The sequence below is a fragment of the Rhamphochromis longiceps genome, linkage group LG7, assembly GCF_057381845.1.
Source record: "Rhamphochromis longiceps isolate RC_006_pf linkage group LG7, R_longiceps_female_GT1.1, whole genome shotgun sequence".
NCBI lineage: Eukaryota > Metazoa > Chordata > Actinopteri > Cichliformes > Cichlidae > Rhamphochromis > Rhamphochromis longiceps.
In genome coordinates this window covers 26,055,413-26,127,501 of record NC_140563.1, presented here as the reverse complement: position 1 = coordinate 26,127,501, position 72,089 = coordinate 26,055,413, and the positions used below count along the sequence as shown (strand labels likewise).

At 40.8% G+C, this 72,089-nt stretch overlaps 4 protein-coding genes across 7 annotated transcripts in view; 3 read left to right on the top strand and 1 right to left on the bottom strand.

The window, feature by feature from the left end:
- The window catches only part of pard6a (par-6 family cell polarity regulator alpha), a 16,379-nt gene extending 6,603 nt beyond the window's left edge, over positions 1–9,776 (top strand). The window contains exons 2-6 of the mRNA XM_085413039.1: positions 816–1,038; positions 6,372–6,661; positions 6,943–7,068; positions 7,941–8,140; positions 8,456–9,776. Of these exons, the coding sequence (XP_085269165.1) occupies positions 816–1,038; positions 6,372–6,661; positions 6,943–7,068; positions 7,941–8,140; positions 8,456–8,783 (1,167 nt within the window). The 3' untranslated portion in view covers positions 8,784–9,776. The remainder of the gene's footprint in view (positions 1–815; positions 1,039–6,371; positions 6,662–6,942; positions 7,069–7,940; positions 8,141–8,455) is intronic.
- An 8,492-nt stretch (positions 9,777–18,268) lies between these two features.
- On the bottom strand, positions 18,269–48,953 carry LOC146665409 (actin nucleation-promoting factor WASL-like). 3 transcript variants are annotated; one of them, XM_085413037.1, is made up of 12 exons: positions 48,305–48,953; positions 40,769–40,903; positions 36,873–36,959; positions 36,516–36,612; positions 35,555–35,578; positions 30,289–30,490; positions 28,403–28,445; positions 23,685–23,838; positions 21,007–21,608; positions 19,807–19,915; positions 19,276–19,364; positions 18,269–19,225 (listed from the first exon to the last, which is right to left on the bottom strand). In XM_085413037.1, the coding sequence occupies exons 1-11, from the start codon at positions 48,407–48,409 to the stop codon at positions 19,303–19,305; spliced, it is 1,620 nt and encodes a 539-aa protein (XP_085269163.1). In that variant the 5' UTR covers positions 48,410–48,953; the 3' UTR covers positions 18,269–19,225; positions 19,276–19,302. The 3 variants fall into 3 exon arrangements, with proteins under 3 accessions (XP_085269163.1, XP_085269162.1, XP_085269164.1); XM_085413036.1 differs by having other exon boundaries at positions 19,264–19,364; positions 48,305–48,952; XM_085413038.1 differs by lacking the exon at positions 35,555–35,578 and having other exon boundaries at positions 18,269–19,364.
- Positions 48,954–54,548: 5,595 nt separating this feature from the next.
- Positions 54,549–57,844, top strand: hyal6 (hyaluronoglucosaminidase 6). The gene is made up of 3 exons (XM_085411144.1): positions 54,549–55,493; positions 55,852–55,941; positions 57,356–57,844. Exons 1-3 carry the CDS (start codon positions 54,573–54,575, stop codon positions 57,842–57,844), a joined length of 1,500 nt encoding a protein of 499 aa, XP_085267270.1. The 5' UTR covers positions 54,549–54,572.
- A 12,425-nt stretch (positions 57,845–70,269) lies between these two features.
- Positions 70,270–72,089, top strand: part of hyal4 (hyaluronidase 4) — a 14,443-nt gene continuing 12,623 nt past the window's right edge. The window contains exon 1 of one of the 2 annotated variants that reach the window (XM_085413026.1): positions 70,270–70,394. The gene's annotated coding sequence lies outside the window, so the exon portion shown is untranslated. The remainder of the gene's footprint in view (positions 70,395–72,089) is intronic. The other variant, XM_085413027.1, reaches the window with a different exon arrangement.

The following is a 72,089-nucleotide window of genomic DNA, read 5'->3' as shown; positions in this document are numbered from 1 at the left end:
AAACAGGTCCAGATAAATAGAGAGGGTTGTGTCAGGAAGGGCATCCGGCATAATATCTTTGGAAAATAAAACATGCAGATGATCAAGAATGAGCTTTCCATGTCAGATCAGTCGAACCCACAGCCTCCAGTGCTGTTGGCCATGAGGGTGCTGGTGGAAACTGTGCTTCTGCTGGCTGAAAACAAGGAGAAACAAAGGCAGGGTTGTGGAGGTGAACGCAGGGACTCTAAATGTAGGGACTATGACTGCTGAAGTGAGAGAGATGCTGATATGATGGTGAGAAGAAAGTTAGATATAGTGTGCATGCAGGAGACCAGGTGAAAGGAACCCAGGCCAGGGGCATTGGAGGTGGATGCAAGCTGTTCTCTCATAGTACAGATAGGAAGAGAATAGAGTGGGGGTCATGTTGAAGGAAGAGTTTGTGAACAGTGATCTGAAGTTGAAGAGTGTCAGACAGAATCATGACTCTGAAGCTGGAAATGAAACAGCCGATGTTGACTGTTGTCAGTGTGTATGCCCCACAGGTTGGATGTGAGGGAAGTGTCTAAAACTTTTCTAGATAGGTTTTAGTGACATCGCACTTTTTCTATGCTTAGAGGTGACATCGTATCAAAACTCTTAAGGACTACGGTCTTCAAGAATGAATCCCAAAGTATGTTAAATAGGCTCAACAGGTTTTGTTATCCATTCCTAGTTAGTGGCTGTAGCGGTTAGCCACACTTAAAATGCTTAGTATTACATTTAGCTAAAATTGTAAACACAGATTGAGCCTCACTATTAAAAATCATTTGATGTGTGTTTGTTGCCTTCTACAGTTTGATGCAGAATATCGTCGTTTTGCTCTGAAGAGAAATGGTCCAGGGGGCTTCAAGGAGTTCTACCGCCTCCTCCAAACGATTCATCACATCCCTGGTGTTGATGTGCTACTAGGATATGCAGATGTCCACGGGGACCTCCTTCCAATCAACAATGATGAAAATTACCACAAAGCCATTGCATCAGCCAATCCGCTGCTCCGCATTATTATAACCAAGAGAGGTAAGAGAAAAAATGAGGTAAAAATACATTTTTAGTTAATTAGGCTTGAAAAATTACTTTGCAAAGCAGTCTAAATGACAGATCTCAACATGTTATATGTCTTTCTACACATTGATCCTACAGTTATTTTAATGGCTTCCAAAGTATATTTCATGTCTTTTTAAAATGTTTTCGTCCCTCCAAGAGAATAACATCAATGATTCATTTACTAGTGGACGATCACATCCACCTGTCTATCCATTTTCTTCCGCTTATCTGGGGCCACGTTGTTGGGTCAGCAGCCTAAGCAGAGAAGCCCAGACCTCCCTGTCCGTAGCCATTTCCTCCAGCTTTTAATGGAGAACACCGAGGCGTTTCCAGGCCTGCCGTTACCCATCAGCTGCCTCTGAAGTCCCGTAAGCTAACCAAGCCCAACAGGACTCCTTCTGTAGCGTGTTGGCTCCCTTCACCTCGGTTATCCACTATCAAGTTCGGAGGTTACCACCATGACAGGCACCGGCCACCTTGCAGCTGCAGCTCAGTGCAGTAGCCTGTAGCCTCATGTGCAGCAATGGAGGTGTTGCACATGGTCCATTCGGACTCAATGTCCTTAGCCTCCTTCGGAATGCTGTTGAAGCTCCACCTGAAGTGGGAGTTTAAGATCTCGTGGACCGGGGGCCTTTGCCAGGCATTCCCAGCACACCCTCGCTATACATGAACAATCCCGTTGCTCTAATCAATCACTGCTTACCAGTTTTAAAGAATTTACAGAATCTGATAATTCTTGTCCGATAATTTAGGTCATGCACGCATTTTTCCTGAGCTTTTCCCGAGCTCACTTCACTGACTCCAGCTGGTTCTAAACAATTTATTCCAGTGCTGGCATTTAATCTGACTGCTTGTTAAATTTCATGTTAATTTTGAAATCATTTAATTGCTCAAAAGTACACTGAGGACTTATTTGTTACCCTTATGTGTCTGGATTTTACTTCACTGAATCGGCAGAGGTCAGCAAGCTCAGTATTCCCACTGAGAATGGCAGCTTCTTCCAATTTTAAATCTCTTTTTAAAGCATACAAATCAAGAATTAGTGAAAAATTGGCACTTCCAAAGCTCTGAACATAATCCACAGTAATGTATCCAAGTTTAAAAAGAGAACCACCCTTGTGACACTGACAACTATGACGTCACTAACCAGTTAAACTGGCTTCGTAGCACACACCTCTGGTAGCACATACTTTGTGCCCAAGACATAGCAAGAGTGAATAATTCAAGAAAGACAAAAATGTATCCTGTAATTTTACAGGTAGACTGTAATGTTAGTGAGCTTTATTGTTTACCCCTGAGACACTACATATGAAGCAGAAACACTTATTACACCTGCTGACAGTGGTGATGTTTATCCATCCATCATTATGGATTATGTGAGTGTTTTCTAATACACTGTACCATTGTTGTCTCCCAGTACACCTTTTCATGCTATGTCATAACTCAGGATGTGATGACATTAATGTGCTGCTTAGCAGGCTGCTAGAGATCGGAGTCACAGACAGCTGCCAGCAAATCAGATCAGCTCTGTGGTCTGGGGAACTAAAAAGGAAGCGAGCTCAGGAAAACAAGGCCCTGGAAACACAGAGAGAGCAAACATGTGCACGTGCAATACGTTTGTTGAAATCTTATTGAGGAGGCTTGTATTCGCTTTGTTTACTCTTTTAAACTCTGCAGTCCAGAAATGATAAAATCCTGTAAATCCTACTGGAAAATCTTAAACCCATGCATTGCATTAGGAGTAGTGGCGTCACTAGAAAGGATTAGGACTTGAGTAAGGCAGCTAAAATCTATTCCCACAATCACTTATCTTTCATTCCTGAAGTGTAATCCCATTTATTCACTGCATCCACATGATTGGCAAAATTTGCACAGCTGAAGGATAGAGCAACAGGAAGATTAAGTGGTGACGATAGTTTGTTTTTAACTAACCAGGTCTGTCTCAAATAAGTTCAGTAAGGATCTCACATTTTTATTAGTAGTCTTTGTAGCAGCTCTGTTGCTCACTAGTGTCACTTGTAAGTATTCAGTGAAATGTGAAAGACTTCTAAATGACTGAAGACATCATCAAACCCTTTATGAAGGCAACAAGAAGTTCATTTTACACTGAAAACAGCAGATATGTGTTTCCTTTCCTACACGCTTCTCTCTCCACTTCAATTCCTCTTACTTGGCTACATTCATTTTGACCTTTACTACAGCTTGTCTTTGTGTGTTAGCACTGGTGTGCATTTGTGAGTATGTGTTTGTGAGTGAGGGATAGACAGGGGGATACCACAGGATAGAAACCCATCTGCTGCTTTAAGCCATTAGCCATGAGTGAGTTTATTTAACTTTTTGGAGCAAGATAATCTCACTCAGTTTATATGACTGATGTCTTTTGAGACTTCATCAGTCATATCAGATCCATGCAATGCCACTACTGTGTGTGTGTGTGTGTGTGTGTGTGTGTGTGTGTGTGTGTGTGTGTGTGTGTGTGTGTGTGTGTGTGTGTGTGTGTGTGTGTGTGTGTGTGTGAGAAAGAGAATTGTTGACTTGCACTTGTTGATTACTTTAACACATTAACACTGCAACAAAGTCTACATCGAGTAGACTTTGACACAACAAAGCAGTTATATGTATTTTAATCAGTAAGGTTCCATGTGAAGAATCAAAGTGACTACGGTCTTAGTAATACTGACAGAAGAGCAGTGTGTACCTTTGTGCTGCTCCACCCTGAGTATGTTGCTGAGGTGATTTATGATAACTAAGAGACAAAATACCTTTTTTCACATCACAATTTTGCATCTGATAAACTAAAATGATTCAAACTGGAAACTACTGAGACAGTACAACTTGTAACACGTGGCACAGAAATGTCATGTTCCACTGAGAGAAACACTAAGAAATGGAGCGGCGGTAAACAGACTAAGTAATCATGGTTGATGGGTTCAAAACACAAGAGCTTTGAAAAAAGTGTGTTTTAACAAATACAATTTAAACAAAATAACACAATAGATGCACCAGTTGTCTGATGCATTGTTTTAAATGTAAAACAGCGTCACAGTGATTACAGGAGCTTTTATCACAATTGAAAAAAAATTATACAGTTTCAGACCTAATAGTCTGCTTTTAAATAGGAGGTGAAGTAACAAAGCCCTTACAGAATGACGCTCCCCCTTTGTCTGCACTGTGCACAGGCCTGTTGTTGTCCTGCACTGCATATGGCCATATGGCACCCCCTTGGGCTCCAGATGGTGGGCCACTACAGAGTGAGGTCACACTAGAAAGAAACATACAAATGCTCATGACAGCTGCAGATAACAGGAACATGGTACATTAGGGACAGATATATGGGGCACTAAGACACAGACACAGATTTACTCTTTACGGCCATCCTGAATACCATTTCTGAGCTCTAAAGCTTATGATAGTAGTAAGCAGCAAGTATTTAAAGCTTTAGCCAGCAGAGAGGGGGAGGTTCATGTCTGATCTTATAGCTTTGATGTTGTCTGTCAATGTCACTCCACATACATGTTAGAGATCGTGGGTTCACTGTAATTTCGGCTATAGTGTGTGTTTTGTTGATTTAATTATGAGGTCATAGAGTGTTTTATAAAATGTGAAAAGATGAGCGAAGGCCCTGCAGCCAGAATGCCAAGACTACTGATTAATAAGCCTGGCTGGGCTAAAATTTTGGCAGAAAACAGTCACACAGGTCGTTTATGCCTGCTGTTACCATCATTAGCGGTCACGCTAGAACTGGACTGAAAATCAGTATCAGTACCAACAGGTCGGATGAATCCAAATATGAAATTTTTGGTTCGAATTGTCACCAGTTTTTACTGCATGGGGCGGGTCAAAAAATAAACAAAGATGAGATTCAGTAAAAAATGTGCAAAGTAAAGCTAGCATGTCACAGGTCTGCCATAAATATTTACAGTTATTTGAGACTGTGGTGGGGCAGTGATCATTCCTCACTGTTTCCTGTAGGAGCTGGTCTAACTGGGACACACTGGAATTTAACAACTTTGTATGAGGTTTAGCACATGTTTAACTTTTCTGAAAAAGACTATATTTTGTGTTCTTGTATATAACATACAAGAACACAAAATAATGATCAATACAGGTTGATCTATAGTGGTCCAAAAATAGCTTTTGCAAAATTAGAGGGATCTGATTGCATTATTTGTGCATTTAGAGAAGGCTTAACCATGTTTGTGTCTTCATGCTTTAGTCTGGCTCTGTATGCCTTGATAGGAAACATTATTTTTGTGCATTAACCATTAATGCTGCTTAATGCTGCTTCCCAATGACCTAATGTGTGCGTGCATGTGTACACACACACACACACACACACACACACACACACACACACACACACACACACACACACACACACACACACACACACACACACTGGCAGCCATACATTCCCATTAACCCTGTTTGACAGCTAATGTGCATCAGATGATGAGTTGTTTCTCCCTCTTCTCCATGCTTTTCTCTTTCCGTCATTCCGGTATAAGTTCAAAGATTTTATAGAACTGGGTAGAAGTTTTGAAAAATGTGAAAATTGTGAAAGTTTACATTTTTTGACATTTTAGTAGTTATTCTGCGTGTTACAACTGCTATCTGTATCTGTAGTTCAGTTAGCTAAAATGGCTGGTTTTATTCCTGACAAAATATGGATACAGACAGAATGGAACTGTGGGAAAAAATGATCTGAAGCTAGTAGTAATATTGTGTTCATATCTGAGACTGACAGTACACACAAGAAAGCTCTGATCTTTTGAATGTAGAAATTTTGGAATGAAAAGTTCAACTATCCAGTATCAAAGACTTGTGGAAATGAGCTTCTTCCGAAGGGTGGCTGGCCTCCCTTAGAGATCGGGTAAGTTCGGCCATCTGGGAGGGACTCAGAGTAGAGCAGCTGCTCCTCCACATTGAAAGGAGGTAGTTGAGGTGGTTCGGGCATCTAACAAAGATGCCTCCTGGGTGAGGTGTTCTGGGCATGTCCTACTGGGAAGAGGCCGCGGGGCAGACCCAGGACATGCTGGAGAGGTTATATCTCTCGGCCTCGGAGCACCCTGGTGTTCCCCTGGACAAGCTGGAGGAGGTGGCCAGGAAGAGGGAGGTCTGGGCTTCTCTTTTTAGGCTGCTGCCCCCGCGACCCAGCCCGAATAAGCAGAACAAGATGGATGGACTTTATTTTTTCCAATTATGGTGTAAATAATACACCGTAACTGTAAAGTTTAACACTTTAAAAGAATCACAAATCAGCAAGTAGCCATTAACAGTCTCCATTCTTTTGTGTCTTCTTAAAGAGGATGAACCTATCATTTTTGGCACCAACTCCCTTCAGAGGCGTAGAAAGGGGCTGGGCTTAACGAGCCTGCGTGCCACTGGCTCAGGCTCCACCCACTCAAAGGGCAGATCTGGCCTCATGATTGGACCGCCAAAGAACTTCAGACAGATTTCTTCAATCATCGATGTGGACATTTTGCCTGAGACACATCGACGGGTACGACTTCACAAGCATGGCACTCAAAAACCACTTGGGTTCTACATACGTGACGGCGTGAGCGTGCGGGTGACACCGCAGGGCGTAGAGAAGGTAAGGTTTGTTACTTTGCTTTTACCCTGCTTACAAGACAGTATTCTGCCTTTAATGCTGACAAAATTGATGAATTATTTCCCTGTAATTCACCAATGATGTACCAATTGTGCAGTTATGATTGGGCCGGTAAGATACCCCCATCTCAAAATTTCTCTAAAAATATCAGCAAGTAGCACCTTCACGCAGACATAAAGACAAAAGTTATGAATATATGAATATCAGCTATAATAGCTAAAAGCTGTTGTCTCATATTTGTATCTTTCTTCTTGCTCCTGAAGGTTCCAGGGGTGTTCATATCTCGTCTTGTGCGTGGTGGGTTAGCAGAAAGCACTGGGCTGTTGGGTGTTAACGACGAGATCCTCGAGGTCAATGGCATCGATGTAGCAGGAAAATCTTTGGATCAGGTAAATGCCCTTCCAGGCTCAAAGAAAATTCAATATATACAGAAGATTCAGAATTAACTTGATCAAGATTCAAGTGTGCTTCTTTTTCATGAACAGTAAATGTACTTTGCCCATAAATTACAACACAGTCGCACTTGTGTGTGTCGTTTTTTTTTTTCTTTATCCGTAGTGGATACAAGCTTACAAAGTAACAGTTCAAAAACAGCTTAGGAAGTAAAAGTAGTAGTAATGATTAGACCAGCGTTTGTATGTATCAAAGTAACGGGGTGTTAAGTCACTCTATATGCACTCATTAGAGCATTTTAATGATAATCAATCAGGGCTGGACTGGTAATCTGGCATACTGGTAGGCCAACACATTTTTGGGCCAATGGGTCAATTGAAGCGCTGCTGCGCACTGGCTTTACAAGCGCTGACAGCAGCCCATTCGGTCATTTTAATTACTGACAATGTATTGCCCAATCAAGTCTCTAAAAGCTACCGGGCCCTCCCATACTTACGCACACGCACCTTGTAGAATACAGTTTGGTAAAACAAATGGCTAATTTCACCATGGGCCGCTCTTAATGGCTAAAGTTTAGCTTTTAACTGTCACATGTTTCAGTGGAGTGCAAAAAAGAAACTTTTGTGTTACAGCAACATGATAAAGAGTAAAAATAGTAAAGTCTACAATAAATAACAAATAAACTAACAAATAAAGTAAGACTGGCATTGTGTGGAGAAGAGTGGAGTGCAAATTGCACAATATTATATTCATTAAAAAATAATATTATATGTTATATATAACATGTACACTTTAAATCTAAGAAAAACAGCTGCATTTTTCATCGCATCATTTAAGCCCTATTTGACTATCTCATCTGTCATTTTAGGTCACAGACATGATGGTGGCAAATAGTCACAACCTTATTGTGACCGTAAAGCCAGCTAACCAGAGGAACAATGTTACGCATCGTAGGAGTAAAACCTCCGTAGGTAACTCGGGTTCTCTGGGCTCAGTTGGATCTACAGGCTCTGCCGTGTCACATGACTCACAAAGCCCCGCCTCTCTGAGCAATCCCATCACTGCAAGGTTTGTCATGCATACTATCTTTTTTTGGGCCTGCTAATGAACAGAAAGAATGGGGACTGTGGCAGCACTGGCATACATCATATCTGTTAAAGGAGAAAAAGAAAAAGAAGTTTGTGCTTAAACGTTTAATGAAATGAAACTTCATTGAAACTGTTGTTTTGAAATAATAATGAGAATCATGAATTTTAGAAAAATGCAGTCAAAGCTAGCTGAATTCTCAACTTTATTCACAAGTTGCCAATAGGAACGGACACGTGCAGTTTATATTGCATTCACTTTTTTCTTAATCATTTGGCATGTCTTTTGTTACCATAGCAACAGCATTGCTGAGGGTGACAGTGATGATGGTGGTGATGATGATGATGAAGGTGACCTCATTCTGGAGAATGACTGCCTGACACCCTACGACTCCCACCGGGTCACTAACAGCACCACTATGCCCGACAGAGACTCACTTAGCAATGGGCCACATAGCTACACCGTGGGTAGGCCCCTCCCACAGAGTGTCTCATTGCCCAGTAATGTCGGAGCATCCCTGAGAGACAGCGCCATGATGATCTCCAGCCACAACGGAAACTCCACCCACACAACTAGTAGTAGTGAGGAGAGCATGAGAGAAGATAGCAACGTAACAGCACTGTAACCACGACAGCACTGTTCCATTGAGGACTATGAATGTTAGCGCAACAGTGCTGAAACCACGGCAAATACAGGTGGCTGTGGTCCTGTTAGATAACAGACTTCTAAAAGAGGAGGGAGTTGACGTATGAACCACTGACAGGACCTCCGGAGGGACCATTCAGTCTTCTGCTAGTTTACACTTTACCTCTTTCCCGCCTTGGTGGATTGTTGGCTTTTACTGTATGAAGGCATAGGAACACTGTATACGATGCAACGTATGGCTGAAGTTTTCAGCTTTGTCAGGTTCTATAAACAACAGTAATTATATCATTTTTTTAAAAATGTTATATTATGGAAATGTTTAAATACCATAATGTATTAACAGATTAATATTGACCATTTAATTAAAAAAATTAAATAGTTATAAATCCTCTTGTAAAAGCCATAAGTCACTTTGATGTCAATGTATTTTAAAAAATGTCTTCAAACCTATAGTTGACTTTCATGTTTTATTTTTGCGGCACCACAAAAACCAGTGCAAGTAGCACTACGTCACTTTGGCATCTCTAACTGTGAAACTTTGTGTCTGTGTAGTAAACTTAATGCTTAGTGTGGCAAACATGGCGGATACACATGGAAGCTTCATGAAATGAAGCAAAGTGATTAAAGTTGTTTTAGCATTTGGGTAACTGGGTCTTAGACTGCCGACATCTCAGAATTACAGGTAGTTCTGGCTCCGCTTCTCTCCCTGCTGTAACTTTGTCAAAAGCTTTTAATACTTCAGGAAAAGCACAGCAGTAAATGAACAAAGGTAACATGTATTTTAACCCAATACTACTTACTTTACATTGATTACATTTAAATAAAAGTTTACTGTGATTTAAAGCAGAAGCATCAGTAAGTCAGTCTGTTTTATGAGTGGTTCTGACAGTACCCATTGTTCACAGCTGAAAGTCTTCAAACCCCTGCAGCATTTGAAGAACACAAATAAAATCCTGTTTCCTCACAATGGGAGTTGAGAAGTGATTTGCTAAAAGTATATTTATTACTCACCTCACCATTTACCGTTTGTGTCAATCTTTCCGAACTTCAAATTCCTACACAGCAAACTACAGGGAGTGCAGAATTATTAGGCAAGTTGTATTTTTGAGGAATAATTTTATTATTGAACAACAACCATGTTCTCAATGAACCCAAAAAACTCATTAATATCAAAGCTGAATGTTTTTGGAAGTAGTTTTTAGTTTGTTTTTAGTTTTAGCTGTTTTAGGGGAATATCTGTGTGTGCAGGTGACTATTACTGTGCATAATTATTAGGCAACTTAACAAAAAACAAATATATACCCATTTCAATTATTTATTTTTACCAGTGAAACCAATATAACATCTCCACATTCACAAATATACATTTCTGACATTCAAAAACAAAACAAAAACAAATCAGTGACCAATATAGCCACCTTTCTTTGCGAGGACACTCAAAAGCCTGCCATCCATGGATTCTGTCAGTGTTTTGATCTGTTCACCATCAACATTGCGTGCAGCAGCAACCACAGCCTCCCAGACACTGTTCAGAGAGGTGTACTGTTTTCCCTCCTTGTAAATCTCACATTTGATGATGGACCACAGGTTCTCAATGGGGTTCAGATCAGGTGAACAAGGTGGCCATGTCATTAGTTTTTCTTCTTTTATACCCTTTCTTGCCAGCCACGCTGTGGAGTACTTGGACACGTGTGATGGAGCATTGTCCTGCATGAAAATCATGTTTTTCTTGAAGGATGCAGACTTCTTCCTGTACCACTGCTTGAAGAAGGTGTCTTCCAGAAACTGGCAGTAGGACTGGGAGTTGAGCTTGACTCCATCCTCAACCCGAAAAGGCCCCACAAGCTCATCTTTGATGATACCAGCCCAAACCAGTACTCCACCTCCACCTTGCTGGTGTCTGAGTCGGACTGGAGCTCTCTGCCCTTTACCAATCCAGCCACGGGCCCATCCATCTGGCCCATCAAGACTCACTCTCATTTCATCAGTCCATAAAACCTTAGAAAAATCAGTCTCGAGATATTTCTTGGCCCAGTCTTGACGTTTCAGCTTGTGCGTCTTGTTCAGTGGTGGTCGTCTTTCAGCCTTTCTTACCTTGGCCATGTCTCTGAGTATTGCACACCTTGTGCTTTTGGGCACTCCAGTGATGTTGCAGCTCTGAAATATGGCCAAACTGGTGGCAAGTGGCATCTTGGCAGCTGCACGCTTGACTTTTCTCAGTTCATGGGCAGTTATTTTGCGCCTTGGTTTTTCCACACGCTTCTTGCGACCCTGTTGACTATTTTGAATGAAACGCTTGATTGTTCGATGATCACGCTTCAGAAGCTTTGCAATTTTGAGACTGCTGCGTCCCTCTGCAAGATATCTCACTATTTTTGACTTTTCTGAGCCTGTCAAGTCCTTCTTTTGACCCATTTGCCAAAGGAAAGGACGTTGCCTAATAATTATGCACACCTGATATAGGGTGTTGATGTCATTAGACCACACCCCTTCTCATTACAGAGATGCACATCACCTAATATGCTTAATTGGTAGTAGGCTTTCGAGCCTATACAGCTTGGAGTAAGACAACATGCATGAAGAGGATGATGTGGACAAAATACTCATTTGCCTAATAATTCTGCACTCCCTGTAGCAGGAGGAGACACCTCCAAGACACAAGACAAATTATTTAGCACTTGTTGTTGTACTCATCAAATAGTGACCCAATTGTACTATAAAGCACCAAATTTTACCAAATGTAAATTTTATTGGTGAACAATTGGTTTAAAAAAAAAGTAACACCGAGGGGAATGTCATAATAATTTCTTGCAATTATTCTCATCACATGTGCACAACTGGCTGATTTAAAGTTTCACGTTTAATTGTTTGTTATTGTTGTTTTTTACTTTAAACTAAAACCAAAAGAAATGAAAACTTTTGTTCCCAATCATGTGTTTCTGAAAAATGTGTGGCCGGTTGGTTGTCACATTGCTTGTTACTGGCACATTAGTGAGAACTGTAGAGTTGTGTTAATATCACACATTTGACCTGACAAACTTGTTCTTTTTTTTTTTTACTGGTGAATTTGTGGACCCAACATAAAACTTTGAGAGGAAGAAGTTTTATGTAATTGTCATGGGTCAGAGTAATTTTTCATATGGTTTTCCTTATTATATTACATGAGACATTAAATTTCAAAGGGACTACCTACATAAATAAATGTGAAATAAATGATAGATCACAAAACATTAGCCATTATATAAATATGGACACTTATTAAAAAGGTGAAGTCAGTTTTTCACTAGCAAATTAAAGCTAGTGGTAGCTAGGTTTATAAAGAGGTGTGTAACAACCAACCCTGCTATGGGGTTGGTTGCTACACAGTGACAGAGTGCTAATTACTTTTTTTTGGTTAGGGTTAGAGACCCATTTTGAACCAGCATCTTAAGCTTTGATTTAATAAAAGAATGATTATTGAACAATGTTTCAATGATCAACAATTCATGCAAGATTGAAAAGTGTGACAACCAACGCCAGTCTTATAGGGTAATGACAATAAAAAAGGAAAGGAGAAACCAAATAAACAAAAAAAACAACTATCATATGAGCCCATATAAGCTGTGCTCAGTGGTGAGGCTGTCCGACACCACTGTCCGAGGGGAGGAAGAAATGGCAGGGCCTTCACAGGAGACCCCATTGATTCTGGCAATTCGCTCCACGGATGATTTTCCAGGAGGAGTCTGGAATGACACTCCACGGTCCACCTGGGACCAAGTGATGAAAATTTATGTTTAAATTGTGCACCCTGATGTTTCGCTGACATTTCTGAATTTTGGAATGATTAGGACCTGACGTGACATTAAGCAAGGCAAACAGACAAACTGACTACTGAACAAAGGAAGACAGAGGACTTAAACATGGAAAGGTAACGGGGTAGTGGAAAGTGGAAACACCTGGTGAAAACACAACTGTCACCAATTAACCTGACGCCACAGGGGAAGCAGAACTAAACACACTAAACATGGAAACACAAGACTTTCGAAATAAAACAGAAAACATGGAGAGATGTAGACGTGACAACACAAGCTTGGCAAGAGGATGTGGAACACGCAGACATGAAATACATGACAGACTGGGGGAACGGAAAGGAACACAAGGAGAGGAACATGGGAACAGATAAGGGGGATGAGGCTAAACTAAAAGTTATACATAGAGGACAAGGCAGACCTAAACAGGAAAATGACACATAAACCAGAGAGCATGAATGACAATATTAACTAGACTAAACCCCAACTAATAATAACACTAGAACTGAACATTATCCACAATACATCAGAAGAAGGTCAAAGGTCATGACCTGGATGTAAAAGGTCTCATTAATAAGCAACTGCATGAACAGAATCTCCACTTAGGGTAATTTATAAGTTTTGGTCAAAGATAACTCCATGAGCAAATTTCTTTGAAAAAGAAAACGTGTCACATCTTCAGTAACTTTTCATTTATAAATTGCTTCATAATAATTCACACCAGGTTCTCTGTGACCTCATGGTCCTCTTTAAAATGCACTCTTAAAGTAATATGTGTGTTTATATCATATATGATACATCTTGAAAATCTGTTTTCTTATAATGCATGTGTTTTGTTGTTATAGTTGCACATCAGCCAGAATACTGCATGCTTTTGCATCAACCCATACACTGCTTCCTATTGGATAGTCATGGGAAGTGGAGTTTATTCCACTATCCATATTGTTTTTAAACTACTTTCCTCACAGTTGTATACAGAGGTAACACGTGCTTTTACTCTGCATTTTATTCCTGCAGCAAAAAAAAGCATCAATCCCAGCAGAATGAAGAGTGGTCATATATTAAGAAGCCACCAAATGCTTTCATGCTGTACCTGACAGAGCAGAGGTCAAAGGTCATGGCTGAGCTGAACATCACTAGAAGTGCAGCGGTAAATGCAGTTGTGGGAACGAGTGTAAGTGTGTAAATCTGCATATATATACGTATCTGTTCATGCTTTATGCTGGTGTTTGTGCATGTGTAGCAGCTGTCCTATAGTTATGTGTTGTAGCAGTGTAGCTGTGTATTTATGCATGCTGACAGTGTGTTCTTATGATCTTCTGTCCACAGTGGAAGTTACTGTCAAATGAACAGAAGGCCACATATTTCAGTCAGGCAGAAACAGAAAGATGCCGTCACACCAAAAAGAATCCTGATTGGTCCACCAAAGACACTACGTATGTCCAAACTGCCAACATGCAGTCCGTACACGTGCGCATCACTGAACTGAACGATGAAAAGATCACTGAAAAAAGTTTGTATCAGCTCCTGAAAATTCTATTGTGTTTGTTTTTAGGGCAAAAAGATAAAGAGAATCTGACATTGCACCTCTAGCACAAGTGAGAGAAGATTTCAAAGATTTGTTGAAACAAAAAAGACTGAACAGGAAGTTCAACAAGCCAAGAAGCTTTGTGTGAGGCCAGATCAGATACAGCCATCTTCTTCTCATTCATCTGTGACAGAGCCATGCCAGCAGCCACAGACACAGCCAGGTGTTACCAACCTGCCTCACCAGCAGTCAGCGTGTGTGCAGCTGACAAACACACTCATCAACATACCTGTGTGCAAAGTAAATTGGATCCCCTCTTTCTCTCATCAACACCTCCCTGCATCCACATCCTCCTCTGCTGCACCCCTTCAGCTCCAGACTGAGACCACCTTTGTGAGAAAAACTGGTGAAGACTTGCTTTCAGTGCTAGAACAGCTTGACCCCCTCCCCGTCATTGCCCTGTCTCAGCAGCCCTCCTTTCCTCATGCAACCTCTGCTGGCTGACGCTTGACTGTCAGTGCCAGTACCAAAGAAAGCCACCCCTTCTGGCCTTAATGAATTCAGACCATTATTGACCATCAAGGTGCTGAAGAGACTGGTTCAGCTTGCAGGTGAAACATGTTCTCAACCCTCTTCAGTTTGCTTTCCAGCCTCTTGTGGGGGTGGATAATACTGCTGTCTACCTGTTGCAGCATGGTCACTCTCACCAGGATGGTACTGGTGACATGCAAGTATCATGTTTCTTTTTATATTCCTGTGCCTTCATCCAACTACTTCTGCTGAGTGAGAAGCTGCTCAAGATGGGTGTCACCTCTTATGTCCTGTTTACCTTCTACACCTCGGATTTGTAGTACAACAGTGAAACATGCCACCTGCAGAAGGTCTCTGATGACACAGCAGTGGTTTGGTGCATTTAGGGTGGGTAGGAGTTAGAGTACAGGGAGCTGGTGGGCAGGCAGCAATCACCTCCATCTGAATGTCAGCAAGACAAAAAAGATGGCGGTTGACTTCCAGAGAATAAAAACTTCACTAGCTGGGCCCACGTCCCCATTTTAGGTTTAACAGCATTTTAGTAGGTAAAAGTAAATGCTTTGACATGAATTGAGCTGTGGATTGGGGAAGGCCTCGAAGGGGATTGGCGACGGCTCCCGGGCCTGGCAGATCCCCATGTACTAAATAGAAATGAAGAAGTTAAAGAATTGAAAACAAGGAGGGAGGGAGGGTGGGGCACGTAAATGAGAATAAACAGTTTGCAGAACTGGGGGAACCTATACAGATGACAACCGGAAGGAGCGTGTTTGGAGGCGTGGTCCTGCTCCTGAAATTCCGATACATAATCTCCAATACAACTAGGGTGGAAACAGTAGACAGATACAGGTATTTGGGTATTCACCTGAATGACGGACTGGACTGGAGGACCATAAGTGATGCTGTGTATAAGAAGGGGATGAGCACAATGTACTTTCTAAGGAAGCTCAGATCCATTAATGTGTGCAGCAAGATGTTAGAGATCTTCTACCAGCCTGTGATAGTGAGTTTCATCTATTTTGCTGTTGTCTGCTGGAGATGCAGCATCATTGACAGAGACACAATGTCAGTCTTACTTTTACTGCTTTTAAATTTTTACTTTTGTTTTGTTTTTTAGGTGTTTTTTTTTTATCAAAAAATTGAAATTCCTGCACTCTTTCTTATGGCTTTTAAAACAGCTATGATGCTTAACACTGGAGCTCATGAAAGGCAGATTTTCACTTTTCCAAAGAGTTGTTCTAGTTTCAGCCATGGGCTGTCTAACAAGCTTAATTTAGACCAACATTGGGTTTTGTCTTTCGTATATTTTTTTAAAACTTATTTGTGATGGTTTATTTTTCCATAAAGATTTCGAGATGTTTGACTCTAGTGACTCAAACCAGGCAATAGTAGGTGTGGTGGGGTATGGTTTGTGTCTCAGCTGAAGGGGCGGGGTGTAACAGTGGGTTCAGGGGGCAGTGCTATGGAAGGCTGGAGGTCACAGCCGTCTCTCATTAATTTCATCATGTCGCCACTATTTGAGTAGCATGCCGGGACCCAGAAGAGAGGAGTGGGAGCAGACAGAGGACAAGAAGAGGGCAAACTTAGCCAACAGAAGCTGAAAAGCTACACCTCTGTTATTGTATATAAAGCACTATAAATAAATTGTCACTCATAGTACAGTGCTGAGTGTGACGGGTCTTACTTCCACAGTGATGCCAATGGACCAGCAACTGGCGTAGCCAGCAAATGCGCCAAGATCGTGGTTGAGTTACCGCCATGCATATGGAACAGATGGCAGTGCACCAACAACAGCTAGAACGGTAGCAGAACCAGGCTGAGTGCTACACCAAAGTTTTGGGCAATCTGTTTTGCTCGTCCTGGCACCTCCTGGGCACCACCGCTGCCCCTCCTGGAACCCACAGTGACACTCTAACAGATGAAGGGGACAACCACTGGCCTTCCTGGAGGTTTTTCAGGCCATTGCAGAGACGTGTCAGTGGCTTCTGTTGCTGCCTGGTGAACCAGCCAGCCACCTGTTACCTTTAATAGAGGTCCAATTTTAATGCATTGGCACGGACCTCATCGGGCACTTCACTCGCTTTTTATTAGTTCTAAAGGATGCAATACAATATCGCAAAGAAGGGCTGCTGTGCAACATTTCTGCAAAAAGTCTTGCGCAGGCACTGTTTCAGGTTTTCTCTTTAGTTGGCATTCTGAAGGAGATACTCACACACTAAAAGAACTATGTGAATTATTGGGCGTTAGATCTGTTTCACCTACCCTCAGACTGACAGGTTGGTGGAAAGGCTAAATAAGATTTTAAAATCCATGATTCGTAAGTTCATTCACAAGGATGAGCAAAATGGTCACTGGTTAGACCTATGTTGTTTGCAGCAGGGAGATGCCCCATGCCTCCATGGGATTTTCTCTCTTTGAGTTACTGTTCGGCAGGAAGCCGCAGGGGGTTTAGGACCTAACTTAAGGAAACTGGGGGAGGTCCAAGCCCAGATAAAAGAGAAATTTTGTACTTTCTGGACCAGAGAGAAAAGCTACACACATTGTGAAGATTATCAAGGGAGAACCTTCTCCAAGCTCAGGAATTGCACCTTAACCTCCTAAGAGCATGGACAAAGGCTGAAACTGCTTCCTTGGTGAGCTTGGAGAAGGAAAGAGGTGGAATAAGGTCTGGCGCTGCCAAATTCCACCATTCCTGCCTCCCTTCATTATGATGACCATCTCATACAGAACCAACGAAAAGATGTTGCTGAATTGCAACAGCGTTTTGCAGATGTGTTCTCTCTGAAGCAATAATCTCTTACATTTATTAGCGTGCATGTTTTATTGGCTGAGTGTTGATAAAACCTATTATGAATGAAGTGACTTTTTCTAATCTTCTGGCAAGGGCTTTGCAACCTAGTTTAAGAATACTTTAAGTATTTTAGGGTAATTAATTTTTCAATACATTTCCCACTGGTTTTTGAAATAATGACTGAAATCTTGTTCTTTAAGTAATGATGTATTAAATCTCCAGTTCCTAATTGGTGATGCATCTTCTTTGTGTCACAAAGATAAGACATTGCTGCACAATCACCAATATTGATTGAACGAATCTGCCTGTAATCTCCCTCATAATGGAGCTACTAACTAAAAAGTAATCTCGGGAAGAATGTGAGTGGTGCACTGGTCTCTGAGAGTGGGGTGATGTGAACACACAGCATCACAAAGACCAAAATCATTCATGTATTGTTTAAGAATATCTGTAGTCTCCCAGTTCATTTGACTAATTTCTATGAATTCCTGGATTAAAACCCAGGTTGCAGTCTCCCCCTATTATAATGGTGGTGTCAGAGTGATCCGAAAGTGAAGTGAAGAATGTATGGTTAAAGGAGGGGTCATCAACATTTGGTCAGTATATGCCATCAATACATAGATATTTTATTTTTAGATGTACGTGTAGGTACGAGTCTGTGTGAGGGAACTGCGGAGAGGTGTGTTTATGCAAATATTTTGGGCACATGAGTTAACTGGCTAGTCATTTTAAGCCTCTTCCCTGAAACCAACTCCACATACATCCCATGTGACAAATCTCAGTGAATTTCTGCTGTAAACCATTCAGACAAAGAATAGAAGACAAATGCCTCTCTGTAAATAACATTTATTTAGGTATACAATTTAGTATTCTTATTGACTGTGCACCACCACTGCCTGTCTCGCTCCCTTTTCACTTGGTCGACGTCAGTAGCTTCTAAATGCAGCATTAAGCCTCACCGGAGGGCAATAAAAAAATTTTAAAACAAGTAATTTTCCTACAATGTTTACAGATGCAGGATCACAGGCAGTGCAAACCCACATGCTGCAGGGAATGTCACAGGAATGGCAAAAAAAAGAACTAGATCCAATGAAAAAAACCAAACAAAAACCTAACTTACCAGTCATGTCTGAAGTAGCAACTTTTAGTCTTTTAAAGGACCCCATTGTCCTGCTTGATATCCTGTACCCCCCCCCAAAAAAAAAACAAACAAAAAAAACAAAAACTATCATGGAAGTCGAGGACATGGTGCAGCAGATGAATCAAAGGAAAGGGGAAAAAAAGAAGACGCAACCAAAATTTTGCAGGGAACTTGAAAGTATGAAAAGAAACTAATAGTGTTCTCTAATACTAAACCAACTGCTATCAAACACAAAGATGATCATGCCCATTTGGTCTCCCTTTTAATTTTCAAGGAATGAAGACATGAAAACGCACACAAATATTTCTCAAGGAGCACACACAGATTCAGACTCCTCAAAGTTGAGTGTTCTCTATTCACCTATTAGCGAAAGTGAAATGTAGCTGGTGCCGTCTCCACATTGTGCTGATGCTGGATTTAAGTGCTTCTAATGACATGAAGGAAATGACATGTGGAGTTGTGAGGATGTGTGGCAAACGGACCAGATTTAACGGATCAGGTATTGCACAGATTATTTATAATAATCTTTTTTTTTTTTTTTTTAAAAAGAGAAGAAATAAGGCAAAAATAAATATACAGCAAGTTCATACAACATTTACATTTTTAGTCAGTCAGATACTAGGTTTTTAGGAGAAACTGTATGTGTATGTGTGTGTGTGTGTGTGTGTGTGTGTGTGTGTGTGTGTGTGTGTGTGTGTGTGTGTGTGTGTGTGTGTGCGCTGATTAGTCATCCCACTCATCGTCGTCCTCAAAATCCTCATCTTCGTCATCATCATCATCTTCATCTGAGAAAAGAAACATTAAGATGAAGAAGGCGGAGAGTTTTCATATTGGCTCAGTCAATCAAAATCTAAACAGGAAATAAACGAGTGAACAGACTTTACAGATGACCACACATGTGCTGACAGACACACACCCCTAATGGTAACCTTTGCTCAGTCTCCCTGATGTGCATTCAGGGATGCGCGCGCACACACACACACACACACACACACACACACACACACACACACACACACACACACACACACACACACACAGTGGTGAGAGGTGGGGCAGTGATAAGTACTTGACTACATGTTTGATGAGAAAACTAAACTGAAATACTGGTAATTTTTCTGATTTCAACAACAGAAGAAAAACTTAAAGAATAAACAATGAACAACAGGTTGAAAGGTCCATGGAGAAAATCGACTGACAGAAAAAGGAACATTTTCAGGCTGCTACCTGAGGAATGGATGGCTTTGCTCCTCTTCTGCATCACTTCCATGAGAGCACCAACAATGCCTGTGGTTGGAGCTGGTGTCGGAGGGCCGGACTCTGGATGATCCGACACCTGGGAACAGACAAACAGAAAACATAAAAAGAATTGCAACATTGTAGCATTGTAACACAATCCAGAGGAAAGTTGTGGTTCAGAGTTTGCTCTTCACATTATTGTTTTAAGATGAACGTTTTAACTTTAAATGAATCTTATGGCATTTAGACATTTATAATGGAAAACTGCTCATATGAAAAGGTAGATTAAAAATGTATTGTCTTAAAATGCATCTTTTCTCGTGGTTGGTAGTCTAGTAGGTTTCTTCACTGCCACCTTTTGCCAGTAGTAGCAGAAGCTTTTGGGGGTGAGGTGGAAAAACTCGGGATGAAAAGTGGAACATCAAGTTGTATTTTTGCTGAAATACCCATGTCCATTCACTACATGTCCTCTTGTTTTCTGAATAGTCTTCACAAAGGCACATTTGCAAAAGATATTTATGGAATTTGCTTTAAATGACAAACAACCCAAAACATAACAAACTCTCATTATACAAATTAAAAATCATGCTAAATTAGTTGAATGTTATGCCCACACTGCAGTACTTTATATACACTGTAGAAAACCTCATAATTTAATTATAACATAAGACCTAGGTTCAGTTTTACAAAATAGATTATGATTATGAAGTAGATAAAACAAATGGGGAAACATCAGATCTCTGAATACATCTTTTTCCACAAAGGATCTTGATTACATTAATTTTTAAGTCTGACTTAAAGGCAGACTGAGTGACTATATGAAATGCATAGATACGTTTACACTGCCATAAAAGATTTGTCTAAAAAGGGCTGAATATAGGAAAAGCTTAGTTTTGGAGTAAACAGTGGACAGGCTGATTTAAGCAGTAAACAACAAAAACAAAACATTCCACTGGTAATTTTGGTGGGCTTATCTGAGACTGTGGTTAGCTGGCTAATAAGTAGTAAAATTTCCAAGTAGCTTATGAAGAATCTACCAGGAACTACAATGTGGGTTTTCACAAAAACAAAACAAAACCCCAGAACGAAAGGAAACAAAAAAAGGCTGTCTTCATATGTGCAAATAAAGCCTCAAGTATTTATTATGTATTATTGTAGTGATCGCAGTGATCAAAGGGACTGACTCACAGTCTTGAGCTGGATTCCCTGTCGGATCTGGTCCAGCAGGGCATCTCGTCCAGTACTGGAAGTTGGCACTCTGTTGTTTTGCTCCACCTTCTTCAGCTGGGTTCCTCCTCTAATCTGCTCCAACAGCACCGACTTCCCACTTGGACTTGGTGAATGAGGCGAGTCTCCACCCCCACCTACGCTATCTGGCTCTGGAGGAGGAGGTGGGCCAGGTGGGGGAGGAGGAGGGGGAGGTGGCAGTGCAGGAGTGCTGCTCACCACAGAATGCTGTGCCACTGGGAGAGGTGGAGGGGGTGGAGGTTGGGGAGTAACAGAGGCATGTAAAGGAAGGGGAGGAGGAGGGGGAGACTGGTGGTGGTGGTGGGATGCAGGAGGCGGCTGGTGACTTCCCCTGGTGGGTGGAGGTGGGGGAGGTGGGGCACCCAGAGTTCCCGGTCTGGAGGGAGGTGGTGGAGGCGGGGCTAAGGCCGGGGCCCTGGATGGAGGAGGGGGAGGAGGGGCTCCTCGGCCTCCTCTGGAAGGTGGAGGTGGGGGTGGAGCCAAGCTGTGGGGCGGCGGGGGAGGAGGCGGAGGGCCGCCTCGAGAAGGTGGTGGAGGGGGTGCTGTAGAAGTAGAACACAACAAGAAACATCCTACGTTTAACTCTTGTGCAGTTTTGCTCCACTCTGCTGCAGCACTGTGATCTGGGGAAACATCTGGATCTGGAGCTCAGAAAAGTAACTAAGCCCCAAAGTAACTAAGCCTACGTTCACACTGCAGGCGAAAGCGCCTTTCAAAGCCGATCTGGGTCACTTTCGTATGTGGTACTGAATCCGATACATATCTGATGTTTCAGAAAGCGACTGCTGTTTGAACGGTCATGTCGCATTAAATCCGCCTTTTACGTCACTGACACAAGACAGACGCTAATTATCAGCGCCGGAGACATTGTGAACGCTTCCTGGCCATCCAGTGTAGATGTCAGTGAAACTGTTGTGAAGACAACGTTGGAGAAACGTGAACATTTTATTTGTACTGTATAATCTGCAGATTCTGACAGAAATCTGCAGCTATCCTTTGAAGCGCCGCTCCTCTCTAAAACAGCAATAAGGATAATCATTAGGTCATATGTAAATAACAAAATAACTTAATAACTTAAAGCAAAATTGGGAAACGTAAAGTTCGAAACAAGTCTTTATATTAACGGCCATCAGTCAAACAATACCGTTTGGTCTGGGTCTAAACGGCGCGTTGTGTGTGACATCTTCTTTTGCGCATGCGGGCCGCTTTGAGGGTTCACACTGGAGCGCGTTTGCTGTCACATTTTATTTGTAGTGTGAACGAGCAGACAAAAAAATATCGGATTTGATCAAAAAATCGGAATTGAGCATTAAGACCTGCAGTCTGAACGTAGCCTAAGGGTCTAATGTGGGTCAGTTCTTACCACACTGCAACAATTACTTATGCTGCAGGCCCAGTCTGCTGCAGAGCAGGTTGTGTTTGACACAAGAGATAAATTTGTAAGAAATCACCATCTATCGACCAATCAGCTCACTGGAAATTTTTTTTAGGAAAAACCTAAAAACCTCTAAATCCCTGGAAACTTTAGAGATCGTCTGAAGTCTTTATCTTTCCCTGAAATGCACCAAGTAAAATGATACTTGAGAGCTTAGAGTCTTATCCCTGTCGATGTTTCTCAGTGGTATAATGCTGATTACACCAACTTTTCCTAAGTTAACTAGATTAAGTAACCACAGATTGTCTTACTAAATTCAAACCACCTTCATGTGACTGTAGATACCTGAAATATTTGAAGCCACATGAGTAAAATATATCATGTGCATGCTAAACTAACTTCATACTACAGGCTACTCTCTCAAACAAGGCATTTTATAAACTAACCAGTATTAGTCTGCAACACTAAAAAAAATAAAATTCTTATAAAATATTAAAGATAAATGAGGGAACGACTCGCATTATTAGAATATAACAGGTAATTAAAGAGGGGTTCAATTTACACCAACACATACGCTGGCACTGTCCTAAATTCAAACACCTCTTTTCTAACTAGTCCATGGTAACATGATTCAAACAGTCAGGACAGAAGAATCTGAGTACGTTTCACAAAATAACAATTCAGACTCAGAAAAGCACTTGATCTGCTCATATTTGCTGTGTGATGTGAAAAAAGGAAGCAGGTGGCAGCTCAAGATAAAACCGTGAGAAGAACTGCAACATGTGAATTTATAAAAGTTCAAAAATATCAGATCTCTGACTTCATACACTGACCAGTGAGAATCAACTGGATTTTTATGAACATTTCACTTAAATCTGGCATTTATTCAGTTATTAATTATTTTTTTTAATGATGAAATATCCCCAAAACGATGAAATAGCTATGTGTTTTGGAAGTGGTAAACAACACAATAAAAAAAATAAGCATTTTATTCTAATTTAAAAAATGTAATTAATATACTGTATCATTTCTGTGTTCACAGTACATTTTTGAACAAAGACATTTCTATTTCTAGTTCAACAATTTCTATTTCTCTGTGAAAGACAAAAAATGGGAACTTAAAACTCTTTTTTTTATACTGTTCAACAATTTGTAATTATCAGTTCAGTTCACAGGTAGGTTAGTGTGAGTGTGAGAGAGTGTGTGTGTGTGTGTGTGTGTGTGTGTGTGTGTGTGTGCTCACCCTGTCTTCTCAGCTCGTTCTTGACTGCCTCCACCCCTCCCTTCTTCTCGATGAAGTCGTAGATGACCTTGGACGTTTCTCTGTCCTTCAGCTGAGCCTCAGAGATGCCGCACATGTCGAACAGGTTCTTCAGTTCAGGGTCCAGGTTATTCAGCTGTTGACAAAGTATATTTTAAAATACGCTTTACGCTGGGGAGGACCTTATGAAGAACCTTATGGTGCAAAAACCAGGCCAGCAACTCAAATATGACTTTAGCCACAGAAAAACAAAAATACTTGGGTGGCCGTTAATATGGGCGTTGGTAACAGTGACGTAAACTTCATCTAATGCTTTTTAATGTCTGATGGCAGCAGAAAGAGACAGTAGATATGTCTGTATATCAATAACATGTAAACCCAGATACAAGGTAAATCAAAGTCTTATCAATCAGAATCAACTTTGTCATTCTTCCCCTTCTGTGGTGTTTCTGTCCTGCTCATATCACACAACCTGAGCCCGTCATCATTGCTATAAAGCCCAGCATTTGTGCAGGAGTTTATGTCCCATTTCCCCCTTTTTCCTCTCTATATGAAGTATGTCCATGTGTTTATAAGTCAAAATTATGTTTTCATCCAGCAAGTAACTAGAGAATGAGAACTGTGAAAAGTTGCACATTCATAAACTTAAAGTGTGAACTTTATAAGGATGTCATGTTTCTGTATCATCTCTGTCCTGTTGGACCCTCAAACCCAAAAACACATCCGCCTGTTTAATGCTCCGATATATTCAAAATCTAAAGAAAACTATAGTGTACAATTTTCTAATCCAATAAAAGAATATTTACTACATCAGCTTACCTTTCATTTTATTTGAAATCTACAAAAGGATCACATCTTTTTAGCTTATTTGTAGCTGTCACTGTGGGATATTGCCCTAAATATAACTACCTAAAGCTTCCACACAGTTGGAGTGGACGTATTAATTTGTTTGTGAGATAGTCACAGAGATATAAAACAATATGAACTAAAAATAAATACCCTGAACACCAAAACACTAGGTGGCTGCCACAGGTGTCATCTTTCTCATACAATGTAGTGGAGAAATAACAGGTGATACTACATGACATTTAAAATATAAACTCTGCTGGGCTGTAAAGTGTGTTCTTTGGTTTCTGTGTGGATGTATGTGACAGATTTCACTGTCTTCACTGAAGATGACTGACATTGGTCCAGAAAGGTAAACACGATGCTTGTTTTGTGAATGTCATAATGCTTGCAGTTTAATTCACATCTTTTTGTCGATACTTTTACAGTTTCCTCTTTTGATTTTTTTATGCTGTGCAGACAAAAACAAACAAACAAAAAAACAAAACAAAGGACTGAAGTAAATATGGAAGAACAGGTAAGTTTGCTGTTCAAAGATGTATCCGGGCTAAGGCTTTAACCTTGTATGTTACTTACTGTCACTGTTTGTCTATGGAAATATTAACTCCTGCTGAAGATCTTCAATTCAGTTTCAATTTAGTCTTATTTATATAGAGCTGAATCACACCAGCAGTGGCCTCAAAGTGCTTTATATTTTAAAGACCCTTTAACTGAATAAAACTGGTTTTAAAAGCTAAACAGCTCCCTGTTTATGTTGGATTGTTTTTTTTAAACTAATAATAGACTTCCTCATGTTCTAGGTCTGATGAGTGTTTAATTTGTCCGCAGTGCAGGAGCTCAGACTGACGCTCAAAGTGCCGTGTGACACCTTGTGGTGAGCAGCAGGAAATGCACACTGGCTGTACCCTGATTCCTGGTATCCAATCAGGTATTTTTATTTTTCTTATGCTTCTGTGCATTAGAAACATTTATCAAAGCTTTAAAGATTATACTAACCTTACAGGTTTTGTTTAAAGGATGCTACTAAAATAGATGTTTTAGCAGCAACTGAGTTTTTTGTTAGTACGATTCATTTCCTGCGCACAGCCTGATCTGCAGTATAACTGCTGTGAGCCATTTTTAACACATTGGTCTATTTCTTCAGAAATCTTTAGACAAAATGTGATTTCTGTAACTCATATGATATGATCAGCTGGAGAGAAGATAACTGACACAGGTCTGGATTAGAGAAAACCCAAAATAAACTCCAACATCTGCATCTTTTTAAAAATCATTAAGGTTATATGCTGTACATTCATTCCAACTTGGAAAAACACTTCAAAGAAACCATTAAAAGCCCAAAATTACCAAAACATTCGCGCCCATGTTGAGTGTATGCAAGCTTCTGATAACAACTGAATGTGAAAACAACAGAAACAGTCTTTACTTGTTAATAATTTTGGATAAAAATGCTTAATGTGATTTACAGAAAAAAATACTTTAATGTTGCTCAGTGGAACTTTGTATAATTTTGTCTATTATCAGACTTCACTGACACATGATGGCTCTCTTACAGCAACAGGAGAGGTGTTTAACTGTTGCTAACAGTAACAGTTTTACATTACCGTATTATCACGACCATAAGGCGCACTGTGCTAAAAGGCGCAGTCTCAGTTATGTGTGCCCTTACTGTATTTAACACACACATAAGGCGCACTGGACCATAGGGCGCATACAAGTACCGTATGCATATTTAAAAATAAAGCGGGAGCAAACCTGAATTCAGTACCTTACTCACATTTCTATTGCCGGTAATCGTCATCATCAACAACACACAAGCATACAAGTGTGCATATTTAAAAATAAAGCAGGAGCAAAACTGAGTTTGGTACTCACATTTTTATTACCAATAATCGTCATCATCAACAACACACAAGCATACAAGTGTGCGTATTTAAAAATAAAGCAGGAGCAAAACAAAGTTTGGTACTCACATTTTTATCATCAATCAAACCCATCGAAGTCCTCATCCTCTGTGTCTGAATTGAACAGCTGCGCTAAATCTCCATCAAACATGCCAGGTTCACTGTCTTCACTGTCAGAGTCACTTTCTGTGCCGTGCGGCTCCTCAGAAACGATGCCGGCTTTTGCGAAAGCTCGAACAACAGTGCCAGCAGACATGTTAGCCCAAGCATCTACAATCCATTGGCAAATTGTGGCGTAACTCGCCCGGCGCTGCCTTCCACTCTTAGTGAAACTGTGGTCTCCACCGGTCATCCATCGCTCCCAGGCCGCTCGCAGCCTTACTTTGAACGGGCGGTTCACACCGATGTCCAGCGGTTGGAGTTCCTTTGTCAGGCCTCCCGGAATGACAGCAAGCTCACAGTTCATTTGCTTCACAAGTTTTTTCACATCGGCTGTGAGATGGGCACGCTACCGTGCTGGTCCCCTTCTTCTCCACAGTGTGACTCACCGGGATGTCAAAAGTGAGCGGGACCTCGTCCATGTTTGTGATGTGGCTGGGCTGGATGTTTTTGTCGCCGATGTGTTTGCGGCAGTAGGAGCAGAAGATGGCCAGCTTTTCCTTATAATCCGCTGGAAGTTGCTGCGCTACCGTAGTCCTGGTCCGGATGGGAAAATGGCACCGTTTCATAAAACGAAAGCACCAAGACGGACCTCCTTGGAAATGTTCAATGTTCATCTCTTCAGCTAGTGAAACTGCTTTTAGCCGAATGGTGACCGTCGAAACGCTTCTCCCGCTCGCTCTTTGCTCGATGATCCACCGCTCGAGTCTTTCCTCCAACTCGGGCCACCTCGCCTTATGTCCGCGGAAACTCACCTGCATCTTCTTGACCTGCCAGAGCTTGTTTTCCAGCTTCCTCCATTTGCGAACCATCGATTCGTTAATCTTAAATTCTCTCGCCGCTGCTCGATTTCCATGTTCCTCCGCGTAGCTGATGGCCTTCAGTTTAAACTGTGCTTCGTAAGCCTGTCTCTTTGCCATTTTCAGGGTTGTTAAAACAACGATGTCCTGCATAATGCACAAACCTGTTCTTTTATACAGGTATGTGCGATTGTCCCGGTATATACGATCAACGCCCACGCTTCACCCTTTAACGTTCTCATGGTGTTCTCTACTACGTCCTCCTTACAACACATAGGGCGCACCGCGCTATAGGGCGCGCCGCACTTTTTGAAGAAAATCTAAGACTTTTAAGTGCGCCTTATGGTCGTGAAAATACGGTAAGCTAAAAAAAACAAAAACACAAAACTAAATTTAAATACTAAATTTAACTAAAAACAATGCCAGAAGCCTTTAGAGAGCGATCTACATGTTGGTCAACTACATTTTAGATATTTCTGTATAATTTTGGAAGGTTGAGCAATTTCTAAAAGTGTATCCTGATCTTGTCGGGACAATAAGTAACTGTGAATGGATCCAAAATGTATCTGAATGGGGCTTGCAGGGACATGACTGATCTGGGCCTAATCAAGTCTGAATCCATCATCCTTATACATTTTGGGTCTGTAAAGTAGACACATAAAGCTTTAAACAAGTACGTTTTAATTAATTGCAAGTCATATAGTAATGTATCATAAATGATCCAGTAACACACAGTAAATGTTGCCAGTACAAGGAAAGCGGAAGACAGCGTGACAGCTACATTATTGCCCACAGAGTCAGCGTTACAAAGATGTAACCTACAGATGTTTTTTTGACCTGACAGAAAATCTCCAAATTCCTTCTGTGCAGGTTCTCAGATGCAGAGCAGGAAGCAACAAGAGCCAAATTTGTGCGATTTCATCAAGCAGCCACCACACAAGTCACTACTGTGCTTGCTTGTGTGTGTGTATATATAAAGGGGGGTACTCACATCAAAACCTGTGTTTGGATCCCAGCCCACATGACCAATGTGCCTGAAGAAGACAGATGTGTAGTGAGATCATGCAAACACGCGTATGTAAGTACACAGAAGAACATCAGCTGGTTAGCATGTGCACATGATACACAGTGAATGCACACACTGCACTCTGATAATGTGGCCATTGAAGGCTCTCAGACGTTAATGTAACATGTTCACTGTTGCCACAAAGGAGCCTATCATTGCTAGATCAGACTGTACAGACACCACAGTCCAAAAACTTTATCATTTGTCATTGTGTTTCAAGTTTTAGGGTGTGTAAAGCAGACTTTTGCTTTTCTGCTGTTCAGTCTCTGCCTACCAGCTAACACCAGCCTTTCTAATCTTGTGTTTTCCAATCAGCAAGCTTGATACAAGATTCTTTATTCGTCACATGCATAGTTATACAAATATAACACGCGGTGAAATGTAACCTGACACAATCCACTGGTCACTGTTATGGTGACCTTGATTCAGCTGCTTTCACAGAAAATCTTTTGGCTGGGTGAGCTACAACTCTATCATGATTACCTGCAGCTGGGAATAGTAGTCTTCCCACTCTGGAGTAGGGCTGTGCGATATGACCAAAATCTCATATCCCGATATAAGACATCTATCGTCCCAATAACGATATAAATCACAAAAATTTAACATTTTTTGTAAATTCTGTGAATCTCGGGCAGCTCGACTTGTGGGAAGTGTTTCCAGCTGGGCGTCATGTAGCTGGAGTCGAGTGTTTTAACCAATGGATGAATCGATACATTTTTAGACATAAGTTGTAAAGGCCGCAGTTTTCTTTGTAAGTATTTATTACACGGCGTGCTGCGGGGAAAAGCCTGTTCTAACGTTTGAGTCTAAGGTTTGTTTTCTAGCACCTGACGGCTCTTTTTTGCTTCTCATCCATAAACACTCTGCATACTCTTTCACGTCATTCAGTTTATTTTGAAAGGTCTCAACAGGATCTTGAGCTTTATTCTGAAAGGTTTATGTGGAAAATAAACAAGCAGACACGCGGTGGTTTTACCGTCGTTGTTGCTAACGACAACGCATAAAAACAGGCACTTGTCCGTCTGTAGTGTGGTTATATTAAATATAAGAGAAAGAGAGAACTTTAAGAAATTAATATAGCCACTACAGTGACCATCAAAATGATGAGAAAATATTGCCGTAAACAGTTTATTTTGCGACACCACAAAACAAACGATAGTGTAAAATGAAACGATAGACGTTTTTATATCGTCAGCCGATATATATCGTTATATCGAACAGCCCTACTTTGGAGATCAACTATGAGCTGGAGGTGTGAATTAGGTCATATTTGTGGGTTTCACAGCGTGGTATGTGTGCATATGTGAGGATATATATGCACATGTGCTAAAGGGACCACGTTTTTAACCCCTACCCTTGTGACAGTAAACAACAGAGAAATAATCAGCTACATCTCGTAGACAATTTTCAACCACACCAACTTAGACTGCAGCTGGTGGTCCTTGTTCTGCTCTCCCACTCACAGCAGATCTCCACAGCAGAACTAGGACTACTGTTGCCAGGTTAAATCTAGGATACTGCAGTTGAAATCTGTTTGGCCACAAGACAAAAGGCCTTAAGAGAGCAGAATGGCCACAAGAGCAGCTTGCCCATATGGAAGAACTGCAGTTACTAAACTGTCAAAATTTGATTGTGCAATAATAAATATTAATAATAAGTAATTTTCTCCATCAACAGATGAAAAAGTTTAACTACATGATAAAATATGTTCATTATTTTAGACATTTGATTTGGTTCAATAAATAAAAAAAAAGTCCTATTTGCTCAGCACTGGAGCACTCAGTACACTGTGTGGTGTGACTCGGACTCACTGGAAGTTGCTCGGCGTGCCGATATCGGCCTTCGTCAGCTTCTTCTTCTTGCCTTTGGTTTTCTTGTCCTTCCGGCTCAGGCCGCTGTGGCTCAGCATGTTGTTGATGTGATATGGCTGTTGATGGCTGTGGGAGTTGTGGAATCGGACATTGTTGATCTCCGGGTTCTTTATGTCTACTGTGGCCACATGCAGAGTTGGGCCTGTGCATGTGGAGGAAGTTAGCAGAAAGAGTTGAAAAAGTAACAACCACTATAATTTTTTTAATGATTTTTAACAACTCAGATTTTTATTGTCACATATTCAGCCAAAAAGTATCTTTGTGTGTGTGTGTGTGTGTGTGTGTGTGTGTGTGTGTGTGTGTGTGTGTGTGTGTGTGTGAGTGAGAGAGAGACACAAAATACAGAGTGAGTGTGATAAGTACTGATGATATATGCTGATGATACAGATGAGTATCGCCAACTCATCAGAAGTAGCTCAATGATCTTCATCGAACTACTACAAACCGCCTACGATGGCTCGACCAGCCAGGTACGCATTCATGACGAAGTGTCCGAAGAATTCCCCATCATGACAGGGGCCCGGCAGGGCGATGTGGTGTCACCGCTGTTGTTCAACATCGTCATCGATGCGATAATGCGCAAAGCATTCGAGGGCCGCCGCGGAGTCCAAGCCTCGACCGATCGATTTATCACCGATCTAATGTTCGCTGACGATAGCGCCATTTTTGCCGAAGACGACACCGAGGCAACTCACATCCTCTATGACATTTCCCGGCACTCCAAACTGTACGGCCTCAAGGTTAACGCCGAGAAGACCAAAGTCCTGACCACCGACGGCTCACCAACGATCGTCCACCTCGATGGTGTGCAGATCAAACAAGTCCAACAATTTCAATATCTGGGGTCCCTCGTCGAGGAGAAGAAAGTGGCATCATCAGTGGAGATACGCTCCAGAATTGGGCAGGCGGCGGCAGCATTTGCTTCCCTGCGCTGGTGCGTCTGGAAGAAGAACAACATCTCATTGGCGACAAAGATCTGCCTTTACCGAACCCTGATCCTGCCCATTCTACTTTACGGCGCAGAGACGTGGACAATGCTCAAACACGACCTGACCAAGCTCGAAGTTTTCCAAATGCGTTGCCTTAGATGCATTCTCGGCGTTTCCCTTCACGACAGTCATTCGAATGACACCATCCTCACCAGCTGCGGCAGCCAACCGACGATCAGCGACCTAATCCAGCGCCGCCGACTCCGTTGGTTTGGCCACATTTGTCGAATGGACCCAAGCCGCTACCCCCATGGCCTACTCTGCTTGACCCGCCCCACCGATTGGAGGGTGCATCGAAATGCACCAAAGAAGACATGGATTAAACAAATCCAGGATGATTTGAAGGCCCTTCGACTTGACCTCGAGCAGGCAAGAACCATCGCCTTAGATCGAAAAGCGTGGAAGATAATCGTTGATCAAGCAAGAGAACCTGCGGCACCTACAGCAGCGTACTGGTTGCGTGGCAGACCACCGCCGCTGGTCGCCCGCTAAGGACAAGAAGAACTCATCAAAACATTGGTAGTGTTGTGGTGTCACTGTTTTAGTTTTTATTTGTCATATGCAAGTTAGCACAGGGTCAACATTGGAATGAAATGTGTTTATGTGCGAGTAAATGAGTTTGTGTGTACATATTTGTATGCATCTTGACATCATGAGTTCAGTATTAGGACAGTGCAAAAACATAAAGGGACATCCATTGTGAGAGATTTAAACCTAGCACAGCACCTCTTGACAGATGCAGCACTAATCATGGCAGCACAGGAACAAGCTCCAAGTACAAGATCCATAGAAACTGGGTGCAGGCTGTGCACAGATGCCCCTGAGACAATCCAGCACATAACAGCAGGGTGCAAGATGCTAGCAGGCAGGGCATACATGGAACGCCATAACCAAGTGGCCGACATAGCATACAGAAACATCTGTGCTGAGTATGGCCTGGAAATCACAAGGTCAAAATGGGAACCCCCCTTATGGTGGTGGAGGATGGCTGAGCTAAGATCCTGTGGGAATTCCAGATACAGACGGACAAAATAGTGGTGGCTAACCAACCGGACATAGTAGTGGTGGACAAGCAGAGGAATACGGCTGTAGTGATACCGAATGAAAGCAACATCAAGAAGAAGGAACATAAGTACCAAGGGCTCAGAGAAGAACTCAAGAAAATGCAAAGAGTGAAGGTAACGGTGGTCCCATTGGTAATCGGAGCACTACGTGCGGTGACTCCCAAGCTAGGCGAGTGACTCCAGCAGATCCCAGGAACAACATTCGAGATCTCTGTCCAGAAGAGTGCAGTCCTAGGAACAGCAAAGATGCTGCGCAGGACCCTCAAGATCCCAGACCTCTGGTAGAGGACCTGAGGTTGAAGGATAAAGATCACCCACCCTTATTTACACAAATATATATATTTTAAAGGCTTAACGCCTGTCTGAGGGAACTGAAACTAAATTCCATGAAATGCTGGTTTGCTCTTAACTCTAGGAAAATAATCCAAGCAAGCGACCCTTTTTGACACTCTTACAGTGCCATCAACATGCCTTGCTATAACCCCATGTACCGATATGACAGAAGGCTGCACTGAGCATTCATGACATATTCTTTTTTTAATGTGCACAATGAACTGTCCATGTTGTTGGTGCAAGCCATACAGTGTGGAAATTCCTTGTAATCTCCACAAACTGAAGTAACATCTGACACAGCCACTAATCCACTAGTAATCTATGTCTGAATCCCTGGTTGCACCCCCACCACACTCCCCAAGAATTCTGGACTTCTACAACTAGACCAACAGGTCTACCTCATCAGCAGCCTAAGGACTAGGGTGGGATGGGGGAGGTGCTTGTTTCCCTGCCTTCAAACAGAGCTGTTGAGGTACTTTTGCTTTGATATCAAAATAAGTACTTTAATAGTACTGACTGAAAAGAAAATACAAAGGATTAATCATTTATAAAATTCTAAAAACTAACATCAAATATCCATCCACACTGATAACCACATTTTACAGCTTCTTAATTAAAGCAAGGACTCAAAAGCAGCCATCATTAACCAATATCCAACCTAATCATTTAGATGAACAAAAATGAAGAACGTGCTAATTTCTATTTTGAAAAAAATTCACAAAACATGAATGAAGTTTAATAAATATTTTAAACTGATGTAATACATAATTATTAATAAGAAGTCCTGGCATTAGCAGGTACAATACACACATAACAATCAGTAATGCACTCAACCACCGTGGCCTGTATGCACGCTCACCATGCAAGGCTCCACAGCTGAAGAAAAAGCATGTTGAAGCGCAGAACAACATTTAGACAAGGTCAAAGGTCAAAGGCACTGCAAAAACACAATACCAACAGTGAAGTTTGGAGGTGGGAACATCATGGTGTGGGGCTGATTTTCAGCATATGGCACTGGCATGCTTCATGTAACTGAAGGAAGGATGAATGGAAAATGTACAGAGACATTCTTGATAAAAACCTGCTGCCATCTACCAGAATGATGAAGATGAAATGAGTGTGGATGTCTCAGCAAGACAATGATTCCAAACACACAGAAAGAAAGAAATTCAAGTTGCTAGAACGGCCCAGCCAATCATCTGACCTAAATCCAGTTGAAAATCACTGGAAAGCACTAAAGCTCAGAGTTTATAGACGGGGCCCACAGAACCTTCAGGACTGTTTGTGGGGAAGAACGGGGCCAAAATCAGACCTGAGCAATACATATGACTAGTTTCTCCATACTTGAAGATGTTATCACCAACAAAGGCTTTTGTATGAAGTATTAAAACCCACACCAGAGGGTTTAAAGAGAACAACAGAAAGCGTGTGGTCTACATACGGCACAGAAAGGTTTCTCCATAAACCAGATTTAACCTGCTTCACTCTGTCAGTGTGAGAGCCAGACTGTGAAACAATGCTGCCAATGTGTTAGGAAACAGTCTAATGGCATTTCTCAAACACACACACACACTAACACACACACACACGTTCTGTAGGACGAACGCTGTTGTCATCACTGTCTCGCCTATGCGGTCATACAAGGAGGTCCTTCTACAAGACCAGTGTTTGCCAGTTTGATCAACACTGCTCTTAAACACTGGATAATGGGAAATGGACTGGTTCATATATAGCGCTTTTCTACTTTGAGCACTTAAAGTGTTTTACACAACTAGCCTCACTCACCCATTCACAAATTTACACCCATTGCACAATCTAACATTCAAGTGCATTCAGACTCCGATGGATGATAATATGTTGGCCCAAGGATATCTGGCATGCAACCACCAACCTTCCCCGTTAGTATGTGACCTGCTCTACCACCTGAGCTACAGCCACTCCTACAGCCACTGCAGCTCTGAACTGTTCTAGAAATAACTAGCTGAACTGGACATCAGCTGGTTCTTATTCTATATCCTAGTACAAAGTCAATGGATTCCTTACCAATCGCCATCAAAACTGTCTGAAGTTCATGTGTTTAACAGCTTTCATTTAATGGTCTCTCCACTGTAACCATCAAAACCCACACAAGCAAGTTCAAACAGATATTCCAACTGCTAATTCACTCAGTAATTTTCAAAATACACACACAAAGAACAAAACAAAACAAAAAATAGAAGGTCAATAGTAGCAATCGGGTGCATTTGTTGGGCATATTTGGTGGTTTATAAGCAGATGATCTATATGTACGAAACGGCAGTTTCTGAAATCTAAGTGTTACTAATGTTTAGGAGGTGTATTTACAGAAAGACCTGTCAAACCACCATTTAATTCAATGTAGCAAAAGAGATTACATGAAAACTGAACCAAGAAACTAAAAGCTCAACATGTATTTGCGCACAGATAATTACTGCAGTCCTGGCTTAGATTCTTAGAATTCATTTATTTAGAATAGTAACCTGCTAATATTGGAAATGATTGAGTGCCTATATTCTTGGTTATTCAGTGCTTCATATGCTACAGTTTTAGCATATTTCTATCAATCCTCTATTGAATCCTTGGATAACTGAAGCGTTTACTTTGCCATTTCTCCACATGTTGCATCTTGCTGTATTTCTTTGGGGGTTTTTTTACTTCAGGGGATGAATGACATCCTCATTTTATTCATTTCTATGTACTTGTTATTGAATTTTTTAAAGCCTGAATAAGAAAAATAATTTTTACAAAATTAACTAAAGTTAAGAGCCTACGTAAGCAAAACTTATTAAGAGTTTAACATACCATTTTTAGGGTCGCCTCTTTTCTCTGCAAAAGAAAAATTAACAGAATTATGGTTTCAGAAAAGTAATCACGAGTCAGCAATCTTTAGAATGTATGAAGCGGAACTTATTAAGAGGTTTTAGTGAGAAAAAAAAAAAAGAGTCAGAAAAGTGCTTTTTAGGTTCAGTTAGTTCTGTTAAAGCCCTAAGCTGCAGAAATGCTGCTTCACATATGAAAAAGCATTTTAATAGAGCAGTCAGGTTATTCTTGGCCTGAGCAGAAAAAGAAGAGAAGCAAAATATTTGAAAGCTCAACTGTGTTTGCCATACAGCGTCCTGCCAGCTGTGCCAGCCCCGTGAGCCTTTGAACCCTCAGTCATCGTCACAGTTTGAGAGGTGCACTTCAAAAGGCCAACATGCTGGAAGGAGCTGAAGGGAAGTTAGAGGAGCCTCACAGCAGAGACATTTACTCTACTGAGAAAGACTGACAGCTTTACAGCAGCAGAGAGAAAGAGATGGAGCACACAGCAGCGAAGCGAAAGAAAAAATAGAAATAGGGGAACAAAACCCCACAGAAACAAACAAAAACACAGTCCCAAACCAAACCTGTCAGTGGAAACCACAGCTTGATGACTGATATGAGAGGTGATTTTTTTTTTCTTCCGAGAAATACTTTTGGTGAGGATCAGTCCTCTACAAGCCTTCCACTGCTAGTGTCCGGAGAGTCAGTGCTATTCACAGCTCAAAGTAGAGCTGTTTTTACTTTCACCACTAAACAATCCTGCACTTTTAACTACCTCCCCTCCCTTTTCTAACAGTGTGCCAAACTCTAAGTCAGCCCCAAACCTGCCTTTAAGGCAGTGACTTCTGAGCCGCATTCAGGCTGAGTGAGCAAAAGATAAGGTGTGTTCTCCAATAAAAGTTGTGAAAGGTTAAACCAATTGAGGAAGAACACAAAGACAAACTGATACATTAAAGTTCACCTATTTTCCGCTGTCGTCGGTTGAGCAAGTCATCAATGGTGGCTCTGAATCGTTTGGCTTCTTCTTCGCTGGCGAAGTTCAAGCCAATCTGACATGTCTGAAAGAAAGAGAAAGGGTGAAATGTGATTCTAACAGCTTTCTCTGAAGAACAGAAAAACTGTGCAACATTAAATCGTAATACACTGTAGGTGGATAAAGACAAGCCTGACAACTGATATTTGGAAATATGAAAGAACCACACAGCCTTATTTTATGCTGATAAAATTCTTGGTGAGAATAGACTCTAAAAACAGGAAGACTAATCATCTGCTGTAGACATTCAAGTCTTGAAGAAGTCAAAAGAAAACAAACACTTACATCTCCTGCAAATGTAATGAAGTAGGGTCTGGAGTTGCTGATGAAGAAGTTGTGGTAGAGTTCCTGTTCGAACATCATTTTCCCTTCCTACAGAAAAAAATTACGGAAAAATGAAATTGAAAAAAAAAAAAAAGTTCAGAAAAAAAATCTGACTTCTAATCCTCTACAACTTAAATTCATACTCCCAACAACCCAAAGAGAGATTTAAGAGCTGGCTGCTTGTTCAAGAAATTAAATGTCTTCTGGAAGACAATGATGCATTTTGGTATCCTTGAACACACCTCCATAAGGAGCTCACCTCCACTTAGTTAAATGAAAAAAAAAAAAAAAAAAAAAAATCACCAACAACACAACCAACAAGAAACTGCCAAATATTTGCAGCATGCATTTTCTATCTACAAGTAGGGCTGGGCCGTTAATTAGAAATTCAATTAAAAATTTGGCTTTGAACACAATCAAACAATTTAAATATGATAAAACAATTACTTATAATTTTTAAGCATAAAACTTGAGCCCTGCCTCTCACCCTATGACAGCTGGGATAGGCTCCTGCGCCCCCCCACGATCCCGAAAAGGATAAGCGAAAGCGAATGGACGGACTTGTATTTTATGTTGTGTAATAAATTAAACGCAACGCCTTTTTTCATATCAGTACGTTTACTTCAGCTCCAGCCGAGATGACGGAAGAGTACTTTTGGTCAACGAGCACTGACTAGAGGAAGTAAAAGTTACAAAAAGGTTTTTCAAATCAATTTTATTTATATGGTGCCAAATCACAACAACAATTGCTTCAAGGTGCCTTTTCTGCAGGTGTCTCAGCATTTCCTAGTTTCTGTTACTCAGTCCATGGGACTGAGGTGCTGGGTTTATTATTGGCCCTGCCATCGCACTACCTATAGTTATAATACAGGTCATCTGAGATGCAAGTCTGCCGTCACCTGCACCCACAGACCACCCTCGGTGATCAATACCTACTCGTCTGGTCCACAAACAGTATAAAAAATAAACATAGTTTACAGATCTGAAAAGTGAAGCAAAATAGCTTAAACCTGAATTCTATTTAATAGCCACGAGGAGACAATACTTCTGGCTGCAAATACACTCTGAAAAATACTTTCCGCTGAGTTAATGAGTAAAGATAACGAGTTTATCAGTCACTTATTTTGGGTCATACTGAATAGTACTGACTGGTCATACAGTGTTTCAGAAAGGCAGATTATCCCTGTTACATTCATGGCTAAACGTGAATGTAACAGGGATGGTAACAGTCAGACCCTCCTCTCTCCTGTCACATCTAGTTCAATCAACAGATGGTTTGTTAGCTTAATGCAATCTTATACTTCTGAAATAAAACCTGACCAAAATAATCATGACTGTCCTTCTTGTCATAATTCAGCATTCCTTGATTCTGATAAGTGAGCAGTGTTTTTTCCCATTAGAAAGAGAAAATAAATATATACATGCATATAGAGCAGGGCGATATGGCCAAAAATATTTATCACGATATATATTTGAAAATTTGCGATAACGATATAACTGACGATATAATTGATGCGAGACAAAATACAACTCCACAACATTACTAGCGCAAAAAGACAACCTTCCATTTATTTTCACTTAAACAAGAAGCTGGTTTTTATGTACATTAAAGCTTTATAAAAATGTAACAGTGCAAATGCAAATTCCTTGCTGAAAGTTTAACCAAAAGGCATTTCCAGTAGAAATGGGCTGACATATCCTGAGCATAACCATGTATAATATCCACTGAAGTTAAAAAGAGGTGCTTTGCAACATTAAACTGCAGTGTGCAGTACGCATTTTTCGGACCATAAGGTGCACGGGATTATAAGGCACATTAAGCGAAACAAAGCAGTCAGATAAATCAAACTTTATTAAACTCGTTCTTCTTGCTTCCTCCACTTCTGTACCATTGATTCATTAATGTTGAATTCTCTGGCAGCTGCTCTATTCCCATGTTGTTGCAGTATATTAATGACTAACCTCGTATTGTGGATGGATTATCTCAGTTGTTCTCCTGACTGAAGTTTGGTCCGTTTACAGCATCCTGCCATGCGATTGCATTTGTCTCTAACTATCAGGAACCTTAACGTTAACTTTTATAAGTGGAAAAGTGTTAGTGTTTGTCCTCCAGCTTCACTGTTTACGTTATGCTAACATAGCTGTGTCGCTAGCGATCAGGTAGCACATCATTATATACCAGCTAGCCCAACTTCAGTAACCCTACAAACGTCACTGCTGTTTAGTTTCCTGTCTTCATTTATGTTGGAAGTGATAGCAGAGCTGTACGTTTGAATTTTTTCAGAAATCTCTCAGTCAGAACATGCTATATCATGCTTAGGTAACTAGCGAGCTAACTTCCGCTAGCTTCCTGCTAACTTCTAACTCCGTTAAATGTAATAAATTTTGTTTTCATGGATGCCTGGAAGTTAAACTTCATAGTTACACCTGGTAAAGCAGCAATGCTGATCGTTTTATTAAAGATGAAAGAATTTAGACAGTTTTTAACTCTCAGTGATGCTGCAGTGTTCGTTTGACCTGAAGTATACGGAGTTTAGGACCCAGATTACTCCCAGATTTAAGAGCATCTTAGTCCGACAAATACGACAATAACGACGGCCGCTTGCATGTTCTGCAAAAAAATGTGCTTTGTCGTGTATCTGACGGACAAACACCAAACCAGTTCCACATCACTGAAGTTGCACCGTTTTTTACAAACCAATTCTGGTTCATCTGTTTCACTCAACAATCGGCCATGTGCGTATGAAAACAAAGGCACTGCGCATGCTCGTTTTACTCATATTCTATCGCGATATTTCATTTTCCTATCGTTGTCTAACATTATACCATTACCATGAATGGTATAATATGGCCCAGCCCTACATGGATATATATACAGCTTAAGTCCACACTGATATTACTTTGAGAGCCTGTATCCGCCTCAGGCAGTAACCACACATCTGATAATTCATTTTGATCCATTTGAGATGTACAACTGAATGTACATCATATATAAAGTGCTGTTCTAATTAAGTCAGTGAACACACAGAGTAAATGTGAAAAGTCTGGCCACAACCCTCCACAGAAGCACTGAGAAAAAAAACTAAACAATTTTGTTCCAAGCACTATTCTTGAATAAAGTCTTGATGCATGCTCAATCATCCAGGAGAGGAAATCCCAAAAAGTTGATTCTGTTTATCTGGACGTAGCGTTTTCAGTGGGAGAAACGTTTCCACACTCATCCAGGTGACTTCTTCAGTCTCAGCTGACTGCAGGTTTCCCCAATCTTATAAACAGTTCATTTGCACAATAACTGAAACTAGCACCACTGGCAAACAGCGTTATTGCTGTTTTTGTTGATCAGTGGTCATCACAATTTGCATATTAATGATCAAGGAACTGACCTCACAGCCCATTGTTTGCCAGTGGTGCTAGTTTCAGTTATTGTGCAAATGAACTGTTTATAAGATTGGGGAAACCTGCAGTCAGCTGAGACTGAAAAAGTCACCTGGATGAGTGTGGAAACGTTTCTCCCACTGAAAACGCTACGTCCAGATAAACAGAATCAACTTTTTGGGAATCTAAGTAACCCCCTTTAAATCCGTGTTCTTATTTCTTTTACAAACAAGATATGACTGTTTGTGAACATTAGAGGCAGATTCTATTAAATGCACCGATTGCCTGTTTCCAGTGCTGTAACCACTGCTAAGCTAACTGGCAGCAGGTTCATATTTCAGTTTTTCTTCTGACAGAAAGCAAAGAGGAAGAAAGAAGAAAAAGAAAATTCCAAAAATGTGAAAATAATCATTTAAGATGCATCTTTCAACTATTCTGCGGTGTTTAAAGCTTTTGGATTGTTTCCGTTTGGTGTCACTCACCTTGATGTCAAAGACTCTGATGAAGTAGGATCTCTGAGGGTTGTCCTTGACAAGGCAGACCACTCCACAGCACCTCTTCACCCAGTTACAGCTCCTCTCAGCACCATACACCTGGACCACTGCTGAACACAGAGTCTGAAGCACAGATATGATGGTTAATATCATCACCTTTGTGATTTACAGAAAGAACAAAGACAACTACAGAAAAGAAGGTTACGTTGCTGAAAATGTAACCACTTTATCTCCCTCCATTTTTTCTTTAAGATTTTACAGACACACAATGTTCTTTAGTATATACCTGTAAACTCCATGTGTGACAAATGGAGGAGGAAACATACACTATGCAAAACCTTCAAACAGCCACAATTACAGCTGGGAGGAGAAATAGAGTTGGTTATCAGGGAAACACTGAGACCTTTGGAAATCAGATTATATATGTCAAATGCATTCTACCTTAACAGGGAGTCACAAATATCAAAGGCTATCAAAGGCCCTACACTGATTCGTGAGTTGTGACTCAGCTGTATTGATGTAGTCACAAACAAAACAAGAACTCTGATGACAAATGGCTGACTTTACATTTACATTAGGTGAAAAGTGAAGGACTTGTAACTCTTATACACCGATTCCCAACTTCAGGAGGGTAAAACTTAAAAGTACTGACACCGCCTCATTGTCTTACACTTTTCCACAGTGTTTTAACAACAACAAGAGGAGTCCAGCTGCAGTAGTCAGCACTGCACAGGTTTCAAACAGCTCCAGTTTGTGGTTTCTGCAGAGGTTGCACAGTGTTTGATGCACTGCCATGATTCCTCTGCAGTGGAAGTAACTCCGGCTGCTGAGGAAGTTAAGAGGAAATGTCACTGCGTCCTTTCCATCTGTAATTTATAGGTGTAGGTCAAAGGAACAGGTGCAAACACTTTTCAGCAGGAAATCACCAATCAGCATCCCCCAGAAAAGGTCAAAATGTGTTCCTTAAAACCTTAAATTAAAAGCATCTAAATTCTTACAGAGGAGAAGAATGCAGCAATGAACACAGACAGTGGTGACACTGCAGCCTCTGCAAGCTAAGATCTTAGCATCTGTTAACGATGAACGCAAAAATCAATATCTCAGTCATTTTTATATCATTAGCAGCCTGGCTGCTTCCTGTTAAACTCCTGATAGTGCCTACTACCATGAGTTCGTGCTAAAAATGTGTACATGCATTAATCACTGAAGACGTAACTGATTTGAGCAGTTAGTATTATGTAGCAAATCACAGTCACCTCAAGGCACTTTATATTGCAAGGCAAACACCCTATAATAATACAGAAAAAACTACAATACTCAGATGGCCCCCACAAGCAAGCATTTGGCAACAGTGGGAAGGTAAAACTCCCTTTTAGCAAGAAGAAATCACTGGCAGAACCAGGTACAGGGAGGGGCAGCCATCTGCTGCAGCCAGTTGGGGTTGAAGGGAAGAGAAAAAATAAGAAAAGAAAAAAAGAGCACGAAAAAGAACCAGAGATTATTAATAACTCATGATTAAATGCCTGGCGTCTAAACACAGCGAGTGAAAAAAGGTGAGTGAATAAGAAATACTCTGTGCATCATGGGAAGTCCCCAGTAGACTAGGCCTATTGCAACAAAACTAAGGAAGGATTCAGGTCCAGTCCTACTTGCTTTATCAAAAAGGAAGGTTTATCTATTGTTGTGATCCAAATTGGAAGCAGAAGAGGGGCTTTATAGCTGAAGGCTCTGGCTCCCATTCTGCTTTCAATTTTCTAGGAACCACAAGTTTAGCCTGCAGTCCAAGAGCAAAGAGCTCGCTTATGGTGTTATGGTACTATGAGATCTTTTAAGATAAAATGGGGCCTGATTATTTAAGACCTTTTATGCGATGAGAAGGATTTTAATTAGATTCTGGATTTAACAGGAAGCCAGTGAGGAGAAGCCAGTTTGGGAGAAATATGCTCTCTCTTTTCTAATCTCTGTCAGTATTCTTGCTCAAGCATTTCAGATCAAATGAAGGCTTTTCAGAGTTTTTTTGGGGGGGACATTTTGATAATAATGAATTTCACTAGCCTAGCCTAGAAGTATAAAATGCATCAACTAGTTTTTCAGCATCACTCTGAGATAGGATGTTTAGAGATATTACACAGATGCAAGAAAGCAGTTCCACATATTTTTGTTTAATTTGCGCAGTGTTACTCAGTGATACTAGCAGCCAAGGTAATGCCATCCAGAGTGAGTATCTGGTTAGATGCCATGTTTGTAATATTTATTTTGCTATATAAGGACAATAACCTCAGTTTTATCTGAACTTAGAAGTGGGAAAATGATCATCCAGTTGGCAAGATAAGTGGGCCAGAGAGAGCTTGAAGTCACCCCGGCTTACCTCTAATCACATCTGAGAGAGGGAAAAAGGTCTTAACATTCAACCTTTTATGTTTAAAATGATACAGACTGTTAGTCTTGGTAGCAGGGGATCGGTCCGCCAGGGCCTCCGCTCCTGGCCACCGCCTGACACACACTGCACCAGACCCCTACAGCACCTCCTGTGGGTGGTGGGCCTACAGAAGGATGGGCCCATGTCCCTTTTTCAGGTTGTGTCCAGACAGGCCCCATGGACTGAGGCCTGGCCACCAGACACTCGCCCTTGGGCACCCTCTACGGGCCCAGCTCCAGGGCAGGGCCCCAGTAACCCTATCCCAGTCAGGGTGAACTGTTCCTCTGATTGTTATCGCTATGTCTGGTCCTTCACCCAGGACCAATTTGCCATGGGAGACCGTACAGGAGGCAAAAGTCCCCTGAGAACATAGCCCCTGGGATCCCTGGGACACAAACCTCTCAAGCATGATAAGGTAGCGATTCACGGAAAAGGGTGGAGTACCCACTGTGGGACAGAGACGAACTGATGTCCCAAGTGGAGGAGTTTAAATATCTCAGGGTCTTGTTCACGAGTGAAGGGAGAAGGGAGCGGAAGATCAACAGATGGATTGGTGCTGTAGCTGCAATGATGGGGATGCTCTACCGGCCTGTTGTGGTGAAGAGAGAGCTGAGTGTAAAAGCAAAGCTCTCAATTTACTTGTCGATCTACGTCCTTTTCCTCACCTATGGTCACGAGCTGTGAGTAGTAACCGAAAGAACGAGATCGCGGATACAAGCGGCAGAAATGAGCTTCCTCTGAAGGGTGGCTGGTCTCTCCTTTAAAGACAGGGTCAGAAGTTCGGCCATCCGGGACAGGCTCAGAATAGAGCCGCTGATCTGCCACACTGAAAGGAGCAAGTTAAGGTGATTTGGGCATCTGACAAGGATGCCTCCTGGGTGAGTCCTGGATGAGGGGCATGTCCCACCGGGAGGAGGCCGGGAGGCCAAGGCGCACTTATTCTCTTAACCTTTTTCCTCACAAAGATCAGAACAAGGTCAGCATTATCTCAGAGTAGGTTAATTAGATATGTATAATTCAAGTGATTTGATTTTGTTTTTATTAGTATTATTTGATTCTGCTTTTGTTTTACTGATTCTAAATTACTTTAATAAAATATCCTGCATCACAAAAGTCTACATTATGGACATTACCTTTTTAGCCCTTTGTTAAACAGTACAGGTAAAAACCCGAGTATTAATCTGCTTTAATATAAATAGCTCTTAGAGGCCACTTCAGCCTTACAAAAGTAACAGACCCCTGGGACTTTCCCAAGTCACTAAATGAAACCAATGATTTTCCAAGAGAACCTATCTGGAGGGGAGCTGCCATTAACAAGTGTGGCTACTGGATGCCAGGCCTGCAAGGGTACTCAGACTCCCGTTTTTTCGCATGAGAGGAGGCAGGGTAGACACCTGGAGAGCTTTTGAGGCAGTTAGAATTGGGCAAGTCCCCTCACCCATCAGCTCCACATAAGCTCTGTACTGCCTACTGGGTAAGATCCATGGGATCAGAGATTAGGATTAATTTGACGGAGCTGTATTGGGGTGCTGGTCCTACAGATCGACACAGGTCTTAATGTCTTTAAGACATTCCTGCAGTTTAACTAAATGAATGAAAATCTATGCTATGCCTTCAAATGGTACTGCCTAAAGGAAGCCTATACAATGTACATAAAAGTGGTTCTAGCACAGAACCCTGTGGAACTCAATAATTAACCTGTGTGTGAAGAAGACGCTCCAATTACGTGAACCAATTGGAGTCGGTCAGATATATATGATTCAAACCAATGCAGCACAGTAACACTCACAGCATGTTCTAATCTCTGTAATAATACAATATGTTCAATGGTATCGAACGAGGTCTAGCAGGACAAGAACAGAGACGAGTTCACAAGAAGACCATAAGTAACCTTCACTAATCCTGTTAGTGTAGTGAGATGAATTTTGAAACCTGACTGGAAATCTTAAATTAAACCTCTCTGCAGATTATCAGTTATCTGTTTTACAACTGCTTTTTCAAGAAATTCTGAGATAAAATAAAGGTTGGACATCGGCCTAAGCTAAGACAGTTCGGTCAAGTGATTGTTTAATTCCAGCCACCTTAAAGGCCTGTTGTACATAACCCAACAGGCTTCTCGGCTTTTTTAATTATTGTTGAACAGCCCAGCCTTGAACACAGCACATTAACACCATGTACAGGTAATGCTGACAGACTGTCAATCTACTTATTTTCAAAGAAGGAAACCAGAGAGAAAAATCAATTGGAGAGAAAGAGTCTGACTAAATATCACCTATTACCCTATGATATCATAATGTTGCTGGGGAGACATCATCATATTGCAATTAAAAAAAGAAGGAAAAAAAAAGGCTGACGTCAGCGTGTTGTAATTAAAAAAAAGTTTTAGAAAACACAAGAGCTATTCCTTGTGCTGTCTGAGTGTTTTTGTGTTTTCTTGAATTTTATTTGTGAAGAATATAGACAGTTTAATATTACAGGAATGCTTGGTTCAGTGTTCTGACTCTTATCCTGACTACAGTGCTAAAAAGAAACCCTGGGTTGTCCTTTTGTTCTCCATCACTGATTGATAGTAAGATGTCCCAGCGTTATAAAGGGCTTTTTTTTTATAGAGCAACAAACTCTTTTTCAGGCTAAATTAAGATTTTCTAAATTAGTGTGACACTGTTTACGCTCCAGGTTATATGCTTTAAAGTGCGTGTTTGCAGAGGTGTGGACTCGAGTCACATGACTTGGACTCGAGTCAGACTCGAGTCATTAATTTTATGACTTTAGACTTGACTTGAAAAAATGTTCTAAGACTTGTGACTTGACTTGGACTTTTACACCAATGACTTGGGACTTGAATTGGACTTGAACCGGTTTACTTGAAAAGACTTGATATTTTACCCCAAATATAAAATTTAACATGCATATTATATAGAGATTGAAAATGTGACGTCATTCACGGGTAGAACCGCAAAGGATTCTGGGAACTCGTGGCAAGCGGTACTAGCGCACGCAGGCTTTCAATTGAAATCAGTTACACAGCGATAAAAAGAAACACAAAAATGTCAAGAAGCTGTTGTGTTATTAACTGCAATAGCCGGTCGCATGACAGCCACGGGAAGCCGACGGGTAAAGAGATCGGTTGTTATCGGATTACGTCGTTGAAGAGAAATTGTTCGAGCCATGTTTCCAAAGTAACAAAGACGCGACGGATGGCCTGGATTGCAGCCATTCAAAGATCAAATATAACGTCCCAGAACACTCCAGCTCACAGGTTAGTCTGCTCCAAGCATTTACACGAAGGTCAGTGTCTTTTAGTACTTAATACGTCATTTTCATAACATAATTGGTGATATAGGTTACAAGCAAGTCTGGCGCTGAACAGAAATTGTCGCGCTATGCTCCTTTATTTATTGTGCATAAATAGTAAATTGTCCTGACACAATATTGCGTTTCGCTTCTGTTATTATGGTACATTGACAAAAACATATACTTTTATTCACAGGATAAAACAGTTGTTTTGTATCACTAATTGCCCAGTACGATTACAGCATACAATATTGTTGTCACTGCTACATTTCTGTGATGGGTACCAGAAATTATTTCCACTACTAATTAATTACCGTTGAGCTCAAAGGTCCTATTAATAAACGGTTAAGGAATGTGTATTTATGACGACGATTTGTGAGACTGGTAAACTTATGATACGTACGATGGTCTTTACTTTCTACACGGTGCATTTCAAGGTCCTGCACCCATCCGTCGGTAAACTGTACCTGGGCTTGTTGCAGTGACCGGAAGTTACTAAACTTCATGAGTGTATGCACTCACTCCAAGAACCGTATGATTATAAATATGCATATAAATATGCTAAGATGAGATAGCTGACTTCATCTAACTAGCAAATGTTGTCCAGGCTACGTTGGTGATTCAGTTTTTTTTAATATGTATGATATTTTTGTCATGCGATTTTAAAGCTGGTCCTACAACCGCATCCAAGAATAACATGCAGCTTATCTCAGAACTGTCGGTGAAAATTATTCTTGGAGCTAGGTTTAATTGAGCTGCATTTTAAAGAGGTGCAATTTCACAATTTGTGTATATTTTCTAAGTTCACTATTTTGTCATGTGTTGAGAAAAACACAGATTAAAAAATTACATGGTCTAATATTTACATTTAGCATAACTGCAACATTATTTTTTCGTTTTTTTTTTTTAAAGACTCGAAAGGACTTGAAATTCAAAGTTTCAGACTTGTGACTTGACTCGGACTTTTACACCAGTGACTTGAGACTCGACTCTGACTTGCCTGACATTACTTGAGACTTGACTTGAGACTTGAGGATAAAGACTTGAGACTTACTTGAGACTTGCAAAACAATGACTTGGTCCCACCTCTGCGTGTTTGAGAGTTGCACTAGTGAGTCAAGTGCTTCTTAATGGTTTTGCCTTTAGTAGCAGAATAACAGTAATTATTGGAGCTTCAATTTTAATAAATTTAATAGCAAATTTAAGAAGCTGCTTTTATCACCTGCGAGAAGAACTCTGTTGTTATTTTGTTATTGTGGCTATCATTTGCATCCAGCTGATAAGGACATAAAAGCACAAATGCGCTGTGTTCATCTTTAAAGAAAGCCAAGCTCAGCTTTGTACCTGTGCTTATTTACCAGGAGCGAGCATAAACAATGCTGACACTAAGAAAGAAAACTGTAAAAACACAGTCTCGGAAACCAAAACAATGAGCTAAAAGTCCATTTACTTGCATTGATTCTATCGATTCCCCCCCTCCCCCTTGATATGCATGCACACCTGCATGCATCTTAAATGTTTTTTCTTCCATGTATTGGCTTAGCATCTAAAGTACTGACTCATTAAGGTTATCAGGAATTGCCCAACTAAAGTATTAAGTATTGTATTAAAAGTTTTATTTATCGCTGGCCATTTCCCCCCTGACCATATTTATCTTTATGTTTTATTTATGAATAGTTGAGTAACTCATTCATCTAATTTTAAGCTATTCTAGCTGGACTGAGAAGCACATGCATTTCCCATACAATGTGAAGTGAATACACCTGCACCTACTTTTAAGTTGCAGGTGGTAAACAAACGCAGGAACTTACGGCGCATTTCCTGCCTAAGTAGCAGAACAGGCACTCGTTCTCCTGCGGGGTAAGGAGCAGGGAGCCGACGTTAACCGCCCTGCGGGGCGGCGGGTGGCTGTTCATGGCACCAGAATCTTGTAGTCGACCCCGAAACAATGCAGTTATCCCTGGAACGGGCACTACAAACGGCTGTATTTACAGAAAATCCATGCGGGCTCCGGTTGCTGTGGCCTGCAACCGGATCATCTCCGCTCAGTTCGACTCCGAGCAGGAGGGCGGAGGAGGATGTGGTTGCGATCTCTTTTCCAGTCTGGCTCCTGCTTAGGAAAAACCCTTGTATTCTCAGTTTGATGTTGAATGTGAAACCAGTGACTCGTTAAGTGTACGTAGACAGATAAACGCTCAACTTTCATTCGGAAACTCCAGCGACTGCAGCAGTAATGCGTACATCCAACATGGCAGCAGGAGGGAGCAAACCACTTTAAGGATACAGCAGAGGGGTGTTGCTTTCAACAAAATCTGCCCATATCCGCTATAATACAGATAACATGGGCAGAAAAGCCGAAAGATGTGACACATTAAACACTGTAAAACTGTTGAATTATATATATATTTTCCGTGGTAAGAATAAAATGTCGCTGAAAACAAAAACGGTTCATCCCATGCGGCAGCAGAAATGCAGCTCTGCAGAGGGAGAAGGGTGGGGGGCAGGGGGATGCCAGTAGATGTAGAGCGTGGAAGTATGAAGAAAATTCTCTGTAAGGAAACAATTAGCTTTATCATTATCATTTGCCTGAAATTAAACCGACTGGATTGTAAAATAACATTATATTCTTGTGCTAATCCAGATATAAAATTTATTTTTATATTATACATATTCTACTTTATCTTGTACATATTATAATGTGTGCAGTATGCAGTATGTAGCCTACTATGTGTGTTTAAACATAGTAAAATAGACTTGATTTACTGCTTTCTTAACCAGGAACTTTCTAACCACCATAAGCACTGCAGACATTGAGAAATAGATTTTGGGAGACCAAAATAATGTGGTAAAAGGCTCAATTCTCTATGATAATTCCCTATGACATTATTTTTACAGGTTACATCTTTATAGTTGTCTAATTAAGTACTTAAACCTGATTCCGTGACCTGACCACTAACCATTTTTCTGCTTTTCTACTGTTTCCACTCTTCTGGTGTTCTGCAAAATGCCCAGAATGGCACATATCCGCAGTCCTTATTATTCCAGTCAGTAGTGGTGAACAACTACCAACAGAGCCTACAATGATAAGTGACATCTTATACGCTCAAGTTTCAAAACTTGATCTGCTAACATATTAGTGCCAGACACAACAAGGTGCCTTTTAAGGTTTTGTAGAAGACCAGTCCAGAAGCATAATGTGTTGGCTGTTCATTGTATAAGACATGTTGATATCAAGAAGCACAATGTTAATGCTCTGCTGTGACAATCAAATTAACCTAAAATATATTTTAATGGTAAACAAATAAAATGTTGAAGTTTGTGAATGCTGAGGTGACAAATGGACAGACAGTCTCATGCAGGACCTGTCTTCATGCAGCAAGTACATCAGTGGCATTAACACCAACACTAATCTGGAGACCAGCTGCTCTTACATTCTGCAGTATAAAACACTGAGCAAAGGTCACAAGTTTCAAAGAAGCAGCACCGACAATCTACGATGTTCTCATGAAGCAGGATCTCAGTAATTGAAAACTTTGGTAGTCATTTTTGGGACCAAGGATTTTATCCTGTAAAAAAGTCTTGTTTGCTTAAAATGTTATTTAAAAAGCTGATTAGTTTATCTTAGTTTCAACAGATGGTGGAGAGGGTTGGGGGTGGAAAGTTGTTCTTGCTAAATAGAGGCAGAAGAGATTTCTAGCACAAGGGATGATGCAAAACCAAGATGGTTATACTTTTTTTCACTGTTTGTTTTGTATTTACACTATTAGGATTCGTGTAATACTATCAATATCATATCATATGAATTTATAATAGTTTACCTAAACATTTTATTGCAAAGCTATCGAATTTTTTTTGCACGTTCAGTACATTTCGGTAATCATATTGTTGTACTTACAATTTTATTATTAAATAGCTGGGATTTTTTTTGTTTGTTGTTTTTTTTCTTTTTACTTTACTGCCACCTATATGGTATTGCTAAAGTACCCTAATGTCCACTAGATGGTGATCTTCTCATGCTTTTCTCTTCCTTGGTTGATGGTGGGAAAAGAAGCATTGTAGAGCAGAGGTGGGCAATTCCAGGCCTCGAGGGCCGGAGTCCTGCAGGTTTTAGATATCACCCTGGGTCAACACACCTGAATCACCAGGTTTCTGGAGAACTTCAAGACATGTTGAGGAGGTAATTTAGCCATTTAAATCAGCTGCGTTGGATCAAGGACACATCTAAAACCATCACTTCTTGTTCAAGAGTGATGGGAGAAGGGCGCAGGAAATTGACAGCTAGATTGGTGCTGCAGCCGCAGCGATGCGGACGCTGAACTGCTCCATCGTAATAAAGAGAGAGCTGAGTGTAAAAGCAACACTCTCAATTTACTGGTCGATCATCCCCCAACTATCACCTATGATCACGAGCTGTGGGTAGGGACCGAAAGAACGAGATTGCGGATACAAGCTGCAGAAATGAGCTTCCTCTGAAGGGTGGCTGGCCTCTCCCTTAGAGATCGGGCGAGGAGCTCGTCCATCTGGGAGGGGCTCAGAGTAGAGCCGCTGCTCCTCCACATCAAAAGCAACCTGTTGAGGTGTTTCGGGCACCTTACAGGATACGTCCTGGGCACCTGAGTGAGGTGTTCCAGGTATGTCCCAAATGATGGTAGGCCCCAGGGCAGACCTAGGGCAGGTCCAGGACTCGCTGGAGTGGTTATGTCTCACGGCTGCCCTGGGAACTCCTTGGTGTTCCCCCGTACAAGCTGGAGGATGGCGGTTGATGGCTGGTGAGAGGAAGGTCTGGGCTTCTCTGCTTAGGCTGCTGCCCCCACCACCTGGCCCCAGATAACTGGAAAAAGATGGATGGGTTTTAAATCTCTGCATAACACAGAATCTTATACTTGGGGTTGTTAATGACATCCTCCTGGCTACAGATGTACGAGATCATGTGGTCTTCGTTCTCAGGGACTTAACAGCTGCCTTTGACATGGTGCATCACAATATTTTACTATCTCACTTGGAACACTGTGTAGGCATTTGTAGCACTGTTCTGCAGTGGTTTAGGTCTAAGAAAACTTTTTGTGTCAGTCTTCTTGGATTTCAGATCCTCCTCAGCTCTAGTCTTGTGTGGCGTACCACAGGGATCAATACTTGGACCTCTGCTTTCCCCCCTATATCGCTTGCCCCTTGGCTCTATTTTTAGGAGGCACAAAACTGCTTTCTATTTATATGCAAATGAGATGCAGGTTTATATGCCTCTAAAGGAGAAAAATTACTACTCCATTCAAGTGCTAAATGACTGTCTTTGAGGAAGTGAAAACTTGGTTGACTTTTAGTTTTTTAAAATTTTAATGAAAATAAGACAGAGGTTCTGTCTATTCGGCCAGGTGTCACTGGTGGGCTATTTTCACGTGGACACTGGCCCTCTAGCACAGTATGGAAAGGCCACTGTCACCATTTGGGTTTTAAAATGGATAGTGATTTTTGGTTTGACAGTCAAGTGAGAGCAGTAGTGAAATCCAGGTTTTTCAGCATAGGTAACTGGCCAAAATTTAACCCATCTTGTCAAAAAATGATCTCAGAACAGTATTCCATCCTTTTATTACAACTCGACTGGATTACTGTAACTTGTTATACCTTGGTATTAGCCAGTCATCCTTGTCACATCTTCTGCTGGTCCAAAATGCTGCTGCAAGACTTTTAACTGGTACACAGAGAAGGAAATGTGTTACTCCTGTTTTATCCTCACTAATAAACTGATCTGCAAAGGCCAGTAATGTTATGGGAACAGAGCTGGACTCCCTTAGGGTGGTGCATATGGCCACCTATGTGTACAAACATGGAAATTAGAGCATCAAGGGAAGCAGGTAATTCTTTAGCTGCTAATTCTCTCTTTAGTTCATTATTTAAAAAGTACAGAAAAACACCTCAGAGGCCCTTTTCCTCCCAACCTGTCTCTTCAGCCAGAATCCAAAAGTTGAGTGATTAATCCTCAACACTCCTCTTACATTGCTTTAAATAAAATAGCCTGTGAGTCGCTGAGTATGGATTAGAGCCTTTATCAAACACATTCCAGAATTTGTTTAAGAATTCTTCATGAGACATGGATGTTTGGGTCCCCATTTTAAGGCTCTTCCTCGCAGTAGTGCCATCAAGAAAACTAAGGCACACTGGGAAACAGGCCACGTCCTGACAATGCACCAAACCTGGTACACACACACACACACACACACACACACACACACACACACACACACACACACACACACACACACACACACAGAGAGACTGGGAAAGGAGGAAGTGGAGAATAGGGAGCAACAACAGTGCAAAAAAAATGGCAGCTCACACTTTGAGGACCGACGGACCGTGACAAAATTATGCATAAACTACGTGACTTTGCATCTTTCATCTCTTTGTGTATGAGAACCTCCTGGCTTTCATGTATTACTGTTTAGGTTCAAAGTTTGATTGTATAAAGGCATGCATTGACTTGAAAAAATGACTCCCCTCAAATGTCTTAAACCAAAAGCAACAAGCTTGTTTGGAAATTGTGAAGAGTAGAAAGTCCAGATATTGGTGTGAAAATGTAAGGATTAAAAGGAAAAAGGAAAAATAATCAAGTAAAACACAGATATTTAAAAATTCTACTACAATACATTAATCAAGGGTATGTACTTTGTTACTCTCCACCTCTGATCATGACTGAGTAAATGAACATGGTCATGGAGATGCTCTGACCATCTGTTGCTCTAAAGTGTTCTCTTCTTCACATTAAAACGTTTCTTAAAATCTAAAATCTGGTCATTTAAGGAAATTCTCAAAACAAAACCCTCCATGAATTAATCCTAACTGTTGTCAATATGTTGCATTTATTAAAGACTTTCTTTATGAAGATGGCTTTGTGAGTATTGAGTAACGTTGGAGGAGGGGACAACAAAACAATACTCGGGCATTTCTGCCCTGATATCACCCCAGGGACCCAAAAGAATTGGGTGCAGAGACAAAGAGATCATTCACAGCTTATCAGATGGAGATTTTCTGAGTTTTACAACACCAAGAGAGGAGGCAGTCATCCACCAACAGGTCTTAATTTGAAGCACATTCAGTAAAGAAGGGGAAGGTATGTAATCTGTTCAAGAAAATTGCTATTATAGCTTCTTTAAACTGTTTTACCTCATCAAACGATAAATAGCAGATACTAGACAAGGAATCAGTATTTCCATAGTTGCTAATAGTGGGAAGTTTTGCTTGGTAGTTAGTGGCCATTAAAAAGCAAAACGGTGGAAAATCGTTAGTTGCCCTTAACCGAGACTGTGAGAAGTTGTGACTGTGCCTGGCAGTGAGCTACTGTCCTTTGCCGTTGTCCCAGTGTGAAAAGACAAAAAGACTCATCATTCAACAGCAAATTGCCTTCCAATACCAGCATAAATGGTGATGTCACAGTTGGCATGCATACAGCCATTGGAGTGACTATAAATCAAGCTTGTTGCTAGTTTTACCTTTAGAATATGCGACTGTCCCCTGCACCATGACTCACAGGTATGTCTGCATTTTGTGGTTGGTGTGTTTGAGCCATGCAGTAGTAAATAACAGTTAAGTTTTTAGGTATTTAAGTTAATTTATGAAAAGATGATATCCACATTTAGAAGTTGTTCACTGCCTCCAGAAGCACTAACAACTTTCTACTAAATTTAACTATGTTTTAAATTCATGACAAAATATTACTGTGGCTTTTCTGATTTCTTTCTGCAATTTTTTTTTAAGGGACACTTTGCTAATTCACCACAGACTTTCCTCAAACTATCTCATATTGGTGGTTTTAATGTTTAAAAAGTGTGTAGTTTTACCAGCCCCTCTCTCTCTCGTCATTTGCACCAATATTCACTCCATTGCTCTTTGCAGAACAAGGTAGCTTTGTTTCTTGCATTATTGGGGAATTTAGAGCATTCACTTCAGTGCTCATCACTTATGTGCTTCATGATTGTTCCTGCTCATTGAAGCTCATAATGCATTTATTTTCCCTCTGAAAATGTAATATCTGCTCTCTCTCTCTCTGTGCAGGACTACTAATTGATCTTTGAGGAATCAAGGGCCATGGTGCTAATGGCACGCCATCTCCTGCTGCTGGTCTTATGGGTTTGCATAGTTGATGGTGACCAGACCAAACCAACCCAACCACCTCTGATACCTCATAAGCCTTTTGTTGTAGTCTGGAATGCTCCCACTGAGTCATGTCGGCTTCGATTCAAGGTGGACTTGGACCTTAGCATTTTTGATATTGTAGCAAACCTCAATGAAACTCTAAGTGGACCAAATGTCACCATCTTCTACCACAGCCGTCTGGGATACTACCCATACTACTCGAACTCTGGGATCCCAATAAATGGTGGCCTGCCGCAGAACCAAAGCATCTCCAAACATCTTGGAAAAGCCCGGGCTGACATTGACAAGTTGATCCCCCACAAAGATTTCCGAGGTTTAGGCGTCATTGACTGGGAGAACTGGAGGCCTCAGTGGGTCAGAAACTGGGGCTCTAAAGACATCTACCGCAAAAGGTCCAGGGAACAGATCCGAAAACTTCACCCAAATTGGCCAGAGAGCAAAGTTGAAAAGGAAGCGAAGGAAGGCTTTGAGAGAGCTGGACAAGCTTTCATGAATCTGACCTTGGCACTGGCTCAAGGTCGCAGACCAGGTGGACTGTGGGGGTTTTATCTGTTTCCAGACTGCTACAACTATGGCTACAAACAACATCCACAACATTACACTGGGGAATGTCCAAATGTTGAACATGTTCGCAATGACCATCTGATATGGCTCTGGAAGGAGAGCACAGCCCTCTATCCATCCATCTACCTAGACTATGAGCTAAAGTCCTCCTCTAACACAGTCAAGTTTGTCCATTATCGAGTCAAGGAAGCTATGAGGATTGCATCCATTGCACGTGCGGATTTCACATTGCCTGTGTTTGTCTACTCCCGACCATTCTATGCCTACACCTTTGTAGTTCTGTCAGAGGTAGGCCTTAAGCTCTTTAATTACACCTTCATGGTGTGTGTGCCAACTGGACACATTTAAAAAGCAAAAAAGTGTCTATTGGCCTAATAATTAAGCTATATACAACATACTGCAATATTTTGCAATGTTTGGGGGACCATTTTTCCTTATGATCCACTTCACAATTATCCCTGCTTTGCTTTGCTCTTTTGATGTTAACATATCCTAGTATTTACCACAAAGATGGTTGTAGACAAGAGAAAATTAATAGATTGTGCAATGGTGGATATAAAGAATTCCTGGATCTCTTTAAAGGCATCATAAATTGAAGTGTTAACAGTGTTTACTGGCAAAATATACACCTGTCCTTTTCTTTAAGAGTGACCTGATTCATACTATTGGGGAAAGCGCTGCCTTGGGAGCATCAGGTGTCGTCCTTTGGGGATCCTCAGAGTATGCTCAATCACAGGTAACTGCTAGACATACAGACAAAAATAGAAACACAGATTTAAACAAATTTGAGGAGCTGTGTAAAATGTAAATAAAAAAAAAAGAAAAATTTATCATAAGAAAAATATTTGCTCATTTTGAATTTGATGGCTGCCATCAGGTAGTTCTGGGGGCTGGGAGGTGGCCTGGGGCAGGGATGAAGCAATTCAGCGGCTGACTGTTTGGCCCACGGCAAGGATGAAATAGTTCATCGGCCACCGGATCAGTCAGGAGGTGAGCAGAGGAGACAAAGTTCGGTGGCTGGGCCAAGAGGTCAGGGGAGAAGACAGGCCACTTCAGGAGGCTGACCAGGTGGGCAGTGCCAGAGATGGAGTTCAGGAGGGTTGGCTGTACTGATGGTGCCAACAAAGGCCCTGTGTGTCCATTACTGAAGGCTGACAATGGTAATGAAGGCGACCATCAGAAGGACGACTTTATGAAAACCCTCTAGAGGCCACCGTCAGCAGAGGGATAGAAGAGTTAAGGTAGATTGGCTGGGATTGATGATGGTAATGAGGATGCCATTCAAAAATGTAGGTTAAAGCTCTATAATGCAAAGAAGAAGCCATGTGTGAACATAACCAGCAACTGGTCTCTAGAGATCCCCAAAAATCACAGACTTTTATTTAAAGGAGAGATACCACACAGTGGTAAACATGTCTCTGTCCCAACCTTTGAGACATTTTACTGCCACCATTTTCAAAATGAGCATGTTTGTCTATAAATTACAGTGGTAAACATAATAAAATACTCCATTTTGGTGGCGATCGTGGCTTAAGAGTTGGGAGTTCGCCTTGTAATCGGAAGGTTGTCGGTTCGAGCCCCGGCTTGGACAGTCTCGGTCGTTGTGTCCTTGGGCAAGACACTTCACCCGTTGCCTACTGGTGGTGGTCAGAGGGCCCGGTGGCGCCAGTGTCCGGCAGCCTCGCCTCTGTCAGTGTGCCCCAGGGTGGCTGTGGCTACAATGTAGCTTGCCATCACCAGTGTGTGAATGTGTGTGTGAATGGGTGGATGACTGGATATGTAAAGCGCTTTGGGGTCCTTAGGGACTAGTAAAGCGCTATATAAATACAGGCCATTTACCATTTTACTATGTAATGCTTCAAGGTCATAGGTCAAAGGTCAGGGTTATTCAAATTAATCAAATGCTTTAGTTTTCATTGGATCACCTCCAAACTTTAAAGCAGTATATTAGTCATTGGAGGGCATAATTTATTAGTGCTTTTCTAGTTCTTAGCCTTTATATTTTATGACAGTTCAGCACAAGAAAATGTCTTTAAAGTAGGGAATAAAAAAGCTAATGGTGTTGACAATGCTGTTGAAAATTAAATACAATATATTATTCTAATAAATGTCTTATACGTTTGACTTAGAATTTCTCCTTCCTCCCCTAGAGAAACTGCCTAACGGTGAAGAAGTACATCAATGGTCCTCTGGGACATTATGTCATCAATGTCACATCAGCAGCTAAGCTGTGCAGCAAAGCATTGTGCAAAAAGAACGGTAGATGCATCCGTAAGAGCCTGGACTCAGACACTTACCTACACCTGAACCCACGCTTCTTCCACATCCACCACAACTCAGCTCCCAGCGGCCCTCGCTTTCACATCAGTGGCCACCTAAACAACCACGACATCCTGGATATGAAGCAAAAGTTTACCTGCCAGTGCTACCAGGGCTGGACAGGTGTTTACTGTGAGGTACCTCAGACTATGCCACCTCTTCCTCTTCCTCCCCCACTCCAACCCACTGTGCCGGTACTTCGCCCTCAGGGGATCAATCTGCTGGGAGACATCCTGCTCCTCCTGTCACTCCATTTCTTCTGTCTATGTGTCATCATATTCCTGGGACTTTGTTTGATTATCAAGTCTCTCATATTGTAGACACAAAGATTTTATTTAGGACCAGAGAATTGCTGTAAAGTCTTTGCCAGACCACAAGTGTGATCAGCCACAGTTCATGCCAATGTCCCCTAGTTGAAGAAAACTGTTTGTATTGAAAGAATGAGAAATTCTCAGATTTGGCCTATAAATGCAAAACTCAGTCTGATCGTGGTCTGATCCAGGCAACAATGTTTGTCTCTGTGTTAAAGTTCAGTTCAGGAAAAATGTACATTGCGGTTTTATTTATGTCACAAATTGCAAATTTAGATTCCCATAATGTTCCCACTAAACAATATTTTTGAGTTTTTGTTTTTTGGTCTTTGTTTTTAGTTTTACCTGACTGTTGGCTGCTGACCAGCATTCATTTCAATTCAGTTTGATTTATATAATCCCAAACCACAAAAATGTTGCCTCAAGGTGCTCTTACTTTCCATTTGAAGGGAAAATGATGACAATCTGGGAGGAGAGAAATATAAAAATTCTGTAATCCATATAGGCTTTTCTAAATTCAGTGGATTGGGCTTAAACTTTTTCTGTATGATGAATTTAAGTTGCTGGTTTTCAGGAACTTTACTGTCACTAACTCCATATTTTGATACAAGTTCTCGCAACAAAATAAAGTTTCTCTCTTGAATAATATGTTCTAGATTCTTTCTGTCCCCTTTACATGCCATGATGCAAAAGTCAGTAGGTTCTAATTTTTGGACAAATATCTGGATTGTTCCAAATGGGAGCTACACGGGATAAGTGAAGACTTATTATTATTTATTTTTACTTACTTATCTTATTTATCAAAAATTTCCACAGGCTGTCAAGGACGTGTTTAAGTTAAGGCTTTTAAAGCAGTTATAATGCTCATTAGTGAAGCCAATGAAAAGCAGAGCATACACACATATAGGTTCACCCATGAGTTACGCATCAGGCTTCCTTTTCTCCATTTTGAAACAACAAACACTCTTTAGCTAAAAAGTAGTGAAAACAATTGGTAGCTCTAAACCACCATTGTGTTTTGGGTTCTATGGAGTTTTGAAATGTATTTGTGATGGTTTAACTATTCATAAAAAATTCACAATGTTTGAGTGTAGTTACTTAAACCAAGCGATAGAGTTTACTAGAATTAGTTCTGCCTAAAGTCAATTATCTGTTCTCACTATCATTTTAATGAGTGATATACGTGAAGTTTTCAATGTGTTAGACCTTCACTTGATATATGATTCAGAACACTAATAAATAGCTTATCTTTACTAAACATAATGCATTCAGAAGGGGGCAAATGGGAATGATGAGATGAGGAGAGCCAGCAGGCAGGATCAGTTCAGCAACAGAAATCACATGTGGGAAGAAAAACAGAAAAAGGTGCAAAAATGAGAATAAACCACCCATAACTACAAAACTATTGGCAACAAATGAGTGTGAATGTATGTAGCTATAAATATTAAGGGAACAAATGAGAGAATACAAGTTCCAGAAGACCACAAATTTCTGATGGTCTCTAAAAAAGGACACCATTCTACATGTTACATACTGTGCTTTTGACATCAAATTAAGGTTTTGAAATAAATTTGAAATCAGCAGTGATTCAGCCGTAATGGAACAGGTGAAAATTCACAAACACATGCAAACTGACCGCAGTTTCTTTCCAGAGATGACACTTGTCCTTTAAATTGAATTCACACAATATTAAAGTTGTGGTGATAATTTTAAGCATGCCCAAAAACATCAGGCACTTTTGAGTTTGTGAGACTGCATCAGAAAAATATTACACTAAACATGAAATTCACTTTTATTAAAGTAAGATGTTGATGGGGTCCAGGTGATCATAAAGGCTAGAGGAGCAGAGGATGGTAGGACGAGAGGAAGTGGTCTAGTGTGAATTAACACAGTAATTAGTAAACATGCAAGCGGGTAAGTAGTAGTAGGGGATTGAAGTTAGCGTTGCATGATTTCTCTTAATTTGGTCATAGCTGAGACCTACTTCAACAGCAATGATGAGCTATCTGTGCAAATTATGAGTCCACAGTGACACTTCAGACAACCCAGCACTCTGCCATCATCATGATACTTCCAGTAAATGATCGATGAATAGCATAAGTGTAGGAAAGCTGTTTGGAAGTGTATCTCAAAAAGAAAGATCAGTCAAATCCAAACAAGAACTGATTTGTTTTTAAAATATAATAAAATATAATTAGCTGACGCTGACACCGCTAAATTATTCTCGCAGCAAGCTTCTGTCAGTGTTGTTAATGGATTAAGATGACTGACAGCCGAGGGTGTAAAGACCCTCCCCATCTGCATATCACAAGCTCTTTGTTTTCTAATATTTCTAACGTTATAATCTTCCTCACTTTCTTAACACAAACCTGTTAGAACAGACAAAAATTACATCATCAGCACAGCTGGTTTAAAAAAAATAACAAAGACAGTGTTTTGCTGTTTGTTTCCTTCAACTTCTTCAATGAGACCAAGAAGTTAAAGAGTTCAACTTTTTTTTTAGTGCTGTATCCTACCTCTGCTTTAGAAAATAAACTTCTAGGGTTCATCATTCAATATGTGTTAAGTACACAGACACCAAAGACCAGTAATTTTAAAAACCTCAGACTTTAGTTAGCTCCTGCACTTTAACTAATAACCATAATCAGCTGCAGTTCAGTGTCAGCTCTCATGGTGGATGTTCAGGGTGTCTGCAAGTAAACCTGGCAGAGACTAAACATGAGTTTCCTCTCAGTGACCTTTTTTGTTGTCTAACAAATCATCTCCAGCTTACTGGCCTGAACCTCTGAAGGGCCTTAATGCTGACTGATGTTCATCTAAAGGTTTTTTTTTTCAACATCAGCAAATCAATGAAAAGACCAGAATCAGAAAAATCAGTGTGTAACTGTCACGTCCGCAGTGGCAGATGAGTGGAGGTTGGAAGTAGGACCCAAGATGCAAGCACTGACTTTGATGAGAGTGAGCTTTATTGCAACAGAGATAGAACAAGCAGCAAAGGAGGTGGCAAGTGCAGAACCTAAGATTAACTAAACTGGGAAAATCTAACACAAGCAGACCTGAAATGGAGATGCAGGGACACTCGGGGAACCACAATAGGGTGATGCAGGGAAATAACGCAGACAAACCAACAACAGGTAGGCGAACACACAGGGCTTAAATACACACAGCAATAATCAAGGGATGAAAGACAGGAGGGGAACACACCTGGGAGAAATCAGAACTGACGTGACAGGGGAAACGTAAACCGAACACACTCACATGAAACAGAGACCTTCAGAATAAAACAGGAAACTCACAGACACGGAGTCCCAGACAAGACGCTGGTTATTATCTTTCTACTGCCACTCCACTAGTGGTATCTACAGTTGCTGATTACAGGCGGGGAGTCAATGCAGCTAAACATTTACATTCTTTGTACACAAGCAGTTAACAAGGTCCAAACAGCAGCAATTGATGATCTAGATGGTTTCATCTTACAAACTCATTGAAATGAAGAAAAGAAAACTAAACTGTATCCATTTCTGCAGCAAAGATAATAATAAACCCTGTGGAAAACACATAATTTTGTCCTTTCTACTGAAATACATTTAAAAGAAGTGAATGATACAACTGCTGGTACTTCTACAATTCACAGGAACAAAGGTCTGAATGTAGAATGGAGAGTTTGTGATACTGCTACACTAGAGATGGGCTGCTGTTTCAGTGAAAATAAGTAAATAAGTGTCATACACATCATCACAGTATGATGAGATTGAAAAAAAAAGCATGCAATATCAAACACATTTGTTGATCATTTCACAGTTTAAAGGTTAAGATGAGAGAAACTTGTAATCCAAAGATTATTCATCCACTTTGATGACATCAGGCTGAGAGGCAGAACAGATTAAGGCCTGTCCGAAAGGGTAAACACTATCATTCTGTCACTTGCTGCCACATTGTTATGCAAGAGGTGTTTTGCAGATTCCTTGACACACATGGCATGGTTACTGAAAGATAACTGTGAGAAAATTAAAATACTGTCTTGGAAACAAGGCCCCCCTGCCCCTGGAATTAAACTGCCTGATAGACCCCATGGGGCCACAGTGGAAACCGTCTTGCAGTTTCTGCAGTCCAAGCTGGACAAGTGCAACGAGGTAAGCTGGCATCGATTAAGGCAGTTTGTGTTGTACGCTCAGCACTCAGTCGGAATGAATCGTGTCTGATCTCCCAGTTTCTAAAAGGTGCCTAGAGGCCGACAGCTTGTAGGTCTGGATCCTCATTTCCCTCATGGGACTTCGATTTAGGCTTCGCACCCTTCAGCAACCTCCCTTTGAACTCTCAGGGATGCTGATTTGCAAAGGCTTTCCCTAAAATCAGCTTTTCTGATGTCCATAATACATAATGCAATGTAACTGCACATTTTGATGTTTGGGATGTCTCGATTTTCTTTAGTTTTGTATTTTGTATTTCTTCTTCCTGGTTGTATCAACAAAAGATTTGAAGCTTCAAAGCCTCAAAGACAGAGCCTACCAGTGACATCCAATGGATGATTACAGTTATAGCCTTCACAAACTTCCAAATGATTCACACATCTTGTTGATTCCAGGTCCAACATAAAAGCAATAAAGACTAGACTGCAGAGACTGTACCTCAGCTGCAATCCCCAGTAAACTTTGGTCCAGTTAACTCTGGTTTCTGGTTAATCCTGAGGTGGAGCAGCTGATGTCGTTGTCTAGTGAAACTGGTTGGGTGCTCTGCTGAGGAGCCCCAGGCTTCACCATCAGCTGGAGTCTCTGCTGAGGAGCCTCAGCCTCTGGTGTATCCAGAGAATCCTATGTGTCATGCCTATTCCGTGTTGCCTGAGTTTCCACACTACCGTTGCCACCAAAAAAGTTGGCAACAGTACATTTGAATACTCACAGATAACAACAATAATTATATTTTGGCATAAAATTACAACATATCAAATATTTTAAATCACTAATACTGTGATTCTGATCTATGGCAGCTGTGGCAACAACCTCACATTGGGTGTTGGTGTAATTTGTTAAGCACTGTAGATAAAACTATTAAAGAAACTCATACACTAAGATACAGAGTAATTAAAAACCAATATCAAACCTTCCTTGTTAAATAAAGAATCAGAAAGGCTATAGGTATATCAGTGCTTTCTTTAAAAAATGACATATTTGATAGGTTTCAGTCTGTTTATAGAGCAAATCACAGCACAGAGGTTTCTGGAAAATGTTTGTTACTATAGCTTCACAGATAAAACACAGCTATTTTTTTCTTGAGAGCCAGTTAACAATGTTTTACTGTCCTTCTAGTACTGTGTTTAACTGAATTAACAAATACATGACTGCAAACATTTATCTAAACGTAACAATGACAAAATGGAAATTATTTGAATTGGCTCTGAAAGTTGAAACTCCCCAAATATTGAAGGACTGATGGCCTTTTTCTCCAACAAGCACAATTATGCTTTTTCAATCCCTGGTCTATCAAAACTAAATTATCGTAGTAGTGGAGAAGTAAATGCCTGGCAAATTTTTCTGAAGAAAATCAACTTTGTTTATCCTGAAACTCAACGTATCATGTGGTAAGTATTGATTCCAGGCACCATTTTTAGCCAAGTATTCCTTCTCATTCTCAAAGCCTCATTACAACTGAGGTCATTAAAGCAGCAGTAGGATCCATGCTGTCTGAGCATAGCCATTTCTGTAATGAAGTCCATATGCCCACGAGGAGCCTATGACCACGACAGCCAGCCGACGCTGGGGTTTCCGCACATGGGTGAGTGAGTGAGTGAGTGAGTGAGTGAGTGAGTGAGGGGGATGAGGAGGTGAAGAAAGGGTAGTTTGGGTTCATGGTATGTGCCTTTCATCTGCAGAGGTAGTGGAAACGAATGTGCTGTCGGGATCACACTGCTTGAGGAGTTCAAAAAAATGCCCCTCAACACACACACACACACACACACACACACACACACACACACACACACACACACACACACACACACACACACACACACGCCCACAAAAACACACACACACACACACACACACACACACACACACACACACACACGCCCACAAAAACACACACACACACACACACACACACACACACACACACACACACACACACACACACACACAGACTGAGGTAATATTTGTATGTCTTTCAGTTTTCCTGACTTTGTCCAAAGGCTTGAATTGTACTTTATTAAAAGCTCTTCTTTCTCAAAGTGAAGACACTTTTTTGAAAGTGTAAAAATTTTGCAATACTATATCTTGATAAGTGAGTACATTTTTGATTTTGAACCAGACTTCTGGATTTTAAAGCCCGAACTAATAATTCTTAAATGTATGAGTTGTTTTTCTTGGACTTTATCCCAGTCTACCCTTGTCCTTTGCTGGAATGTCAGTTCAGCTTCCCTCAGGTCTTTCCCATGTTCCTAGTGCTCCCCCTGTTCAGGATTTGTTAGTGAAGATTTTTAACTCACTCTGGCCTCCTTGTGTTGCCCAGATCCTGACAGTTGCTTCTGGGTAAAAAAAAAAACATAAAAACACAGAACAAACACACAAAAAATATGGTAACAAAAACTTAGCATGATGTTTCAGTGTGTGGAGTACAGAAACCCTAGTATGATGTCATAGTGGCAAAGTCTATCTATTATATAGTTTATGTTCCAAACCAGTGCGTACTGCGTTGTTTCGTCAGACTTGAGCTTAACTGGCTTCATACTTTTTCCAACTCTCTGGCTCCTCTGTTCTAATGTGAAACAGTCTTCAATTATTTAGGGATGCTTAGTTTGAAGCTAGCTTACACTGAAAACTGTTTATTTTGCTTAAGTAAACACAGTTTTGTTTGAAGGAACTGTTGTAAAGATGTTGCTATAGAGCATCGAAAAATACACAAACAGTGAAAAAACTTCACTAAACAGTGTTGCTTGAATTTCTGTTCACACCCCCCAAAGTGCTCCCTCTTACACAACAATGCGAAGCATATAATTAAGACCCAGTCTAAACTGATGGCACGTTCCCATTGTCTTTTAAAATCTCTTGCAGGCGTCAGTGTTAACCTTTGAAATGTATACTGTATGTTGGATTTAAAAAGACAGAGAAGAAAGATGTGTTCAGAAGCAAATACAGAAAAATGTATAGGACAAGCCAAGAGAAACGATCCAAAGGAGGCAAGAATCAGAGATTACTGTAAGAGTAAAAAACATCTGAACCACCAATAGTTGGTGACTCACATCTGAACACTCATAAATGCACAAGTTCTGATATCAAGAAACACAAGATTTTTCATTTATAGGGGCAGTGTGGATGAGGTGGTTGTGCTCAAGCAGGGTCTCTACAGAATGCATGGTTACTTTGTAACCTTAGTTCTCTGAGTGAGAGACGATCTTCCATTCTGTTGCATGTTCTATATGTGTATATGTATTTTTGCAAATATACATATATAGACTCTGGCCCAGTCAAGCCGAGCTGGAGGGCGGAAGGCATCGGTCTGTTAGACACAAGACTGGCCTCAGCGAGTCCCGCCTCCTGCCTCAGCCAAGCCTGCCCATCCATCTGCGGTCTCCACACCACCACCTGCTACAGGGACCAAGGCAGTGGGTTCCCCTCTACATGAGCTCAAGGGGCAGCAACTACCAGAGCCTCGTGCAAGCCCTGCACAGTCATAGCCTGCTTCGTTTCAGTCAGAGTTCATCACACCATCGTGTGATCAGAGCTCCCCATTACGTGTGTTCCACTCTTATGCAAACCTTCTCCGGCCACTGCCTTTTTTTTTGACTCTAGGTCCTCTTTGAACGTTGCAGCCCGAGTCATGTTTGACCACTTAGTTTTGGTTTTGTCAGGGTTCCTGCGTTGTTGACCCATCATTTTCAGTTTGTTCAACTTCAATTTATTTTGTCACTCGTTCTCATTTCCTGTTTTGCTGTTCCAGTTACTTCCATGTGCCATTAGTCAGATTATGTTCAGCTGTGTACTCACCGGTCTCTCATTATCATCCTTATTAGTCTGTGTATTTAAGTCATCAGTTCTCTCCAGCTCATGGTCTTGTCATTGCTGTTGTCTCTCCCACATGTGTGTCTATCCATTCAGTCAGTCAGTCAGTCGTTCATTCGTTCAGTCAGTTCAGCCACCTTATGTTCTGTTCATCCATTCTTCACAATTAACTCCAGCCTTCACCAACCTGTGAGTCTCGCGTTTGGGTGTGCTCTTCCTCACCTCCACACGGCGAAGCTCTGACAGGTTTGTTGTAAATAAATCTTGTAAATGTTTCTATTTGTGCAATAAGTCTGCTTTTGGGTCCAATTTTCACATACCACCAGTTCATGTCATATACTGTAAATCAGCAGCCTGCCTAAAAACAATAAGAGCCCATACATATTTTCAGGCCAGTGAGACCTGTTTTTCACATCACTCTATCAAAGATAACAAGTGGAGTATCGTACTCACAGTTACTTGAAATTTAAGTGAAAACCAGGCTAAGTTTTTGCTAAGTTTGTATAAAAGAAAAAAGAAGCTTCATCAGAAACATGCTCTGAAGCTGATAGTGAATAAACAAAACAAATGTTTCAGTTTTCAGTAAAAGAACGGTTTCCTCCATAATGACATGTCTCTCCACGAATACAAAGTAGCTGTATTTTTTCGTGTAAATACTGTTTAGTTGGATGGTTTACTCTGTAGTCTGAAAAGAACATTAAAAGGGAAAAGCCATGTCCATATTAAATATAGGGGCTTGCAAGAATTGGGCTCCCTGTGACTTTTGTCTCCTTGTTGTAAATATGTGTGGTTAACCACTGGAATTTCAGCCCTGGCTAAAGTGCCAGGTCCATATATATAATATCATTTAATTAGCACAGTGACACTCTGCTGTGCAGAGGATGGAGAATACAAATTAACAAATGTGGAGACAAGGTGATACTGCTTTTAACAGCTGCATTTTACTTTGGGGAAAGAAGAAAATAATGACTTTTGAGCCCTCTGAGATTTCATGTTCTCTGTTTGACTGAGCTGATTTTCTTCAGGGCTGTCAAGTTTATGTGGTTATACTTATTAAACTAGCAGACTGGCATGTCCTGTATGAGATGACCCATTTGAATGTTCTACACAGGGAAAAAAACTAATGGTGCACCACAGTGTACATTAGAAGCTGAAATGCTTGTACATTTATTTTGAGATGTACTGTAAACTCTGAGCTTTTAGTTGAAGAATTTTAAAAGGAGGTTATAGGATTGGTTTTACACCAGGATGTAAGTGTTATAGAAAGTTCCCTGGATCTTTTTAAAACACTGGTCTAGAAGTGTAACTTTGCATTGGAGCGATGTTAGCAATAGTTAAGTAACACTGACATCTAGTAAGGATTTATGACTGAAGTATTAACTGCTACTAGGTAATTAGTATTAACTAAAACTAATGCACTCACATACAGTAATAAACCATAGATCCCATTTATTATTGAGGATGTATCCTTTGAAGCTTTTTGTGCTATACCGCCTATTACTAATGTTTTAGTATAGAATAAATATATAATGAAAAATATGAAGGTGTGCCGTTGTTTCTGGCACTAAGATGATAGTAACAGATCCTTTAAGTCCTATACATTGCAAGGTGGAGCCTCAATGGATCAATCTTGTTTGTCCAGCACATCCCACAGATACTCAATTGCATTCAGATGAGGGGAATTTGGATGCCAAGCCAATGCCTCAAACTTGTTGTGCTTCTCAAACAATTCCTGAACCTTCCTGAACTTTACTTTGTGGCGCATTATCCTACAGAAAGAGGCCGCAGCCCTTGGGCAATACCATTTTCATAAAAGGGTGTACATGGTCTGGAGCAGTGCTTAGGTAGGTGGTAAATGTCAAAGAAAAATCAACATGGATGGTTGGATCTGAAGTTTCTCAGCATTGTCATCCACATGCAGTGGAAATGTGATTCAGACCAGGCCACCTTCTTCCATTGCGCCATGCTTGCATGCCCATTGTTGACACTTTCGCCAGTAGTGACTGGTCTGTGGTGGTTTAAACAGAAAGTATAATTTTCCCATGGATACGGTGAGATAGACCACTCAAGCCTCATTTTGTAGTCTTTGTTTCACATAATGCTTTGCTGTAATGCTTCCTGTTCTGCATGTAATTGGGCGTACTAGTAGCTTAATTTGTACAATAAATTGTACAAATCCTGTGTTAGTGATGCTCAAAAGCTAGTTTACACACGACTTATTCATTGTTATCAGGTTGCTCCAAAAGCTCCCTGAAAAGCCTTCAGTTGTTTCAGAATGCACTAATTGAGAATAGAAAGCGAGAGACCATATTTCTCTTATCCTGGCTTCTCTTCACTGGCTCTCTGTTAAATTCAGAATTAAAATGAACAAAATCTTGAACAATCAGGCCCCATCACATCTTAATTATCTCATAGTACATTATTATCCTACAAGAGTCCTTTGCTGTTAACCCACAGGCTTAGTTTTGGTTCCTAGCACTTTTATCGGTACAATGAGCGGCAGCGCCTTCAGCTATCAGGCCTCTCTCCCAGTTTAGATTTGGAGGTAGACATTCTCCACTTTCAAGATTAGGCTTAAAACTTTATATTCTGATAAAGCTTATAGTGAGAGCTGGATCAGGTGACCCTGAATCCTCCCTTTGTTATGTTGCAATAGGCTTAGGCTTCTGGGGGACTTCACAAGATGAAATTATTTTATTTTATTTTCACTCATCTCTGTCCTCTTTCTTTCTGTGTATACACCACCACTGTATTTAATCATTAGTAATTAATAAACTCTGCCTCTCTAAACTCTGGCACTCTCACCTATAGCTTTTCTTTTATCCTGTCTCTTTTTGGCTCTCCTCTCTTTCCTCTTACTTCCAACCGGTTGTGGCAGATGGCTGCCCCTCCCTTACTCTGCTGAAGGCTTCGTCCTATTAAAAGCGAGTTGTTCCCTTAGCACTGTTGCCTCATGCTTGCTTGAGATTTTCCGATTCTTTGAATTTCTCTCTAATATTGTTTTTATTCTGTACTACTGTTGTGGATTGGTGGTAAACAATTCAAACTAAATTGAAATTGAACTGAACTGCCACTACATAAGTTAATAATAAAGACACCTTCAAAATGAGTAGAGTCTCTAGCAAGTTCTATTCCATAACGATTGCTCCCTCAATATACAGTGACAGGCAGAGGCCTGTAAGATTTCCTCTGTATCAAAGAAAGACACTGACTGTTATTAGTACAGCCAGGGTTATAAAGGAAAAAGTACACAAATGAATTACTGCTGATTGGTAATTTGGTGGTATTTGTTTCCTAAAATAAACCAAAACTTACTTTACACTGTCTCAGATTTACTAAAGCAGAGCTCTAAAAAAAAGTCCATATTTACATATTTCTTCAGAATTTGCCAGAGAAAAATGAACACATTATTCTTACACCCTTTCGTGCACAACTGCTAGAAGTCACTTAATTTTAAAACATAGGTACTGTTTCTAAACACGGGCCTACATTTTCTTTTACTTTGGTGAGCAAGTCAAGAAAAAAAAAATCAAGGCTCTAATACAAATTGTTCCTAGGTGATAAAAAAATATGTCAGAAGATATCTCCTTCAAATTTGTAATTGCTAATATACAAACATCTGTTATGCTGCACTGGTCTCTGAAACAGTTTTCTACAGTTTTCACTGATCCAGTCAAACAGGCATTCATACAGTGCTGTTATTTGTAACTGATTATTTGTTTTTGGTACACACACACTCAGCCTGAGGATACATGCACATGTACAGGAGGAGCTTGGATTGATTCAGCAACCTTCTGGTAACTGAACCAAATTAGTCTCAGCTCATTTATAACAAGGCATCTGTTTTTTGGTGAACCCATTTAGGAGAAACATGATTCTGGTGTTCTAGCTCCAGCAGGGCAAGAAGGAGCCTTTAGTTCAACAAAGGCCGTTACGCTGAGACATGAAGTAGGCGGCACACTGTTGTACAATATAACACAAATGCCATTAAAAATAATGTAGGTTTAAGACAGTGCAAACGTGGTTTCATTTTTCACACCCAGAAGCTGTATCCATCTTTATATGATGTTAATACTACGTATAGACTAATATATTCGAGTAAAAAATGCAAGGGACAACTTATTTTATTTATTTTAATTGAATGTAAAGTTCATATGCAAAAAAGTGAGATTAGATCTGGTCAGACTTTCTCACAGACAGTTGATGACATTTTTGTTTACATGTGTGTTCTAGACTGACTGATGTGGATGAATTGACTTTTTTTTTCCAGGGAGGATCAGACATCTGATGAGCTCTACAAGCTAACGAATTTAAACCCTCACTCTCTCTCCTTTGTTTCTGTGCCTCTCTTCCCTCCTCCCTCCTTCCCTCTCTGCTCTCTAATCACTGTGTTGTGGTAGTCACACTTTCTCCTCCCTCTCGTCTCCTCTCTGTGCTGTATATAAGTGCAGATGGCTGGCTTGTATTTCAGACTGCAAGAAGGAATGAATGCAAGCATGCAGCACAGACAGCCACCATGACTCCTGCTTTGAACCCTGAAGAAGAGACCCGAGCATCTATAGGTGAGCTCTTACACCCTTAGCATGTTTTCACCAGATAACTGTTAAAAACTTTTATTTTATCAGGCTGAAAGATCATGCCTTTCTGGGACCTTTTGTTTTGCTGCACAAAGAGGAAGATAAAAGTATTTTTAAACCCTGAGGGAAGCAGCCACCCTTGGTGAATGCTCTGGGTGATGCAGGAAGGGGAGGAGGAGGATAGGAGTGCCCAATCATCCAAGGAATGTTGGCTCAATGTTAAAAAATAACCCTCAAAGTGAGGAGTTTTTCCCCATTGAGAAATCAGATGCACGGCAGCAAATTTCTTAAGCATCTGAGTGGAGATTTTACCCAACAGGCACAAGCTGTGCATCAGCTGTAACAGAGGCAGTAACAAAATCCCATTTTAAGGATGCTTTGACTCATAAAGTGTCACAGCAAGAATACCTGACAACAAGAGAGAGCACAGTTTTCAAGTGTTGTTACTAAAAGCAGCTGGATACTCACCTATACCATACACCTATACTGTAATTGCTGACCTTATTTCAAATTTGAGCATAGATTAAACCTACTATCGACTCCTGTTTTTATAGTTATTCTTTCTGACATGCAACTGAAAGAATGAAAACTAAAAATTTCTTTTAAACATTAATTTACTGAATATTTGATTATAATCCATTCAAATTCTCTCATAATATAATCATATAATTGTGATATTGATAGGTCTGGAAGCTTACACAGTTGGCATTTGTGTCGGCTTCCTTTCCTGGTCTCAAACAGGCTAAATGTTTTTAACACAGCAGTTCTTTTCCAGTCTTATTGATCAAAGCACCTAAAGTGCTTTGATTTGATACGTTCTTGCAGCTTTTAACAGAAATTGTTGTGCAGTGATTTTCCTGTCAAATACATTTACACTGCTGCGCTTGCTTTGAGTTAGTATTATGTTAACCTCTTCAAATATTTCCACTCTGCAGCGCTTAACCATTAATATGACTGGTCGCGCATTTGCCATACATTTCATGTTACCACACAGGGGAAACTGGTTTCACCTAAGTTGATAATCACATTTGTGTGAACACTTGCCTGATTGCTGTTGTCATAGTAAGTGAATCCAGATAACAGAAAGAAACCCTGGGCATGCTGAGCTGGTTTAATAGTACAGGGCCCAGGTGACACCTGATGGGATGGTAGCTACCATTAGACTGTTTATAAAAGATGAAAGTAGCTTCCAGGTCTGGAAAATGAAGCAAAAGCAGAAATGGCCTAAACCAGAATTCTTTACAATGAGCCATAGACTCTGGGGGTACAAATTTCAACTTTGGTAGTTCCTGTTTTCCAGCTTTTGTTTTCTGGAATCAGGACCACATTTGCTCAGCAATAACATGTGTTAAAAGGCTTCTCTCGCTCCTCTGGTTAACATGGTTGGACCAGCTTTTTTGTGCCTCGTGGAAAATTCTGAGGCAGAGTCGTGTTACTGAGTGCTCGTAGAGATGATAGCAGAGACGAGCTGCAAGGCCACTTTCAGTTTGAGAAAATACAATACAAAATCAGTTGGGTAGACTTAAAACAAAGCTCTTTGTTACCTGTTACACAACTCTCACGTTTGTACACAGTACACTGTATAAAGATGATAAACTGCAAGACGCTATACTGTAGCAAATATTTCAATAGCTTTTAAGAAGACGATTCCCGTCATGAGCCTGAGTCTTGCGCATCAGG

Bases quoted from the DNA above. Each gene is read 5' to 3' on its own strand.
- LOC146665409 (XM_085413037.1), bottom strand. From the start codon at position 48,409: ATGAACAGCCACCCGCCGCCCCGCAGGGCGGTTAACGTCGGCTCCCTG. The intron at 36,960-40,768 runs GTGAGTGACACC...TTTTTTCTGTAG, and splicing joins TCAGAGTCTTTGACATCAAG to GAAGGGAAAATGATGTTCGA. The intron at 19,365-19,806 runs GTAGCAGCCTGA...TTCTTTTCTCAG, and splicing joins CAAAGCCATCCATTCCTCAG to ATGAAGATGATGATGATGAC.
- hyal6 (XM_085411144.1), top strand. From the start codon at position 54,573: ATGGTGCTAATGGCACGCCATCTCCTGCTGCTGGTCTTATGGGTTTGC. The intron at 55,494-55,851 runs GTAGGCCTTAAG...CTTTTCTTTAAG, and splicing joins CCTTTGTAGTTCTGTCAGAG to AGTGACCTGATTCATACTAT. The intron at 55,942-57,355 runs GTAACTGCTAGA...TTCCTCCCCTAG, and splicing joins CAGAGTATGCTCAATCACAG to AGAAACTGCCTAACGGTGAA.